Below are 66,133 nucleotides of genomic sequence, written 5' to 3'. Positions count from 1 at the left end.
CCTGCCCGGAGCTGCTGTCTGGTCCCCAGCAAGGGGGTGGGAAACTCCCCAGCGCCGCGGAGAGCGGAGCCTGGAGGTGGTTTCCTTGTCTGCTGCCCGCAGGACAGGAGTGTTGCTGCCTTGTTGGCCTGGTTAGTGCTTCCCCCCCGCTCGGCTCCCCCCGCAGCCACCCCGCAGTGCAGGGCGCGGGCAGGCGCAGAGCTGGGGAATTCAGAGCCCACCCCCCGAGTCTGGCAGAGCTGCCTCTGCCCCCGACCCCATCTGCCACCAGCCCCAGGGTGCGGAGCTGCCCCCCGCAGCCCCCCGCAGCCCCCCGCAGCCCCCTGCAGCCCCCCGCAGCCCCTGCACGCAGATGCCAACGCATGAGCCTGGTGTTCCCGGGCAGAGAAAGGCAGGGGGGGCTGGCACGGCTCCGGGGGCTGCGGCCGGGGGGGAGCTGCTGCTGTGCCGCTTCCCTCGGGCAGTGCCTGGGGGCGGGGGGTGCAAGCAGCTGGGCACCACGGGGGTGCCAGGTCAGCCTTGCTTCACGCTGGTGGTTGCAATGTGGGGCACAGGTCCAGCTCCTGCAGTGAGAGATGCTGAAGGTGCCCAGAGCTCCGTGCCCCAGAAGCTGTGGGGAACAGGAGGGAAGAGCCTGCCTGGGTGTGGGGCAGCACTGGGAGGTGGGAGGGGGCAGCAAGGCTGGCGGGGGGCAGTGCTGCTCCGTCAGCTGCTTCCACCCCTGAGGTTTCTTTCCCCTCCCTAGATCCAGGTCTGAGGAGAGGGCCCCCGGTGGATCCCTCATGTCCCAGAGGAGACATCAGTGCTGCCCCTGCTCCCCTCCCTGGGACTGGCTCTGCTCAGGTTTGTCCCAGAGAGCTGCTCAGCTCCAGCTTTCTCCTCTTCTTTCCTCTCTGTTTCTCTTTAATGAACATTCCACATTTCCCTTCTGGCTTCCTGCTTTCCTGCTGCCTGGGAAGGACCCATGAGTCTCCCCCCCTGGGCTGTCAGGGCCTGGCTTGGGTTGGAATTACTTCATTTTTTCTCAGATGAAGCATTTAATGTGAATAAATTGCTCTCACTTCTCCCTCTGATTATTCACTTTGCCTTATTAAACACTTCTGTGCTGAATCTCTTTTCCTCCTTCCCCAGCCCTTCCACCCTGCAGCCTTCTCTCCACATCAGTTATGCTCTGTGGCTTCTCAGGGGTTTATTCATTCATTTTGGGGTAAGCAGAGAGAGGTCCCAGGAGTGCTGAGGTCTCTGTGACCACTGCTGACCTGGGGCTAAAGCCAACCTCTCCCCACCTCTGGCCACTGCTGCTTTGGATGCAGCCCAGGCTGCCCTGGGCCTTCTGTGCTGCCAGTGCCCACTGCTGGCTGCTGCCCAGCTTCTCCCCCACCAGCACCCCCAGGAGCTTCTCTGCAGGGCTGCTCTCAACCTCATGCCCCCCAGCCTGGACTGGTAGCAAGCATTGCCCCAGCCCCAGTGCAGGACCCTGCTGCTGGCCTTGCTGAGCCTGATGAGGTTCTCCTGAGCCCCCTGGGCAGGAGATGTCCTATCCCTGCATCCCAGCGCTGGGTGCTTGAGCCAGGGACCTGAGCAGCAGTTCCCAGCCCTGAGCAGCTCCTTCACAGCAGGCTGGGGGAGCTGCTGGCAGCTTGGCTCCTGCTAATCTGGGAATTGTATGGCAGGAAGCTCACACCCAGCCGACCTGCCCGGCACAGAGCCTGCAGTGTGTGCAGCAGCCCTCCCCAGCTCCCTCTGCACGGCTCAGGGCTGCTCCTCAGCAGTCCCCAGCCCGTGGGGCCTTGCTGGGCCCCTCCCTGGACCTGCCTGGGGGTCAGGCACCTGCTTTGGCTGCAGGGGCAGAGCTCAGCCTTCCCATAAGAGGAAGGGGCTCCCAACCTGGGATGCTGTCACAGCCAGCCCCTGCCCCAGGCAGTCCCTGGGGCACAGCACCAAAGGGGGCTCTGAAGCCAGGGCTGTGAAGGAGATGAGCTCCATGGTCAGCTCTGGGCTGCCTACTCTGCACTCTGTCAGTGGCAAAGCAGCCACAGCCAGCAGCTCTTTCACAGCAGATCAGTCCTGGCCCCTTCCCAGGCTGCCTTCCTGGGTACCAAACCTCCCTGCCCTTGGCACATCATTAGAAGCCTCCAGGTCCAAACAGAGCTGTGTGAGAAGCTGAGCTGGCCCCAGCCAGGCTCTCCAGAACACGGAGGTATTATTAGGCAGCTGCCTCTGCCAGGCCATGTGTCACACAGCAGCCCAAGGAGGTGTCAGGAGGAAGGGTTTGCCTTGGCTGAGTCATTTCAGAGCTGTGTGCACCTCTGTGGGAAGCAGCTGCTGTCCTGAATCAGGGCTGGCAGCAGCAGGTCACTGCCACAGCATCCCTGCTCTGCGTGGGGCTGCTCCCCCTGCTGCCCCCCTGCGCCCTGGCAGTGCTGGGGGCAGGCTGGGGGGCAGGAGCTGAGGGCAGAGTGGGGCCCAGTGCCTTGACAAGGAGCTGCAGGTCCCTGTGATGCTCCCACATCCTGCTGGAGGTATTTTAAGAAGGTTGTTTACAAACACCAAGGTGGTGCCAGGAGCAGGCAAGGTCACCACAGCCCCTGGGAGCTGCAGCAGCCTCTGCAGACCTCTGTGCTGCCATGGCCAGCAGCAGGTGATGGTCCAGCACTGGAGTGCTCTACTGGCTGCAGCTTCTCCACTCCTGGAGGTGGGGGGGGGTGGCCCAGTGGCACCAGCCTGGCACTGGGATGCTCAGCCCAGCTGCCTGCATCCTCCTGTGCTTGGCTGTGGCCCTGTCCTGAGATGTGTGGCCAGGCTCTTGTTCTACAGGTCTGCTTCTCAGCTGCTGGATCAGTGCTTGGCACAGGTTAGGGGGCACAGGAGAGCTGGAGAGAGACTTTGGACAAGGGTTGGGAGTGCCAGGTGAGAGGGAATGGATTGAGACTAGAGCAGGGCAGGTTCAGACTGGACATTAGGAAGAAGCTCTTCAGGATGAGGGTGGTGAGACTGGCACAGGCTGCCCAGAGAAGCTGTGGCTGCCTCCTCCTTGGAGGTGTCCAAGACCAGGCTGGATGAGGCTCTGGGCTGGTGGGAGGTGTCCCAGAGGGTTGGACCTGGATGATCTTTAAGGTCTCTCCTTCCAGCCCAAACCATTCCATGGTTCTGCACCTTCAGAAGCCCCAGCCCTGGACTCCTCTGTGGGGGAGGCTGCACCACCAGGAAGTGAAATAGATGCCCAGGGCCTGAGCTGATTCCCAGCCTGAGCTTTGCAGGTCTCACCAAGCTGCTGTGAAGCAGTGAGACACTGGGATGTGAGAGTGATTCTGAGCCAACACAAGAGAAGATTTCTAACTGAGATACTCCTCTGGATCCCCAGCCTGTGGAAGGCAGAGAGCTCTGCTGGCTTCTGTGGGCTCACACTGATTTGTCTCTCACCATGACCCATTTGCAGGGTGCTGGTGCTGGGGAGGGTCTGGGAGATTGCCTCCAGCTTGAGGTCCCATTTATTGCAGGTGCTCTGAAATCCCTCAGCAAGCTCCACAACCTGTGCCCCACATTTGAAACCACTGAGGATGTAGCCTGGTATTGTTCAGCCCCAAAGCTGCTGCCTCTCAGACAGAGCTTCCTCTGTGCAGGGCGTTTGACGGCACAGCCCCCGGGCCGGCAGCGCCGAGGAGCCTCCGGGGTGCTGTCCTTGTGCTGATGCTGGCGCTCTGGCTGAGGCCCGGGCTGGCCTTCAACCAACAAAGAGCTCTCACAGCCCAGGCACGGGAGGGAGAAGCGCTGGCCAGACAAAGACTTCATTTTCAGGGCAATCCTTTGCCTTCTGTGTCGAAGGAGGGAAATGGTCCAAGGTCTGGAGGGGAGAGAGGCAGCCGTGGGCAGGGCTGAGCATCCCCTGCCTGTGCACCAGGGCAGCAGCCAGCTGGGATCCTGCCCTGCAGCCACGGGATCACAGAAGGAGAGGGGCTGGAAGGGAGCTCCAGAGATCATCCAGACCACCCCCCCGTGCCAGAGCAGGGGCACCCAGGGCAGGGCACCCAGAGCAGGGGCACCCAGGGCAGGGGCACTCAGGGCAGGGCACCCAGGGCAGGGCACCCAGGAACACATCCAGGTGGGGTTGGAAGCTCTCTGGGGGAGACTCCACACCGTCCCTGGGCAGCCTGCTCCACCATGAAGATGCTGCAGAACTCGTGGCCCAGCTGCTGCTGTGCCTCAGGCAGGAGGAGGCTGCAGCTGCTGCAGCACCTAAAGAAGATTTGGGGTCTGCTGGTGGCCTATGAAATAAAACCTGATGTTCCCTGGAACTTTCACAGCCAGCTCCAGCCCTGCACATACAAGACCTGGACGGTTCCCTCCCCGTTTCTCTCTGAGCTCTGCCCAGCCCTCCCCTGTCCCTCCGCTGCTTTACGGCGTCCCCGCCAGCCCCTGGCTCGTTCGCACGTCCAGCCAGCGCACAGCAGCTCCCCCCCGCCGCTGCTCCGGGGCTCGGTGGCTCCGGGTGACTCAGCAGCGTGCGGCAGGGCCGTGACTAACTCTTGCCTGCAGAAGGGACTGGGTTTGGGTCTTTGTTCAGTGCATTCCTCTGGAAGCTGCCTCACCAACCGCCCTGGCACAGCGGCGTGACTCATCCCGAGGAGGTGCGGGCTGCTCGCCGGGACCTGGACGTCCGGGTGCTCCAGCACCACTTCAGCACACATCCTGCTGCAGGAGGTGTTGGGGCAGAGCAGGGCAGCGCAGCCAACCCTGCCCTGCCCTCCCCGAGCCTGGTGCTCCCCTGAGCACTCCCAGCCGGGGTAGTTCTCAGCCCTGGAAGGGACCAGTCCCTTGAAATCAGATCGGAGCCTGCCTGTTATCAGTCCTCCCAGCGCTGTTTCCTCCCAGCTCTCGCTGGGGGGGGGGGGGGGGGGGGGGGGGTGTCTACCACACAGCTGTTGCAGCAGGGACATGGGGGCACAGTGAGATCCCATGCTCAGTACCCTTCAGCCCGTGCTGCAGCATCACCTTGAGCATCTCCCCTGAGCTGGGAGCTGGAGAACCCCAACAGAGCGTTTCCTTCCTTGGCCACATGGAGGGAGCCCAGAAACTCCCCAGCAAGCAGGGGCTGCAGGGCTGAGCTTCTGCAGGCAGGGCTGCCCCCAGCTCCCCCACTCTCAGCACACCCTTGCAGGAGGGGAGCAGCATCTGCCTGTCCCCCCCAGCGCCTTGGGGATGCGATGGAGGCAGTGGCTTGGCCCAGACAGGGTGGCAGCTGCTGCTGGCCCGGAGCCACATGGTAACCCAGGCTGTCACTCAGCAGGAAGGCTGTGGTTATCTCAGCCAGGGCTGTAATTAGCCTGATTGGCACTAACTTGTCTCAAAAAGCTGGAGAGGAGGAGGGATGAGCCTCAGCTCAGCCATTTTAGATGAAACTTCCCAGGGAGAAATGGAGGCTGGGGCAGGACAGGTCTGCAGCAGGCAGCCAGCTCCTCTGTGCCTTCTCTGTGCCATTCCCCCACATCCCTGCACCCTTCACGCCAGGCCCACCCCACGGGGAGCTGGGCTGGGTGCAGAGCTGCTCCCTGTGTAAAACCAGCCCAGCAGAGCAGCCCCAGCCCCAGCTGGCAGGGGGTGGGATGGAGCTGGAGCCCATCCTGCACCCCAGCAGCACGTGGAGGTGGGCACTGTGCCCGTCCCGGGCTGCAGCTGGAGAGCACTTCCCATCTGCTCCCTGATAAGTTGTGTTGTTCATTCAGTGCTGCCTGCTGACCACAAGCCAGGCCAGAGGCTTGTGTGGTCCACTTGGAAGCAGAGGAAGTGCAGCCTGGGCTGGCAGTCCCTCTCCCAGAGAGCTCTGGAGAGCAGAGGCTGCGCCGCTCGCTGCCCCGCGCCGGAGCGTGGCTTGCAGCAGGTCCCCCTGGAGCTCCTCAGGGGCTGAGGTGTGCTGCTGTGAAGTGATTCCAGCAGTGCTCAGGGCTGAGAAGCTGATGGGGATCACCCAGGGCACTCCAGCCTGGGTCCCTGCCCTGAGGTGCAGGAGCAAGGAGGGCTTGGGAGGGCTTTGCCCAGGCTGTAACCAGGGTGCCCTTGGAGCGGAGCCAGCGGAGCCGTGAGCGATGCTCTCACATGAGCATGACTCCAGTGGGCAAGAAATCAGCAGCTCTGGAGCAGAAGGGTTGTGCAACCGCGGAGCAGCCTGCTGGTAGCTGCACCCAGGCGCGGAGCAAGGTGCAGGACAGCGGCCGGCAGAGGCAGCCAGCCTTGTGCAACGCAAAACCTCCCGGGCGAGGCAGCCGCAGCCGCAGCCGCAGCCGCAGCCGCAGGAAACGCGGAGCAGAGCTCTCCCCTCGCCCCTCCTGGCCCTGCCCTGCCCGCTGACCCTCCCGGCCCGTGGCTGGCAGCCCCTGCTCCACCCCACAATTAACCTCTGTTTGCTCCTGAGGGGAGCCACAAGCCTGAGCAAACACTGCCATTTGCTCCCGATAAAGGGAAGGTAGGGACCCAGTCCTGCCCCGGAGGCGCGGCCAGCCCGGGCCGGCTGCCGCCCTGGGGCTGGGTCCTGCTGGGTCCTGGCTCCTGAGGGCCATCTGCCAAGGACCAAGAGTCCCTCCCTGCCCCAAGCAGCTTCCTGTGCCCCCAGCCCTCTCCAGACAACCACAGCGTTTGTCCCAAGCTTGGCCTGGTGTCGCTCATGGCAGCTGCTAATTGTCCTCTGCCTTGTACTATATTTAATTCCCCACTATTATTTTTTCCCCTTTTAATCATAAAAAGCCTAAATTTCCCTCGGGGAAGGTTATTGGCTCAAGTGTGGAAATCTACCTGTGCCTTGCAGGGAGCTGAGCCACAGGGGCATTGGCTGTATTTTTAAACCCAAGTACAAAGTGTCTTCCAGCTGAGCATCACTTAACCCTTCTGGGGAAGGAGGCTGGGCGGCAGCAGGGGGGTCCTGCCCCTCTTCCCCCCCTGCAGGACGCAGGCTTGGGTGTGTGGGCAGGAGGGTGGGCAAGGAGCAGGCGGTGGGGCTGGGGGAATTGCTCTGCTTTGCCTTTTCTTCCTCCTCTGCCTGCCCGGGGCGGGGGGAGGGCAGCGTGCGGGCACCCAGCTGTGCCCGGCGAGGGGCAGCCCCCGCAGCGCCAGGCCTGCAGCGGCATCCTCTGCTTCCCAGGCCATCTCCTGCCCCCCCTGCAGGGACGGGGGCTGATGTTCTCTGAGGTAACCTGGAGCCTCCATACCTTTGAGGATGTGGGCCAAAGTCATCCAGACTGAGAGCTATTCTGGGGGAGCGAGGCTGCCCCCCGGGGACGCCGCGCAGCCGCCGCCGGGCGCCGGCGCGGGGGGGACAGGCAGGAGGGAAGTGTTCCTCACCCTGCTGCTTAAGGAACTCACCTGAGGGGCTTCAGCCCTGGCAGACCTTGGGCTGCCTTTCACACAGCTGCTGCTGGGGGGAGGTTTGGAGCTCAAGCCAAGCAGATCTGGGGCCTGAGCCTCACAAAGCACCTTCTGCACCTCGGGATGAGGGCTTGGCCGTGGTAGCCACTCTGGGCTCTGAACTCCTCACCCAGGAGGAGGAACGAGGCTGAACCAACCCTTTGTAACCTTCTCTTTGGCGGCTGGAGCCTGCAGCCAGTCCTGGCCCAACTCTGCTGCTCTCTGGGGGGTGGGAGGGTGGTGCAGCAGTGTGAAAGGGACCACAGAGAGCCTGGACAGCCTCTGTAGTGCATCTGTGGGCAGCAGCGAGGTCAGGGCACACCCAGGGCCAGCAGGACCAGGGGGCAAACTCGCCTGCAGGCAGAAGAATCCCCCCCTTGTGCAGGGCTGCCAGCAGAGCCTTCCTGCTCCCCACTCTGCACAAGGGACTGAGTGTCTCCCTTCCTCCTCCTCCCACAAAGGAGGCTGCAGCTATTTTTCACATTCTTCTTCCACATGGCTTCACCCTTGAGCTCCCAGCCTTGGTTGGGGGTGCCCAGAGAGCACCATGCAAAGGGCAGATGGGGACCTGGCAGGGCACTGGGGCACCACTCGGGTGCCATTAACCCACCCGGCTCCCCAGCCAGCATCCCTGCTCCCCATCCTCTCCGGCAGTGATGTGTTTGCTCCCAAAGCATCTGCACAAAGTCAAGCTCCAGCTGAGCTCCTGTCCAGCCCTAGGGGGCTGCATTCCTGGCTGAGCATCGGTGGCATGGCTGGGAGGCCAACAGCAGCCAGGGAAGGGAGTGCTGGCTGCCAGGAGCCACCCCCAGGGTGCAGGTGAAGAGGAGCTATGGCCAAAGGAGCATCCTGTGGGCAGGGCTGGGGGGAGCAAGGAGAGGGAGGTGGCCCTGAAAGTTTGCTGAGCTGCCTGCAAAGGAGCAATTTCAGCATGTGAAAGGAATGTGGCTCCAGCCCTGCCAGCGATGGAGGCAGTGCCTTAGGGCTGGGGATGGCTGCTGCTGGCCTGACTCACCGGCGGCCGCTCCGCAGCCGCTTCCTCCGCAGGAGCCAGCCGGCAGCTCCCAGCTTTTCGTCACCACGTGGCTTCAGGCAGGGGGTAAGGAAGGAAATGCTGCTTATTTTTAACTCCTCCATCGCCTCGGGGCCTGGGGGAGCAAGCCCTGGCACAGGGAGGTGCCCAGCCTGCCGTGTGTGTGCCCTTCAGCATCCCCAGGGCCGGGGCTCCTCACGCAGCTGAGGGCTGCAGGCTCCTCGCAGTGCTTTGGGGTCTGAGCCTGCTCACAAAACGTCCTGGAAGGTTAGGAAGAGCCCAGAGCCTGTGCAGAGTGGGGGCACTCAGGGTGGGCAGCCAGCTGGCTCTAAGCTGCGTTGGGGGCAGCTGAGAGTGACTGAGCCACAGCAGAAATGGAGTTTCCTTTGCTGCCAGAAGCCACCTGGGCAATGCTGCTGCTCTCTGTGGCAAACCTGGGCTGGGACACGCTGAGGACCCTTGGCTGGGACATGCTGAGGACCCTTGGCTGGGACATGCTGAGGATCCTGGGCTGGGACATGCTGAGGACCCTTGGCTGGGACATGCTGAGGATCCTTGGCTGGGACACGCTGAGGACCCTTGGCTGGGACACCCTGAGGACCCTTGGCTGGGACATGCTGAGGATCCTGGGCTGGGACACCCTGAGGATCCTTGGCTGGGACATGCTGAGGATCCTGGGCTGGGACACACTGAGGACCCTTGGCTGGGACATGCTGAGGATCCTTGGCTGGGACACCCTGAGGACCCTTGGCTGGGACACCCTGAGGACCCTTGGCTGGGACATGCTGAGGACCCTTGGCTGGGACATGCTGAGGATCCTGGGCTGGGACATGCTGAGGATCCCTGCCTGTGTCCAGCACAGGCACAGAGCTGTCCCAGCTGCTTGGCCAAGGAGCCATTGATCTCCCAGGGCTGGGGCACGGGAAGGGTTTCATCCATCCCAGCTCCATCCAGGGAGGATTTGGGAATGTGATGTGCCAGGGTGCAGGGGAGGTGGAGCTGCACCCTGAAGCCTTCTGAGTTGCCCATCCTGGACTGAGCTGGGCTGAAGATGAGGAAGGGGCTGCCTCCTGCCATGGGGTGGGAAGGGGACTTCAAGAGCCTTCATCTTGCTGGTGGGAGGAAGGAGGCAGCTGCCTGCCTGGTTAGTGCTGGGCTCCTCTGACCTGCCAGATGACTTCCACTGCTCAGCACTCTGCAAACACAACTCACCCCTGGGGTGCAGGGGGGTGGCTGTGGGGAGCCCAGGGTGGGCCAGACTGGGAGAGGTGGTGTCAGGCTCAGGGAGGTGGTGTGGGCACCTGGCTGGGCATGGCTTGGTGCCCCTCAGCTGAGCTGCCACTTGTGCCTCAGATCAAAGCAGCTGGTTTGGGGCTTTGATTCCTTGGGGGCTGCCTCTGAGCTCCTGCTGGGAGCTCTTCATTTGCTTTCAACAGCACCAGGGCTGCTTTTCTCTTATTTATTTATTTCCCCCCCTTCTGATCTTCTCCTTTCCCCTCTCTGTTGCCCTGAGATAAAGGCTTCTAAATTTGTGCTGCACTGAAATGCAGCTGCTCCTGATGGACCTCAATTCACAGCTCCCCCGCAGGAATTGCACTAATTTTGTTTCCCCTTTGTTCTGCCAGGGGACCTGAACCTGTCCCTGGGTGAGAAAATAAAAACCACTATTTAGGGCAGGTTTGGATCCCGGAGCCCTGGCTGTTTGTTTGTGGGAAAAGAGGACAGGAGGGAAATCACTGAGGAAAGCAGCAAGCTGCCTTCTCTTCTCCCTTCCCTTTCCCCCTCCTGATATTGTCTCTGCAGCAGGCAAGTTTAATTAAAGTGAGGAACTAGGACACTTGTGCTGTCCAGAAGATGCTGGCAGGATGTGGTCCTTTGCCACCAGTGCTGTACTGGGAGCCTGAAGCTGCCTGCCCAGCCCTGGGGCGCTGGGTTGATTGTGGGAAGGTTCCTTAGAGGCTGCAGGGACCAGGGTGGGAGAACTTCTGTGTGCTCCCAGCTGCTGGTGGGGATGGGTGCAGCAGTGCTGGGTGAGCCCTGGGCAGGGCTGTGACAGTGGCTGGAGTGTCCCCGTGGCTCAGGGTGCAGGGGGAAGGTCTGGGCAGCAGTGTGAGGGCAGGAGGAGGCCAGAGAGGTGGAGCAGGGCTGAGCCAGAGCAGCGTGGGAGCGGCAGGCTGGCAGGAGGCAGCTGGGCTCCAGGAAGCCACAAGTGCTAGCCTGGGGCAGAAGGATCCAGCGAGAGCTGCTGCGTCCTCACCTGGGGCTTCCCCTGCTCTGCCTGGGGCAGGATTCCCTGGGCTGCCCTGGGCGGGGGGAGAGCTCTGGCCAGGGGGAGACCCTTGGGGTGTAGGATGGCTCCAGGGATGGTGGCTCCTGGTGTCTGCTCCTGCTGCAAAGTGAGGAGGGGGCTGAAGCAAACAGCAAGAGCAGAGTCTGGGGTGGCCCTCACCGTTCCCAAGCACACCCCGAGACCCTCAGCACCCCCAAGCACACCCCGAGACCCTCAGCACCCCCAAGCACACCCCGTGATCCACAGCACTCCCGAGAGAGCCTCCAGTGCTGTTCCAAGCGGTGGAGCTCTGGCTGGGGAGAAGCTGTGGAGACCCCGATGGGGACAGCTGGGGGTCTCTGTCCTGGGGCACAGGGGCCAGCCCCCCCCCGGCTTGCCGGGCTGGGGGAGTGAACCGGCGAGAGCCAGGAGGGCGCTGGGAGCCAGGAGGGCGGTGGGAGCCAGGAGGGCGGTGGGAGCCAGGAGGGCGCTGGGAGCCAGGAGGGCGCTGCCAGCGCCCCGCAGGGCGTTGGTCCTGGGGGGCCACCCGGTGCGGGTCCCCCTCAGCCCAGGGCCGGCGGCAGGCAGCTGAGGGTGGGGCTTCTTCTGGGGCATCCTTTTCCCCTCCCCAGGCGGCTCCGGTTCTCCTCCCAGGCCAAAACTATTTGCATGCATTTTCGAGCAGGGACTTCCTGATCGCTCTCCATTGGCTGCAGGTAGCAAAGCTGTGCAGACAGAGCCACGGACAGCCGGACAGATCTCATGCAAACCTCTAATTGAGCTTCATCCCCACCCCACCCCTCCTCCTCCCCCCCCTCCTCCTCCTCCTCTTCCTCCTCCTCCTGCCGGCTCCCCTGGCTCCCTCCCCGCACTCCACATGTAGAAGTTGTGCGTGGGGCTCTCCCGTCCCGCTCCGCTTCGCTGCTCGCAGGGAACCAGCGAGACCCAACCTGGGATAACTCTCCCCCTCCGCCCCCGGAGCAAGGGTCCCCCAAAGCCATCCAAGCCCCCTCGCCCCAAAGCCCCCCCTCGCCCCATGGTGGATTTGGGCACGGGAAGGTGACTTGAGGAAGCAGCCCGGGCTGAAGGCAACCATGAACGAGCTGTCAAGCTTCCTGCACATCGGTGACATCGTCTCCCTGTACGCCGAGGGCTCCGTCAATGGCTTCATCAGCACCCTGGGGTGAGTGCGGGGCTCCCCTCACCGCCCCCCGGCGAGCCCAGCCCCGGGGGCAGCCGGGCACCGTGGTGGGACAGGGTGAGGTGGGAAGGGAAAGTGGTGCTGAGCTCGAACTCGGTGGGAAAAGGATCTGGGAAGCTCTGGGAGCTGCAGCAAGGGCGGGCACGGGTGCTGGGCAGGGCGGGCTGGGTGCCTCTGGGCTCTCCTGGCTGCTGGGGGCAGGATGTGACCCTGCAGTCCACCCTCTCCAGCAGCCCTCGCCAGAAACTGCTCCCCCCCAGCGCCCATTAGGGGCCGGGGGAGCTGGAAGGGGCTTCAGCAGGGTCAGGAGGGGCTGTGTGTGGCTGAGCAGGGTGCCTGGGGCAGCCAGGGCCCCTCCTGGGATGCAGGATGGTAAAGTGCTGCCAGTGTGGCTGCAGGCAGCTGGGCCCTGGCACAGGCAGGGATGGCTCTCGCTGCCCCCCTCGGGGGGCGTTTGGTGGTCAGTGGAAATGGCTTCAGGGTGCCCAGCACGGAGGTGCCCACGGCCACAAAGTGCTGCCTGGGGCTGGGGCAACCAGGGCACTGCCAGCTCCTTGCAGCCTCCTGGACGTGCCAGCGTGGGCAAGGGGCTCTCAAGCTGACCCGGGGAGATGAGAGGAGAGCCTGGGGGACCCTTCCTTGCCCCTCCTGTTTCCATGTCAGCCACAGGTGCTGCCAGAGCAGCAGCTGGGCAGAGCCAGGCCCAGACCCTCGGCGATCTCCTCCTCCACCCGCTGGCTCACTGCTCCCACCGGGGTGGTTTGCCAGGTGGCACAGGCAGAGGCTGTGTCCCCACCACGGGGAGGGCCCTGGCAGGGCTGCTGGATGCCCTGGGGCACAGCTGGGGTTTTTTTCCTCACCCCAGAGCGGGGACCTTGCCCACAGCCCCAAGCAGGTGGCTGTGGGTCCGTGGCAGCCTGCCTGCCCCATGCAGCGTGTAGGAGAGGCTGAGCTCAGGCAGGAATGCTGACTTGGATGGGATTCCTGGGGCAGGAGCTCTGTAATCTGCGCTGAATGCACTTGCTCCCACATGCCTGCCTCCAGCGGGGCCCTGCCTGCCGGCGCCCACACCTCCCTGCCCCTCCGCGGGGCGCCGGCAGCCCCTGCCCGCCCCGGCCCTCCCCCAGCTGCCTGCGGGATGCTGCCGGCTGCAGCTGGCTGCGGGACCCGGGCACGGTGTCCCCGTGCTTGGGACCAGGTGGTGGCATGTCCTGCACGTGCAGGGTGCAGCCTGCCTGTGCCCAGCCCTCTCCAGCCGGCAGGCAGGGAGGGAAGATGTCTTCCTTGTCCTGTTCGGAGAGGTCTCCTTGTAGCTTACCCCCGGTGCTGAGCCCCCCTCCAGCCTGCCTGTGAGGCTGTGTCTGGAGGAGGCTCTGCTGGGACCCAGCCTGTCCCAGGGCTGCTCCAGGAGCTGCTTTGACTCTTTGGAGATCCAATCCCTTTGCGGCTCTGCTCCCCAGAGCCCCTTTTTGCTGGGTGCTTCTCCAGGCTCACTTAGAAGCATCTGAAAAGCATCCTCCAGCTGCTTGGAGACCCTCTTCTCCCAGGCCCCAGCAGCACTTTTGCTGGGCAGCCTCTCTCTGCTGGGCTTCTGCTTTCCCTCAGTTGTTTCCCACCCTCTGGAATTGTTTTCCCTGTGCCCGGCGACCTGGGAGACCCAACCACACCTCAAATCACTCCTGTGATAAGGGCCTGGGTGACTCACCGAGAGTGCTGCTCCCTGAGCCCTCCTCACACAGCCTGGGACCTCACCGAGCTCATTTGCAAGGCAAAGAGCTCTGCAGCCCCCTGCCCGGTGCCTGCTGTGTGCCCTGCTCAGCACCCTGCCCACAGCCTCCCTCCAGCCCTCCCTGCACAGGGACTGCTTTGGGCTGTGGCACTGCTCAGGCTCTGCTCTGCTGTTTGCAGAAGAGTCACTAAGGCTGGGAAAGCCCTCACCAAGCCCAGCACCACCATGCCCCCCCCCCAGCACCACCATGCCCCCCAGCATGTCCCCAGGTGCCATGGTCTGAGGAGAGCATGGAGAAGGAGATGTGCTGCAGGCTGAGGATGCTGCCTCCTGCCCCCACAGCTTGAGCTTTGCCCTAAGTCATTACCCCCAGAGCTTGGTCACTGCTGGTGGGGCTGGGAGCCCTGCCCTGCCTGTGGGAAGGGTCTCTCCTCTGCTCCCAGTCCCCCAGATCACTCTGCCAAAGGCCCCCAGGCACGACCCCTTGTGCCCCACACCCCCTCTCTGCAGTGGGTGTTTGCTCTGGAGGAGGAAAAACATCCCAGAGAGGGTGGGGAGCCCTGGTGCCTGCCCCAGAGCTGGGCTGGGGGGGGACTCTGAGCCAAGATACCCAACCTAGCTAAACAGCTTGAGGGGAGGAGGTGGCTCAAGAATTCCCATGGGAAGGCAGGGCCAGAGCTGGCTGCTGGGGAGCAGCAGCGGCCCAGGGTGCTGAGGGCAGCCAGGCTGCTGGGCACCTCCCAGTCCAGCCACCGACCCAGCACCACCCTGGCCACCAAACCGTGTCCCAAAGTGCCATGGCCCTGTTCTGGAACACCCCCAGGGGTGGTGACTCCACCACCTCCAGTGCCTGCCCCCTCTGTGGGCCCTGGGGGACACCACTGTGTGAGCCCCCATCTCCTGTGTGCCCAGTAAGCCAGCACTGGGTGGCTGGAGCCAGAGGAGCAGAACTGCAGTGCAGGAGCCTGTGCTTGCCAGGGGCTGTGTGACCCCAGCCCTGCCATCTCTGGGGGGCTCCCAGGACCCACTGGGGGCTCAGAAAGTGGCACTTTGGGCTTGCAGAGGGCAAGGGCTGGTGGCAAACCTGCCTGGAGAGCAGCTGGCTGCTGAGGGGGGAAGGAGAGGCTGGGGAGTGCGGCGAGGCTGCAGTGGGTGTGCAGGGCGCTGCAGCTCGGGAAGGCAGCTGGTTAAAGGGTAACTGCAGCCCTGCTGGGTCAGGATGAACTCAGGCTCTGCAGGGAGGAGCACACCAGGCCCAGAGCGGCACCAGGACTGTGGGGCAAGAGCTGCACTCTTGGTGGCTGCCCTCTGTTCCCTTCCCTTGGTTTTTGTTCCTCCCTGTGAGCTCAGTGCCCATCCTGCACCCTGAGCCAGAGAGGCTGACCCAGCCCCATGCCCAGCAGCCAGCTCCCCTCCTCTTCCTCCTCCTCTTCCTCACCTCCAGGTGAGGTTGATGGTTTTGTAATGGGTTTGTCCTGCTGGCTTGGGGCTCCTGCCCCCCAGAGCCCTCCTTCCCCATGCCCCCCTAGACAGCTCCCCTCAGCACTGGGTGCACCACAGCTGAGGAAGGCTCCCTTCTCTTCCTCAGCCCAGGTTCCCGTTGTAGGAAGGCTGCCTCCACGTCAGCCCCAGCTGGCTGCCAGCCCTGGGGAGGCTCAGGGTGTCCAAGGGCTGTGGATTGCAGCTCTGGCCGAGCTGCTTCCCCCTGACCTCCGGCGAAGGCTCTGCCTCGCTCGAGGCCAAGCGCTGGCCCCGGGCCCGGCAGTCACTTTGTGCTCCATCTCTCCAAGCACACAGAGAGCCCCTCTGGAACCACCCTGATGACTTGCAGGGCTTAAAGCTAAGCAGATGCTCAGCCCTGCCGCGCTGGGCTGTGGGCAGCAGGCTGAGCCAGGCGCGGGATCCAGCCCCTCCTGCTCCCCGGGGCTGATTTGAAAAGGCAAAGCGTGAGGAGCTGTCATCCTCCAGGTGCTGGGCAGCCACCAGCCTGCCTTCTAATTAACACCTGAGAGGTGCAATCACCTTCCCCACGCCCGCAGCTCGCCGAGCCCACGTGTCCCTGCTGCTCTAATAGCAGAGGGAGCTTCCATCTGCCTCTTCCTGCTGCGCTAACGCTGCCTGCCCGTGGCCGCCCGTCCTGGCCCCAGGTGCTTCGTGTCCTCCCTGTCAGGATCCTTTCCTCTTTCAGCAGATTTCCACTCAGGAATGTCGGTGCAGAGTATCAGTTTAATGGAAAGAGCACTTTGCATTCCTGCAGAGCCTGTAATCCTGGGATTAAAGATGCTGGATCTGCCTTCAGATCATTAACTAATTAAGCCTTGCAGCCTGGCAGCTCAGTGTCTGTGGTGCTGCCTGCTGGAGCGGCACCGCCGGGCACCGCAGGAGGAGCTGGGGTGGGGGGGAGGCTGCTCTGCTGGTTGCTTGGGCACTGAGAAGGGGCCCCGTGGGTCAGGGGCTTCCTCAGAGACCCCTCACCATGACAGTGGGGGGTTTGGGTGGTTGTGAAGCGCAGCCCTGCTCCTGCAGGCACCGGTGTGCCTCAAGGGTCACTGCGTCGCTCCTGAGCCTCACCCATAGGTGGGTTGGGGCCCAGCCCTTGGTGGTCTTCACTCCAGGCGCACCTGAAGTGCTTGTTCCTCCCTGTCCCCCAGCAAAGTAACACTCACAGGACCCCAGACCACCTCCACGTGGCACTGGGGCTGGCCTGGGGCTTTGCTCATCTCCTGCAGGGTGGGATGTGTGGTGCAGCCTCCGTCCGCAGCCACCTCTGCTCCGGGTTCTCCTCTCTTTACCTCTTTCCCTGCCCTCCCGAGGCTCTGCAGGCGCTTGGGGATGCCCCCAAGTGCTTCCTGCTGTGATGGCTCACGGAGAAGCCGCCGTGTTTGGGCAGCCCCCCTGAGCTCCCTGCGCTGCTGACCATGAGCTGTGCCGTGCGGAGATCATCCCGCGCCTGCTGAGCCCTCCTGGGCTTCGGGGTTGTTTACCTTCCTCTCCTCTGTGTCTTTGCTAATTGCTTCGCAGCTTCTGCTGCCGCCAGAAGCACTCAAGGAGTTGCTTTCCTCTGTGTTGGAAACCTGAGGAGCTGGTGGTGGGGCCAGGCGCTGGGTGCTCAGAGCACGCTGCCAGCCCACACCTCACTGCCGAGGACAGAGCAGCGCTGGGGTCCCCGGGGTCCCAATCCATCAGCACCGAGGCCAAATTCCTCCCTGCCGAGCTGCCGAGAGGAATTTTCCCCTCCTCCGGAGCGCGGCTGGGCTGGAGGAGGGCTCTGGATCCGTCGGGGGAGCTGCGCCCTTGGCAGCCCTCTGCAGCACAGCCTGTCCAGCTCCGGCGCTGCTCTGGCTGCAGGGTTTGCTGGGGGGGCTGAGCCAGAGGGGACAGCACAAGCTCTGCTCTGCCCTTTGCTGCCCTTTGCTGCCCTGCCACAGCCACGCTCAGGGAACCACAGAGTCATTTAGTTGGAAACGGCCTCAAGGATCATCAAGTCCAACCATCCCCAGGCTGCCAGGACAGGAGTGCCCCTGGGACAGCGCTGCCCACATGGCTCCCAGGGGCACAGATTGCATTGGCTTGGGAGGGACCCTCAAAGGTCACCTTGCCCAACCCCCTGCAGTCAGCAGGGACACCTCCAGCTGGAGGAAGCTCCCTCCTGGGACAGCATCCTGAGGTCATTCCTGCATCCTTGAATATCCTTGGATCTGATGTCCTTGAATCCTGGGCTCGGTTTTGGGTCCCTCACTCCAAGAAGGACATTGAGGGCTGAAGCAGGTCCAGAAAAGGGCAAGGAAAATGGGGAAGGGTCTGGAGAAGAGGGCTGGGGAGGAGCAGCTGAGGGAGCTGGGGGTGTTCAGCCTGGAGAAGGGGAGGCTGAGGGAGACCTCATTGCTCTCTGCAGCTCCCTGAGAGGAGGCTGGAGCCAGGTGGGGGTTTGGCTCTGCTCCCCAGGTAGGAGAGGAAATGACCTGAAATTGTGCCAGGGGAGGGTTGGGTTGGAGATGAAGAACAATTTCTTTGCTGCCAGAGTGGTCAGGGACTGGCACAGGCTGCCCAGGGAGGTGGTGGAGTCCCCAGCCCTGGAGGCGTTCAAGAAACTGTGGCCATGGCACTTGGGGCCAGGGTTTGGTGCCGTGGTGGTGCTGGGCTGCTGGTTGGACTGGATGCTCTCGAAGGGCTTTCCCAACCCAAACCTTGCTCTGCCTCTCCCCACACACTCCCTGGCTGCCTGATCCCAGGCTCCACAGGTGGGGACACGCTTGGCACCTCCTGGCCCCGGGCAGCAGCCTGGATCCTGTGCCTGCTTTGCTTCCCAGGGGCTGGCAGGAAGCGGGCGAGCGGGTACAGCCTGTCCTGCTGGAGCTCCCAGTTCCCTGGAAAGCTTTGTGGGCTGGGCATGAGCTCCAGGTGCCCCTGGCACCCTGACCCCGCCAGGCCTTGTGCCATGCTGGTTCTGGTGGCTTTGGAAGGCAGCTTCTCATCTGTGCCCAGGCTGGGCCCTGGCAGCCCAGGCCAAGCCTGCAGGATTTTGCTCAGTGCTGGGAAAACCAAGAGGTGGGCAGGGAGGAGCTGCCTCTGCTGGGCACAGCCAGCAGCCCTGAGCAGATAATAACTGGTCTGGGGGGGGCCCTGCCACCCCCATCTGCAGCAGCTACACCCTCTGTGTCCTGCTGAGCTCCAGGCCAGGGCAGGAGAAGCACTGAGGGAAGCAGAGAGCCATGGAGCTGTTGAGGCTGGAAGAGCCCTTGGGGATCCCCCAGCCCAGCTGCTCACCTGGGGCTCACAACCCAGCCCTGCTGCTCAGCCACTGCCCCCAGCACCACATCCAGGTGGCTTTTAAGCCCCTCCAGGGATGGGGACTCCTCCACCTCCCTGGGCAGCCTGGGACAGTGCCCGAGAGCCTTTGCTGGGCTGAAAATGTTCCAGGTACCCAAGGTGAAGCTCCCCTGGGACAGCTTGAGGCTGCTTCCTCTGCTCCTGTTGCTGGTTGCAGCTCTCACCTGGCCTGGGCCAGATGAACAATGGAGCAACAGCACAGCCAGGGCTGGGAGCAGGGTGGGGAGGATCCAGCTGAGCCAGGAGCTGGGCAGAGCAGGACCCAGGCGTCAGAACCTCCCTCATGGATCACTGAGCAAAGAGCTCAGCACCACGGCTGGCACCGAGCATGGAGGGGGGAGGAAGGGGGTGGGGGTGGGGGGCTTGGTGCTGCTTTGTGTCATTCAGTCCTTGCCCCATGGGACCAGGCTGAAAACCGGGGGGTGGGGGAGGTGGTGGCCGAGGGGCGCTGGGAGTGAGGAGCTAGGGGCAGCTGCTTGCTGCGGGAGCTGAGTGTTGCTGTGCTCAGTGCTGGGCACAGATGGGTGGCACAGAGGAGGTGCAGCTCCTGCTGCTGCTGCTTGGGGCAGGTGACAGCACTGCAGGGCTGCAGTTTGTGCTGGAGCTGTTCTGCTCTGCTGGGCACCGCTGCTGCCTCCTGCTGCTCTCCTGACAGCCTGCTGCTGTCTTGTGTGTCCCTGCAGGCTGGTGGACGATCGCTGCGTGGTGGAGCCTGCGGCTGGGGACCTGGACAACCCCCCCAAGAAGTTTCGAGGTGAGGCTGGGGCCCAGCTGGGGCAAACCCATCCCTGCCTTGAGGACAATGCTGCCCCAGAGCCTCTGTGCCTTGGATGAGCACCAAGGGCTCAGTCACCCCAGCCAGCATGGGGCTGGGAGGTGCTGCTTGGCCTTTGCAGAGGAGCCCAGAGAGCTCTTGGGCAGCCTCCACAGCCAGGATTCTGTGGCTTGGCCAAGCCACCCCCATCCCCCCCTCCCCTCCTGCTGACTCTGGGGGCATTCATGCACTTCCCAGAGCCACCTCCATGGTGGGATGGTCCTTGAGACCCCTTAGTCCAGCAGCTGAAGTGGTCAGGAACCACCGCTTGCAAAGGTGGGGTCAGACCATCCCCGGACACATCCCTGGGGATGCTGGCAGCTGACGTCAGCCCGGCAGGAGGGGAGGGGCAGGAGGGGAGGGGCAGGAGGGAGGGGCAGGAGGGAGGGGCAGAGGGGCAGTTGCGACAGGCAGGCTGTTTGCAGGGGAGCCTCTGAGCACTCAGCACTAATTACATCTGCTCTGCTTGACTGCACCTCAGAGGGAGCTGGGGATTAAGCCTCCCATTTGGGAGGCAGGAAGGGCTTAGGGAGAGACGGCAAACCCTGATCTGCCCTCGGCTGTCACGGCCTGGGCTCCTCCGGCGCTCGGGGCCATGCTCAGTGCTTCCCCTCCGGCCGAGGGGCAGGAGCAGGCAGGACAAGAGATGAGTCAGTGGCAGCTCCTGGCCGGTCTGCAGATGCCAGCACAGGCCATTTGGAGAAGCAGGGCACGATTCCCACTCCAGCCTCCTCTCCGGGAGCTGCAGAGAGCAATGAGGTCTCCCCTCAGCCTCCTCTGCTCCAGGCTGAACAGCCCCAACCCCCCCAGCGGCCTCTCCCCAGCCCTGTTCTCTTCATCGCTACGTTGAGTTTTTTAACCCCCTCCCAAGCGCCTGCTTTCCCTCAGGTCCTTGTGCAGCCTAATTAGCAATGTAATTAAAGCCGTTTGAGGCGCCGCAGGTGGCCTGAGCGTTTGCGCAGCCCTGCCGGGAGGCGGTGCGGGGCGGCAGGAGGCATTGCCGCGGCTCGGAGCCGGCGCCGGGGCCGGGGCTGTGCCGTTAGCAAACAGCCATAAAGCGAAAGGTGAAACCTGGCCGGGCCCCAGCAGCCTGCGCCGGTGGGAACCAGGCTCTGTGCTTGTTTGTTCGGCACTCCCAGGTAAATAAACACCTGCGTGCCAGGGCCCGGGGCCCGCGGCCAGAGATGGAAGTGATTGCTCGCCCCGTCGGGAGGCTCTGCGCTGCTCTTTCAGCTGTCGCTGCGCTGAGCCAGCTGCAGAGCCCTTCCTATCCTCACCCTGTCCACTGCCAGCCCTGAGTGAGGCTCTGGGAGCTGTGTTTGCAGAAGGAGGACGAGGGGCACGGGTTTGGAACTGGAGCAGGACAGGTTTAGGTTGGACATCAGGAGGAAGCTCTGCACAGGGAGGGTGGTGAGACCTGGAACTGGTTCCCCGGGGGTGTGGTGGAGGCTCCATCCCTGGAGGCAGTCAAGGTCAAACTTGATGTGGTCCTGAACAGCCTGATCTGGTTGGTGATGTCCCTGCTGAGTGCAGAGGTTGGACAAGATGACCTCCAAGGGTCCCATTCCATTCCATTCCATTCCATTCCATTCCATTCCATTCCATTCCATTCCATTCCATTCCATTCCTTCCCAGTGCCTGGACCTGGGTGTCTGCACTTTCCACCTCCCATTCCACAGCCACCTGGGGGCCATCTGCAGAGCATGGACATGCTGGAAGTGTTTGGGGAGCTGGGATGCAGCCCTGAGCCCTTCTGGTCCCCAAAGCACTTTCGTTGGGACTGGAAGTGCAGCTGCTGGCATCCAGCTTGGAGGAGCTGGTAGCTTCCAGCAGTGTGGTTGAGGCTCCCCCTGAGCACAGCAGCGTTTGCAGACCCAGGGATCCCCACGGCACAGCCCCTGGCTCAGGCTGTCCTGAGGCAGGGTGGCAAGGGAGGTGTGGAGATGCCTGCTGCTGTCCCATGTCCTGCTGGCTTCCCCCTGTCCCTCCCACAGGCTGCTCTGCTCCTCAGTGCAGCTGGGCCTCATCAGTGCTTTTTCTCCCCCCTGAAGCTTTCCTTCCCAAATTCCCATCCGTTCCCAACGGGAATGCTTCTGATCACGAGGCCAGGGGCTGGAGCTGCTCCTGGACTCATCTTTTACCCTGACTTGAAGCTCGTCCACCAGCGAGCACAGGGTGACCTGGTCACCCACCAGCCCCAGCCACACCTCCTCTGCCCCCCCAGCAGCAGCTGGGGTGGTTGTGGGTCAGGAGGAGCATCTGCAGTGCAGTCAGGACAGGAGCTGCCAGAGGAGCTTGGTGACGCTGACCCCAGTGGGACAGGCTGGTGGCTGGGTGGCTGCTGCAGCCTCCAGCTCTGCAGCCTCCAGCTCTGCAGCCTCCAGCTCTGCAGCCTCCATCTCTGCAGCCTCCAGCTCTGCTTCTTCTCCTCCCAGACTGTCTGTTCAAAGTGTGCCCCATGAATCGCTACTCTGCCCAGAAGCAGTACTGGAAGGCCAAGCAAACCAAGCAGGACAAGGACAAGATTGCAGATGTGGTGCTGCTGCAGAAGCTCCAGGTGAGAGGGACCTCACCCCCAGGGCTTGGTTGGATGATAACATCCAGACCCCTCCCCATGTCAGCCCTGCTCTATTTTGCTTCCCAAAGTCAGCTGTGTGGGGGTCAGGATCTGCCCTGGGCTTTAGTGTCCTCAGAGGCTCTCTGCTGTCTCCTGTCCCCATCCTCCCCTCACCATGGGCCATTAGCCACAGCCTCCTTCCCTAGAGGAATGGCTCCTGGAGCTGCCACCTCTTAATTAATCATTCACCTAATGAGGGGGTGAGATAGGAGCTGTGACAGCACAGGGGGAGTACAGCAGTGACCAGGAAGCCACAGGAAGCTTTGCTGCTCTCAGAGCAAGGGAAGTGTCCCAGGGAAGACCTGCAAAGAAGGATCCAGGGGCCTGAGCAGGCAGGGGGAGAAAGGGAGGGCAGCAGTGCTGGTTTGGGGTGAGATGATGTCTGCCTGCCTTGCCACCTTGCCCTTGGTGTCTCAGCCCTCCTGGTGCTCCTGGTGCAGAGGAGCCCTGGCAGAGCAGGCAGAGGTGTTCTGTGAGCACCCAGGGGTGCCTGGCGTGGAGAAGGGAGCTGCTGTGGCCAGGACTTGCTCCAAAGGGCTGTGGAGGAGAGAGGCTCCTGCTGCCTTCCCAAGGTTTGGAAAGGGCCCACGTTAAACATTGCATAATGGCCTCAGACAGCTGGCAGGGCCCCAGCATGATTCATAAAACTGAAGAGAGCCATTAAATCATCACATCAGGCTGCAAGCTCAGCCCCAGCCCCACTGATCCCCTGCTTCTGCCTCTGGGGAGCAAGGCCTGATGCAGTTGCCTGCACAGGGCACCCCAGCGTGGGTCAGGGGTGCTGCCTCCTGCCAGGCTCAGCCACCCCTGGCTGGGGGTGTGGAAGTTATTTTCTTGCTCTGCCTGGGCTGGGACTCGCAGTGCTGACAGCTGTGCTGGCCAGGACTGGCCAGAGAGGCTCATTTCTGAGCCTGATTGATTGCCTCTTGGTTAAGAGTTGTCTTAGAGAGATTCTGTCACTTCCTTGCTCCCTTCCGCTGCTCCTGGTGCTGCCCTTCTGGCCAGTGCTGCTTCAGCACCAGAGCCAAGGGCTGGGGGAGCCTGGGCAGGGAGGGAGCAGATCCTGGCCGGGTGCTGAGCTCCAGGCTGTGATTTAGCAGCATCTCCCACAGGCTGAAAACTTCTCTAGCCCACAAAGATGTCTCCCCTGGAGCTGGAGCAGCCCAGGGGGTGAGTGGAGGAGCCCTGCCCAGCCACCCCTGCTGGCCACAGTGCCCACCCCTGGTGCCACGGTGCCCTTGGTACCTCTCTGAGCTTGTGCTCAGGTTTAAGCCTCGGTGTTTTCTCAGCTGCCTGCTGTGGGTGCAGCCAGAGGCAGCCCAGAGGCTTTGGTGCCCTTCCTCCTGCTCTGCTGGTGTCTTCCATCCTCCTCCCAGCCTGCCCACCCCTGTGTGCAGCCCTGACAGCCCATCCTGCTGTGGCATGGGCACAGGCCCTGCCCCCTCCAAGGGACAGGCTGGGAACATCAGCAGCCGTGGGCTTGTGTGCTCAGGGCAGGTGGTTCCCACCCCAGCTCTGGGCACGGGAGGAGCTCAGATCTGGAGGCAGATTTAGGGCACCCCACGGTGCTGGAGCTCTCCTGGGGCTGTGTTGCTCCATGGGGTTGTTGTTGCACTCCCAGCTCTGCACCTGTGCAGGACCTCTTGGCAGCAGGTTTGTTTTCTTGATGCCAGCAGCCACCACCACCAGGCTCCTGCCCTGGGTGGCACCTGGAGCTGTGTGGGGACAGAGGGACCATGAGTGGTGGCAGCCTCCAAGAGTGAAGGGTTTGCAGCCTCTGCTCCCCGGGAGCAAGTGATAGGGTGAGAGGAAATGGCCTCAGGTTGCAGCAGGAGAGGTTTAGGTTGGGTGTTAGAAGGAACTTCTTGACTGAAAGGGTTCTCCAAGCCTGGCACAGGCTGAATCCCCATCCCTGACGGGGTCTGAAAGCCACAGAGATGTGGGGCTGAGGGCCATGGTTTAGCCCCAGGCTTGGTAGAGTCAAAGAATGGTTGGGTTGGATGAGCTTTAAGGGCTTTGCCAACCCAAAGGGTTCCATGTCAGGTGTTCTCAGAGCCCTGCTGGCACCTACTTGGGCACCCATGGACCATCTGCTCCCAGCTTCCCCCTGCGCAGCTGTGATGCCAGCTGCATGTCCCAGCTCCTCCTCCTCTCAAGTGGAAGGTGGTGAGAGCAGGGTGGGTGAAGGTAGATGTTCTCCCAGCTGCACCTCTCCCATCCCAGCTGTGGGGGCACCCTGGGCTGGCACTGCCCGGGCTGGCGCCAGGGCTGTCAGCGCAGCCTGGCCGTTCCCAGGCGGATCAGCTGCAGCAAGTCCCTGCCTTGCTCCCTGTCTGTCAGCATCACTGCACCTGCCAGAGCCACCACGGGGAATTTCTGTGGTTTTGGAGAGAGGGGCTGCAGGTGGTGCTGAGCAATTCACTGCTGGGGCTGCTGGGACCAATCCTGTTGCATCTGCAGCAGGTTTGGGCCTGCTGCTGTCTCCGGCACAGCACTGTCAGCACTGCACCTTTGGCTGTTTGGGCTTGGTGCTGCCAGGAGCCCCTGGCACCAACCCCCACCTCACCCCAGCCTGCTTGCAGGGAGCTGTAGAGAGCAATGAGGTCTCCCCTCAGCCTCCTCTTCCCCTGCTTCTCCCCAGCCCTGTTCTCCAGACCCTTCCCCAGCTTTGTTGCCCTTCTCTGGCCCTGCTCCAGCTCCTCAGTGTCCTTCTGGAGTGAGGCTGGCATGGTGCTGCATCCCAGCTTGGGCCATCCTCCTCCTCCTAGCTGAGGTGGCTGCTCTGGGGCTGCTGCACTGAGCTCTTTGTTCATCACCCAGCACGCAGCCCAGATGGAGCAGAAGCAGAACGAGACGGAGAACAAGAAGGTGCATGGGGACGTGGTGAAGTACGGCAGCGTCATCCAGGTGCGTGGCGCAGCCTGCCCTGCCCTCTGCCCCCCGGTGGGTCTGGGGGCAGGCACCAATCCAGCGACTCGGGCAGCTCCTGGGGTCACCTCTGGATGTCACCAGCCCTGGGGACCTCAGGGGGCTGTACTGCTACAGCTGTCACAGAACGGGTTGGGTTGGAAGGGACCTTAATGACCATCCAGTTCCGACCCTCTGCCATGGGCAGGGACACCTCCCACCAGCCCAGGTTGCTCAGGGCCTCATCCAGCCTGGCCAGGGGCTGTCCAGGACCTCCCTGGACGAGCTGCTGCGGAGTGCCAGCAGTGTTCACCTCTGCAGCTCCTGCACATGAAGAGCAACAAGTACCTGACGGTGAACAAGCGTCTGCCGGCGCTGCTGGAGAAGAATGCCATGAGGGTGACGCTGGACGCCACCGGCAACGAGGGCTCCTGGCTCTTCATCCAGCCCTTCTGGAAGCTGAGGAGCAACGGGGACAACGTGAGCCCGGGGCCCCGAAGCGCCGCCAGGCAGCAGTGCAGGGAGCGGCAGGCTGCTGCCCGCCCGCGCTGGGCTCCTGCCCGCTGCCGGCTCTCACCCTCGCTCCCTCCTGTGCCGCTTTGCCCCGCAGGTGGTGGTGGGGGACAAAGTGATCCTGAACCCTGTCAATGCCGGGCAGCCGCTGCACGCCAGCAACTACGAGCTGGCCGACAACGCCGGCTGCAAGGAGGTACCGCTGGGGGCTGCCGGCGCCGCCGGCTCGGCTGCTGCGGTCCTTCATTTCCTTCTCTTTTCTCCTTCCCTCGTTCTTTTCTTCCTTCCCCCTGCTTCTTCCCTTCCTCCCTTCCCCCTGCTTCTTCCCTTCCTCCCTTCCCCCTGCTTCTTCCCTTCCTCCCTTCCCCCTGCTTCTTCCCTTCCTCCCTTCCCCCTGCTTCTTCCCTTCCTCCCTTCCCCCTGCTTCTTCCCTTCCTTTCTTCTTTTCTTTCCTTTTTCTTTCCCTGTCCCAGGGGCCATGACCTCCCTCTCTTGCTCTTTAGGTGAACTCAGTCAATTGTAACACCAGCTGGAAAATCAACCTCTTCATGCAGTTCTGTGACCACATGGAGGAAGTGCTGAAAGGGGTAAGGAAGGAGGTTCAGCCACCGCCGGCCGCCCGCCGCAGTGGGCTCTGGGGACCTGGCCCTGGTCCCTTGCAGGGGTAGGATGTGTGAGCAGCCATCTGGCTGTGTGACAAGGGCAGAGGAAACAGATCCTGCCCCGAGGACCTTAATTTCTAGGAGAATTCATCACTTGGAGAGCTCCAGAGCAGGCTGGAGATGGCTATTTTTAGTATGCATGTAGCCAGGGGGTGATGAAATTCCCCTGCACCTCATTGTATGCCCTGGGCTCTGCAGGACATTCCCAGGCACAGGTGGTGCCAGCAGTGCCTTCTAGCCGGGAGGACAATCTGTGGCTCTGTAGCTGTGCAGCAGGGCTGCCTGTTGCCTGGGAAAGGAACTTTCCCTGCAGAGCTATTGTTTGGGGCTCAGATCCTCCAGGAAGCAGCTGGATGGGGATTGATTGTTAGCTTTCAGACCCTGGTGCCCAGGAGCTGCTCTCACCCCACATCCACTGCATCCTCCTCCTCCCCGGGGTGACAATGCCTGCAGCACACTGGTGAGAGGAGCTCCTGCCCACAGCAGGGCTGTAAAGCAGGGGGGCTGCACCCATGGTACAGCAGAGAGCAGTGAGCTGCATGAGGATGTGTGGAGGGCAGGCTGCCCCGTGCCAGGCAAAGTGCCCTTCCCTGGGTTGAGAGGAGCATTTGTGCTGCTAGAAGCAGGTTTAGCACAGCTCAGGTAGGTAGGACTGGGAGGGCTGACGGTGCCCTGTGATGCCCAGGCTGCCATGGTCCTGCTCCTGCAGCTGGGAGCTGTGCTCTGCTCTGGACCACAGGCAGCCAGGATGCCATCCCCAGGCGGGGCTGGGGGGCACAGAAAGAGCTACATCAGTCTGTAGGAAAAGCACCTCCCTGGGGCTCACCACCCTGTCCTGCTGCAGGGGGATGTGGTGAGGCTGTTCCACGCTGAGCAGGAGAAGTTCCTCACCTGTGATGAGTACAAGGGCAGGCTCCACGTCTTCCTCCGCACCACCCTCAGGCAGTCGGCCACCTCAGCCACCAGCTCCAACGCCCTGTGGGAGGTGGAGGTGAGCAGGGAGGGGTTGCAGTGGGTGTCTGTGGGCTTCTGGGGTACCTCTGTGGGCTACTGCACTTTCCCTGGGGGTGGCCAGAACCCTGGAATCATAGAACTGTTTGGCTTGGGAAAGAGCTTTGAGCCCAACCGCTCCCTAACCCTGCCAAGGCCAGGGCTAAGCTGTGGCCCTCAGCGCCTCAGCTCTGCCTTTTTTAAGCACTTCTATTGAGGGTGACTCCAGCACCTCCCTGGGCAGCCTGTGCCAGTCCCCTGCATGCCAGCAGCTGAGCTCTCCTCTGCTCTCTCAGGTGGTGCACCACGACCCCTGCCGCGGGGGCGCCGGGCACTGGAACGGTTTGTACCGCTTCAAGCACCTCGCCACGGGCAACTACCTGGCAGCAGAGGTAAGGGGGTGAGCAGAGGGGCACAGAGACCTCCTCCTAGAGGCTGGTGCCATGCCTTGCAAAGACAGTGCCCTCCAGCCCTTAGCCAGGGTGGCAATGCTGGGCATTGCCTCTGGCCCTGCTCCAGGTTGCTTTTGGAGCCATCCTGCCCCGGTCGCTTCTCAGCTGGGAGGCAGCGGCCCTGGGGCTGTGACCTTCTCCACCCTTTGGCCTTCCCCCTGAGTTCCCCTCACCAATTTGCACCACTTGCCCGAAATCCCTGCCCCAGCTCCCTCTTCTCCTGGCCCAGGGCAGTGGGAGGTGGTGCCTGGGGTTGTCCTCTGTGCTCACTCCAGGCCAAGTGGCTGCACCAACGCCTCCTGGAAGGATGGGAGTGGGAGAGAAGTCCTCCTGCTGTCTTTAACTCGTCCTGATCAGCCTTTGCCCATCCTCATCCTCTGCTCTGCAGCAGCATCCAGGCCTGTCCTTGCCTGGGGAGGGTGTGGGCAAACCTTGGCACTAGAACCATCAGTGGCCAGAATTATTTTTGCTGCCATTTAAGGGCAGCTCCAGGCTGGCACAAAGAGGCCACCACACTGTGAGCTTTCTGTGACACTAATGACCCAGCAGGGCCAAGGCAAAGACATTGTTACACCTGCTGCCAGGGGAGCAGGCACCTACTGGGGGGCAGCGTGGTGCCCCTGTGCCAAAGGTGCTCCCCAGCTGGAGAAGACAACCAAAAGCAGCCCCCAGGGCTCCTCCCACCCCTGCAGGATGGAAAAGAGCAAATCCTGGAGCCCTGCAGTGGCTGCTTTCAACCACAAGACACTCAGGTGGCATCTGCAGAGGAAAGAAGATCACAGAATGATCCCCACCTAGTGCCTCCCAGCCTGTGCTGCTCACTCAGCCTGGGGCCTGCAGGGAGCTGCAGCAAGAGGTCCTCCCTGCACCTGAGCCCCTGCTCACCAGGCTCACCCTGTCCTGCTCCATGGTGCTGGGCACTGGTCATGTCCTTCAGCCCCAGCTGGGCAGCTGCCTCTCTCTGTGACAGAACCACAGAATGGTTTGGTTGGGGAAACCTCTCTGAGACCACCCAGTCCAACCCTCAACCCATCACCCCCATGGCCCCCAAACCATGGCCCCAGGTGCCACGGCCACAGGCTTCTCGAACACCTCCAGGGATGGGGACTCCACCACCTCCCTGGGCAGCCTCTGCCAGTCCCTGACCACTCTGGCAGCAGAGAGCTTTTTCCTCATGTCCAACCTGCCCCTGCCCTGGCACAATTTGAGGCCAGTTCCTCTCTTCCTGTCACCTGTGAGTAGTGACCGACCCCCTGCTCCCTGCAGCCTGCTCTCAGGTGGTGTTTGTTAGGTGCTGTGCTGAGGAAGGCAGGGACAGAGACAACCTCCCCGTGCTCAGGGTTCTGGAGGGGCCGAGGGGGAGGGCTGGCAGCTGTCTCTCACCTCCCTCTTTAACTTTTCAGGAAAACCCAAGTTATAAAGGAGACCTGGCTGAGCCCAAAGCAGTGCCCACGGTGAGCTGTGTGCAGCCTCGCTGGCAGACCGCTGCTGCCTGCGCCCACGCCGGCTCTGCACCACTGCTGAGAGCAGGGAAATGCCCCAGAGCAGAGCCCACCACGGGCACAGTGCCCACCCAGGCCGTGCCCCCGGGTCCTGCCTAGTGCCGAGGCTGTGAGCCGAGGCTGTCCTGCTGCCCAGCAGAGCATCCCTGTGCCCCGCAGGGTAGCCTCCCTGCGTCCTCCTTGCCAGAGGACCCTGCCAGAATCTGCTGGAGAGGTCCTGCTGCATGCTGGATCCCCAGGCCGCGGGGAAGTGCTGGTGGAAGAGATTTGGAGTCAGAGGTTGATGTTTTTTCTCTTGGTGAGGTCTGGAGCAGGGCTGTCCTCCTAGCTCAGGTGCCTCACGCCCTGCTTGTGCTCTTGCAGCTCCTCGGGCCGGGCTCAGCGCCGGGGCCGAGCCAAAGCTTCTGCTGTGAGCGTGGCTGCTGCTGTGCCCTCCCACGCCCTGTGCTCAGGGAGGTTGGGCTCCGTGGGTGCCTGCCCCACGCCGGGCTCACAGCTGCTTTCCCTGGCGCAGGGGGGCAGCAGCCGTGCCAGCCGCAGGAACACAGGGGAGAAGATCAAGTACCGGCTGGTGGCCGTGCCCCACGGCAACGACATCGCCTCCCTCTTTGAGCTGGACCCCACCACGCTGCAGAAGACAGACTCCTTCGTGCCACGGTAGGGGGAACGCCTCCCGCCGGCCCGGGCTGCGCAAAACTTCATCCGACCTGGCCTCCAACACCTCCAGCGAGGAGGCAGCCGCAGCCCCTCGGGGCAGCCCCTTCCAGCGTCTCCCCAGCCTCACCCTGAGGAGCTGCTCCTAACGCCCAATCGAAATCCACCCTGCTCTAGGTCCAATCCATTCCCCCTCCTCCCCTCGCTCCCGGCCCTTGTCTCAAGCCCCTCCCCAGCTTTCTTGTAGCCCCCTGCAGGTACTGGAGTGGGGAGGGGCAAGGGAGGGGCTGGGATGAAGCAGGGAGGCTCTGCTGTGCAGCTTTGGCAAGTCTGCTCCTGCGGGGGGCTGTGCTGGGGCTGCCCCTGCGGGGGGCTGGGCTGCCCCTGCGGGGGTTGCTCACCACGACCCTGCTGCTGGCAGGAACTCCTACGTGAGGCTGCGTCACCTCTGCACCAACACCTGGATCCAGAGCACCAACGTGCCCATCGACATCGACGAGGAGAGGCCTATCCGCCTCATGGTACGGCCCTGCTGCGGCACCCCCTCCCCACCCACAGACCAAAATACCCTCCTAGTGCCAGGGGTGGCTGGACACCAGCCTGGAGCCCCCCCCAGGAGCCTAGGGCCCCCCCCAGCCCTTCTGCTGGGCGCAGGCTGTGTCACTGGGTTGGTGGCAGGCGCTGGGGACGTGCCCAGCGTTGCCCTGTCTGTGTGATGCTGCTTCCCCTTTGCTCCCCAGCTGGGCACCTGCCCCACCAAGGAAGACAAAGAAGCCTTTGCCATCGTCTCCGTGCCCGTGTCCGAGATCCGGGACCTGGACTTCGCCAACGACGCCAGCTCCATGCTGGCCAACGTGGTGGAGAAGATGAACGAAGGTTTCCTCAGCCAGAACGACCGGAGGTGAGCTTGGAGCAGCACAGCCCGGCAGGGGCAGGGGCTGGGGCTGCCAGGGACCTCTGCAGCACATCCAACCTCCCTGCCCAGGCAGGGCCACCCAGGGGCAGGGCTGGGAGGGCTGCAGAGACTCTCTGGGACGTGAGGCCGTGTTGGGTTCCTCCAAGGGCTTTGCAGCAGGGCTGCAGGATGAGGCCCTGCCTGGCTCTGGGTGCCAGCCCTGTCTTGTTTTTGTACCCACAACCCAAACCCACCCCTGCTGCTGCAGGAGCCTGGCGAGGAAACCAGATAAGGGCCCGGCCCTGCCCCAGCCCCTCCTGTGCCGCTAGAAAAATACCCGAGGGGCTGGAGCCGGCCCCAGGGCAGGGGCTGCAGGGTTAGTCATGGGCTTATTTTTGGCTGGGTGGGTTCTTGGTGCTTCCTGAGCAAACACAGATCCCCAGGGGACAGATCAAGCTGCTTCCTCCCTGCCAGCTGCCCCACATGGGCCCCATGGAGGTGACTGAGGGGGCAGAGGTGTTCGGCGCCAAAGCCCCCCCGTGAATCAGGAGCGGAGCCCCTGGTGTTGACCCTGGCACGGAGAGCTTCCTTAGGAGCCATGGGGGAGTCGCAGCTCCTGCTCCATGGCAGCCATTAACCTCCAGCAGGGAGGGGAGGACCAAGCAGCAGCTTCCCTGGCAGGGTCCTGAGCCTTGGGCTCGTGGTTCCCCTCCACAGCATGCCGGGACCTGAGCCTGGGTGGGCTGTGTGGGGTGGGCAAGGAGGAGCTGTGTCTGGAGTGTGCCAGCCTGTGGCCCTGCGCAGGTTTGTGATCCAGCTGCTGGAGGATTTGGTCTTCTTCGTCAGCGACGTTGCCAACAACGGCCAGAACGTGCTGGACATCGTGGTGACCAAGCCCAACCGCGAGCGGCAGAAGCTGATGCGGGAGCAGAACATCCTGAAGCAGGTCAGTGGCTCTGTGCCCTGCCCCTGCGCTCCTGGGGAGGTGTCCTGCTCTGCCCAGGGCCGGGCTGGAGGGCAGGCAGCTGGGAAGCCCTATGGGAAAGGTGTGGCCGGTCTGCAGCCCCTGCCCCAGGGGCGCACCAAGGCCTCCTGGCAAGCCACCCATGGGGTGACGGTGTGGGGGGCACACGGCAGTGACCCTCTCTGCTCTGGGGCAGATCTTTGGGATCCTGAAAGCCCCTTTCAAGGACAAGGGTGGGGAGGGGCCCCTGGTGCGCCTGGAGGAGCTCTCGGACCAGAAGAACGCTCCCTACCAGTACATGTTCCGGCTCTGCTACCGCGTCCTGCGCCACTCCCAGGAGGACTACCGCAAGAACCAGGTGCATGGGCAGTGGCCCCACCCCCGCCCCACCCCCGCCCCATCCCCACCCCACCGTCTGTTGCCAAGCCTCCGGGGGGGCAGCCAAGGTGGTGGAGGGGCCGGGGGAGGGCGCAGGAGGCCGGCAGCAGCCCCTTGGCACTCACCAGCCCCGCGCCCGCCCCAGGAGCACATTGCCAAGCAGTTCGGGATGATGCAGTCCCAGATCGGCTACGACATCCTGGCCGAGGACACCATCACCGCCCTGCTGCACAACAACCGCAAGCTGCTGGAGAAGCACATCACCAAGACCGAGGTGGAGACCTTCGTCAGCCTGGTGCGCAAGAACCGCGAGCCACGGTGCGTGCCGGGGGCCGGGGGCTCCCTGCTGCCGCTGGGGGCGCGGGGCACGGGGGGGGGCAGCCCCACGGGACCCCCCCTCACGAGGAGCCATCTCTGCTGCGCAGGTTCCTGGACTACCTCTCGGACCTGTGCGTGTCCAACCACATTGCCATCCCTGTCACCCAGGAGCTGATCTGCAAGTGTGTGCTGGACCCCCGCAACAGCGACATCCTCATCAAGACCGAGTGAGCGCCGGGGGCAGGGAGTGAGCGCCGGGGGCACAGAATCAGTGCCGGGGGCAGGGAGTGAGTGCCAGGGGCAGGGAGTGAGCGCCGGGGGCAGGGAGTGAGTGCCGGGGGCAGGGAGTGAGCGCCGGGGGCACAGAATCAGTGCCAGGGGCAGGGAGTGAGCGCCAGGGGCACAGAATCAGTGCCGGGGGCAGGGAGTGAGCGCCAGGGGCACAGAATCAGTGCCGGGGGCAGGGAGTGAGCGCCGGGGGCAGGGAGGGAGCGCCAGGGGCAGGGAGGGAGCGCCAGGGGCAGGGAGGGAGTGCCGGGGGCACAGAATCAGTGCTGGGGGCAGGGAGTGAGCGCCAGGGGCACAGAATCAGTGCCAGGGGCAGGGAGTGAGTGCCAGGGGCACAGAATCAGTGCCGGGGGCAGGGAGTGAGCGCCAGGGGCACAGAATCAGTGCCGGGGGCAGGGAGTGAGCGCCAGGGGCACAGAATCAGTGCCAGAGGCACACAGTGAGCAGCAGGGGCAGGAGGCTGCCACCACCACCCCGGGCTGCTGCCTGGCTCCTGCTTTCTGCCAGCTCCTGCGGCGTCCCCAGCGCCGCTGCCCACCCCTGGCACCGTGCCCAGCTTTGCCCCTGGTGTGTCGCAGGCTGAGGCCGGTGAAGGAGATGTCCCAGAGCCACGAGTACCTCAGCATCGAGTACTCGGAGGAGGAGGTCTGGCTCACCTGGACGGACAAGAACAACGACCACCACGAGAAGAGCATCCGGCAGCTGGCACAGGAGGCCCGGGCGGGCAATGCCCACGACGAGAACATCCTCAGCTACTACAGGTGACCGCCCTGTGGCATCCCCTCTCCGGGCGAGGCTGTGGAGGTCGCCAGGCCTCACTCCCTCTCCCCCTCGTCCCTGGGCAGGTACCAGCTGAAGCTCTTTGCCCGCATGTGTCTGGACCGCCAGTACTTGGCCATCAAGGAGATCTCCCAGCAGCTGGGCGTGGATCTGATCTTCCTCTGCATGGCAGACGAGATGCTGCCCTTCGACCTGCGGGCGTCCTTCTGCCACCTCATGCTGCACGTGCACGTGGACAGGGACCCGCAGGAGCTGGTGATGCCTGTCAAGTTTGCCCGGCTCTGGACAGAGATCCCCACAGCCATCACCATCAAAGAGTGAGGCCCTGGGGCTGCCCTGGCTGCGGGGGGCAGCAGCGGCGGCGGGGGGGGCAGCAGCGGCGGGGGGGGGGGGGCAGCAGCGGCGGCGGGGGGGGCAGCAGCGGCTGGGGGGGGCAGCAGCGGCGGCGGGGGGGGCAGCAGCGGCTGGGGGGGGGGGCAGCAGCGGCTGGGGGGGGGGGGCAGCAGCGGCTGGGGGGGGGGGCAGCAGCGGCTGGGGGGGGCAGCAGCGGCTGGGGGGGGCAGCAGCGGCTGGGGGGGGGGCAGCAGCGGCTGGGGGGGGCAGCAGCGGCTGGGGGGGGCAGCAGCGGCTGGGGGGGGGCAGCAGCGGCTGGGGGGGGGCAGCAGCGGCTGGGGGGGGCAGCAGCGGCTGGGGGGGGCAGATGCCATCTCGTCTAGGGGCTGCCTTGGGAGGGGGCATTCGTGGAACAGCTCTGGTGGGTGCCAGCCTTCAGAAGGGAGTGGGCTCCAGGGCAGCCGTGGCCCTGCTGGCTCAGCAGCTGCCTGGGCAGTGCCCCTTCTGGGCTGGGCGTGTGGACCGCCACCGAGCTCAGCACCGCCGAGCTCAGCACCAGCACCGCTGTCCCTGGCAGCTACGACTCCAACCTGAACACCTCTCGTGACGACAAGAAGAACAAGTTTGCCAGCACCATGGAGTTCGTGGAGGACTACCTGAACAACGTGGTGAGCGAGGCCGTGCCCTTTGCCAACGAGGAGAAGAACAAACTCACCTTTGAGGTGAGTCCCGGCGCCTCGCCCGGCTGTGCCCCGCGCCCCCCACCCCGCCGGGGCACAGCAAGGTCTGGAGCTGCCCTGTCCCTCCCCAGGTTGTCAGCCTTGCCCACAACCTCATCTACTTCGGCTTCTACAGCTTCAGCGAGCTGCTGCGGCTGACGCGGACGCTGCTGGGCATCATCGACTGCGTGCAGAACCCCCAGCTGATGCTGCAGGCGGTCTACAGTGACGAGGTGGCAGGTGGGTCCCTGCAGGGGGTCCCTGCCCCACCGCCAGCCACGGGCCTGCAGGAAGGCTCTGCCCAGTGCTTGCCAGCTGGGGCTGGGGGCAGATGAGGCAGCGGCTGGCAGGGAAGCTCTGGCTGCGTCTGCAGGAGGTCAGAGCCACAGAATTAACCAGGCTGGAAAAGACCTTTGAGGTCATCCAGTCCAACCCATCCCCCAGCACCTTCTAACCACCTCACCATGGCACCAAGGGCCTCATCCAGTCTCACTTTAAACACTTCCAGGGACAGTGACTCCACCACCCCCCTGGGCAGCACATTCCCATGCCCAGTCTCTCTCGCTGGGAAGAACTTCTTCCTCACACCCAGCCCAAGCCTCCCCTGGCACAGCTTGAGGCTGTGTCCTCTCCTCCTGTCACTGTTGCCTGGGATCAGATGCTGAGCCCTTGGCTGTGGCAGAGAAGTGGCCAAACCCTCCTCCTCCTCTGCTCGACAGCTGGCATGGCCCAGGCTGAGGGAGTCCTTCAGTGGTCCTCAGCCACCTCCCTTCCCCCTGCACTGACTCTGCCCTCTGCTGCTGCCTGCAGGGAAGAATGTGCGGAGGTCGATCCAGGGCGTGGGGCAGATGATGTCCACCATGGTGCTGAGCAGGAAGCAATCCATCTTCAGCGCCCCCAGCCTCAGCCCTGGCACTGCCCCCGAGCAAGTCGACAGAGGGAGGAGCATTGAGAACGAGAACATTGTGGTGATGGAGACCAAGCTGAAGATCCTGGAGATCCTGCAGGTTGGGGCTGGTGGGCAGCAGCGTGGGGCTGGGGGAGCTGTGGGTTTCTGGTGCAAGGAGGCAGCTGGCACGGAGGGGGCACTCACCTGGGCTTTCTTTGCTGCTGCCAGTTCATCCTGAACGTGAGGCTGGACTACAGGATCTCCTACCTGCTCTCAGTCTTCAAGAAGGAGTTTGTGGAGGTCTACCCCATGCAGGACAGTGCAGCTGATGGCACAGCTCCAGCCTTTGACTCCACAAGTAACTCCTCCCCTTTGCTCCTGCTGCACCTCCAGCTCTGCACACCCCACAGCCTGGGGACGCAGAGGTGGTGCAGGTGACCGTTCCAGCAGCTCTGCAGCCGCTGCTGCGGCTGGCAGGGAGCTGGGCAGGGGATGGAGGGGGTGCAGATGGGATGAGCTGTCCAGCATCCAGTAAGAAATACTGGGACAGCTTGCCCAGAGGTGTGGTTGAGGCTCCATTCGAGGTCACACTTGGTGGGGCCCTGAGCAGCCTGCTCAGGTCGGGGGTGTCCCTGCTGCAGCAGGGGGGTTGGACAAGATGACCTCCAAGGGTCCCTTCCAGCCCAGTGCAATCTGATCCTGCCTCTGTGGATGCTGGGGGCAGGCCCCAGGAAGCTGGGCAGGTTGTGCTGATGCCCAGGGCCCACCCTGGCCACCCCTTTCACCTCCCCTTCCTCCCCTGCAGCCGCAGCCATGAACCTGGAGCGCATCGGGGAGCAGGCAGAGGCCATGTTCGGCGTGGGGTGAGTCCCTGCCCGCTCCGCCGCATTGCCAGCTTGGCCATGGGGCTCCTCCTCTCCTGGCCACGCTGCTGAGGCTGAAAGCTGCAGGTGATGAGGAAGATGAGGCTCCAGAGGCCAGCTGTCCCCACCAGCCCCTCGGGGGACTGAGTGTGGCTTCGTCCCGGCCGCAGGAAGAGCAGCAGCATGCTGGAGGTGGACGACGAGGGCGGGAGGATGTTCCTGCGGGTGCTGATCCACCTGACCATGCACGACTACCCCCCGCTCATCTCCGGCTCCCTGCAGCTCCTCTTCAAGCACTTCAGCCAGAGGCACGAGGTGCTGCACACCTTCAAGCAGGTAACCCTGCAGCTGGGACGCTGCTCTGCAGCACCTCCGGGCCCGGGCTCGCCTGGCTGGGTCCCGGATTTCACCTGGGGGATCTGGGAGAGGAGGAGAGTGGTGATGGTGTCCCCAGACTGGGAGCCCCTGGGAATGTCGCTGCAGGTTCAGCTTCTGATCTCAGCCCAGGATGTTGAGAACTACAAAGTGATCAAGTCGGAGCTGGACAAGCTGCGCACCATGGTGGAGAAGTCGGAGCTGTGGGTGGACAAGAAGGGCAGCAGCAAAGGAGACAACGCAGTGGAGGGCAACAAGAAGGAGAAGAAAGAGGTCAGAGCCCTGAGCAGCACCCTGGGAACTGGGGTGGGAGAGGAGGGTGGGGGGCAGAGGTGCAGCTGGCTTCAGTCCAGCACCCAGCACCTCTCCATGGGCCATGCACCACCTCCCTGGAAGAGGAGGGTCAGGGAAGGTCCTGCAGAAACATCTCCAGGCTTTGGAGAGGTGCAGTGGGAGCCTGGTGCTGTTCCTGTCCCCTTGCAGCATGCTGCTGAGGAAGAGGTCATTGCTCAGGGAGAGAAGAGCAGTGAGAACTATCAGATAGTCAAGGGGGTAAGTGAGACCAGAACCTGTCCCCAGGGCTGCTCCTGGAGCCACCCCCAGTGCTGTCCCTCAGCATGGGTTGGCACAGGGGTGCCAGCAGGAAGGGAAGGGCTGAACTCATGGGGGGATTTCCCAACTCTCCTGTGGTTCCACAGAAATGAGTTCATGCCAGGGCTGGTTCCTTCCAGCTCAGCACCAGGAGGAGCCCTGTTCTGTGCCCAGGGCTCCTGGGTGAGCCTGGCACTGGGTGGGCTGGAGGGGGGAGGGTTGGTGATGGGTATGAGCCCTCTCTGCATGGCGCTGCCAGCAGGGTTCTGAGGCGGGTGCTAGGATCTGCAAGCGATGCAGGGAGCACCTGGGTTGATGGAGGGCACACCTGGACTGCAAGCAAGCCCCCAGTGCTGGTGGCCATCCTGGTGGGCTCCCAGGCTCAGTTCCCCTCTGGCAGGGTCCTTCTGCCCCCAGATCCTGGAGAGGCTGAACAAGATGTGTGGGGTCGGGGAGCAAGTGCGCAAGAAGCAGCAGCGGCTGCTGAAGAACATGGATGCACACAAGGTGATGCTGGACCTGCTGCAGATCCCTTACGAGAAGGTAAGAGGGCAGAGGGCAGTGGTGCTGCAGTGCCCAGGGCAAGGGGCAAGGAGTGTGAGCATGGCAGAGTCCTGCAGCCGGGCAGGGCAGCAGGGGCATCGCCCTGCTGCTGCTCCCCACCACGCTGAGAGCTTCTCTCTGCCCATCCTCAGGGTGATGCCAAGATGATGGAGATCCTGAAATTCACCCACCAGTTCCTGCAGAAGTTCTGTGCTGGCAATCAGGAAAACCAGGCCCTGCTGCACAAACATCTCAACCTCTTCCTGACCCCGGGGGTAAGGAGAGGGGACCGAGGGGTGGCGGCAGGCAGCGGCACCGGGAGGGACTTCAGCCCCAGCCCTGGGGCTCAGAGCAAGAGAGAGCAGCAGGGAGAGGAGGGGGAAGGAGGGGGGAGGGCAGGCTGACTCCCTGGCCCTGTCCCCACAGCTGCTGGAGGCCGAGACCATGCAGCACATCTTCCTGAACAACTACCAGCTGTGCTCGGAGATCAGCGAGGCGGTGCCGCAGCACTTCATCCACTGCGTGGCCACCCACGGCCGCCACGTCCAGTACCTCGACTTCCTGCACACCATCATCAAGGCCGAGGGCAAGTACGTCAAGAAGTGCCAGGACATGATCATGACCGAGGTGAGCAGCTCTGCCCCAGCCCCGGGGGCACCGGCGCAGGGGGCTCGGCCGCCGGCAGCTGCCTGCTTGGCTTGGCCCTTCAGGGAGGAGGCTTCCAAGCCCTGCTGGCTGCTCCCTGGGGCAGGAGGGATCTGCAGGACCTGAATCATAGATTTGTTTGGGTTGGAAAAGGCCTCTGAGGTCATGGAGCCCACCCAAGCCTGGTTCCAACGCAAGGTCCAGGATCCCACAGCCCCATCTGGAGTCCCGCAGGATGTGATTTTTGGCGCCCTGCTTTGCCCTGGCAGTGCCCTTCCACCATTCCCCAGCTGCTGCCTCAATCACCACTTCCCGCAAGGCTTCTGAGCCCCCTGCTGCAGAGTGCTGAGCACTGCCCCTTCCCTGCAGCTCACCAACGCTGGGGACGACGTGGTGGTGTTCTACAACGACAAAGCCTCCCTGGCCACCCTGCTGGAGATGATGACGGCAGCCCGGGACGGGGTGGAGGAGAACAGTCCCCTGATGTACCACATCTCCCTGGTGGACCTGCTGGCCGCCTGTGCCGAGGGCAAGAACGTCTACACCGAGATCAAGTGCACCTCCCTGCTGCCCCTGGAGGACGTGGTGCGGGTGGTGACACACGAGGACTGCATCACGGAGGTACGGGGTGCCCGGGGCGGCGCCAGGGCAGCGCCAGGGGCTGTGCTCTGACTGCCCTCTGCTGACAGCGCCTGCGGTGCTCCCCCCCCGGCAGGTGAAGATGGCCTACGTGAACTTCGTCAACCACTGCTACGTGGACACGGAGGTGGAGATGAAGGAGATCTACACCAGCAACCACATCTGGACTCTCTTTGAGAACTTCACCCTGGACATGGCCCTGGTGCGTGGGCAGGGCTGGCTGCGGGGGGCACAGCAGCCGCAGCTGCGCCGGGGACAGCTTTGTGCCGCAGAGGCTGCCTGGGCAGCCGGGCGCGGGAGCCGAGCGCCGCGCAGGCGGCTCCCCGGCACGGCCCCAGGGAGCTGTGCCACGTCCCGTGGCTCAGCGAGGTGCCAACAGCAGGCTGCCAGGCTGCAGGTGGCAGTGGCTGCCCCCTTGCCCCCCCCAGATGTGCAAGAAGCGCGAGAAGAGGCTGCCGGACGCGGCGCTGGAGAAGTACGTCCTGAGCGTGGTGCTGGACACCATCAACGCCTTCTTCAGCTCCCCCTTCTCTGAGAACAGCACCTCCCTGCAGGTCTGCACAGCCCCCTGAGCCCCCCAGCACCAGGGCTGGCACAGCCCCTGCTGATGCATGCTGCCTGCTGTCCCCCTCAGACCCACCAGACCATCGTGGTGCAGCTCCTGCAGTCCACCATGCGGCTGCTGGAGTGCCCCTGGCTGCAGCAGCAGCACAAGAGCTCGGTGGAAGCCTGCATCCGGACGCTGGCCATGGTCGGTAAGGAGCCCTGCCAGGGTCACCTCCTGCTCCCCACTGACCAGGAGGGTGAAGCCACCCACCCTTGGCTGCTCCAGCAGCGAGCCAGAGCCACTGGCCCTGCTGTGGGGCTTGGCAGGGTGCCCCTGGGAGAAGCTGCTGGCTGGGAACAGGGAGGTTTGGCTCCAGGATGAGCGCTCTCGGAGCTCCAGCTGCAGGCATGAGCAGGGTGGCCTGAGGGAAACTGAAACCTGGGCTTGGTGGGGAGATCCCTGGCGTGTCCCTGCTGGTGAAGGACCTGGAAACAAAGGCAGCATTGATGGTGGTTTTCCCTGGGCAGGACTTCGCCCTCAGCCTGGCTCGGGATGAGGGCTGTCAGCTCTGAGTCATGCTGTGGAAAGGATTGCTCTGGTCAGGCTCTGGGTGGGGAGTTCCCTCCGACTGCAGGCAGGGTGCTGACAGTGGCTCCCTGCTGGGCTTTCCCAACCCCACATCTGGAGCTGCTTCCTCTTCCCATCCCGGGCTGGGCTGGGCAGGCCGTGGGCAGTGCTGTGCTGCAGCGGGGAGGGTGGATGGAAGGACTCCTCCCTGTCCCAGCCTGGATGTAACCCAGATCTTCCCTGCTGCAAATGAAGGGCTGGTGCAGGGCTGCCCGGTGCAGGGCTGCCCAGCCCGGGGCAGGGTGGCAGTGCCCAGCTGGTGGTGCAGGCTGGGCCATGGCTGCCCCCAACCCCAGCCCCTCTCCCGCAGCCAAGAGCCGCTCCATCGCGCTGCCCATGGACCTGGACGCCCACGTCAGCTCCCTGCTCAACAGCAGCTCCAGCAGCAGCCTGCCCAGGAACACCTCCAGCTACAAGACAGCCACAAGGAGCTTCCCCCGAGTCTCTGCCACCCCCAACCAGTGGGACTACAAAAACATCATAGAGAAGCTGCAGGTAGGGGGCAGGGGGCAGCGGTGGTGTGGACGGACAGCAGGACGGCCCCGGGGGTCCTTCTGCCCTGCCGCCGGCCCTGAGGCTGTGCTGTGACCTGCAGGACATCATCGGCGCCCTGGAGGATCGCCTGAAGCCGCTGGTGGAGGCTGAGCTCTCGGTGCTGGTGGATGTCCTGCACCGCCCAGAGCTGCTCTTCATGGAGGGGACGGAGGCCTTCCAGCGCTGCGAGAGTGGAGGCTTCCTGTGCAAGTGAGGGGCTCTGCCCGGGGCCTGCTGCGGGGGCTGGGGGCCTGCAGCCCGGAGCGGGATGAGGAAGGTTCCCTCCGGGACCCCCTGGTCCCTCCTGGCCGTGTGTGACGGTGGCTCTGCTGTGCCAGGCTGGTGCAGCACACCAAGGACCTCATGGAGACGGAGGAGAAGCTCTGCATCAAAGTGCTGAGGACACTGCAGCAGATGCTGGTGAAGAGGAACAGATACGGCGAGAGGGTGAGCACCGCGGCCCCCTGGCGCCCTGCCCAGCCCTGCCCCTCACCACCCAGGCTGGCAGTGCCCTCCCTGGCACTGGGGGACTGGTGATGTTTGCCCTGGCAGGGCAACCTGCTGCGGAAGATGCTCCTCAACAACTACCTGCAGAACAAGAGGTCCAGCTCCAAGGGGGAGATCGTGGATGCTGCTGGGGCAGGTGAGTGCCCCCCTTCTGCCCCCCTCCTGTCTGCTCTGCTCATCCCCCCACCCCCAAATCCCCAGCTCCTGAGCTGTGGTGGGGTCAGTCCTGTAGCTGCTCACTCTGTCCCCTGCTCACTCACGCAGGCCAGGACCAGGACTGGTCGGCGATTGCTGCTGTCCAGTGCCGGCTGGACCGGGAAGGAGCCACCAAGCTGGTCGCTGACCTCATCATGAACACCAAGAACGAGAAGATCTTCCAGGAGAGCATCCTGCTGGCCATCCGCCTGCTGGACGGAGGCAACACCGAGATCCAGGTGCTGAGCCCCAGCTGGGTGCTGGGCACCGCTCCCAGGGCAGCTGGGCAGCCCTGGTTGATGTGTGAGCTGGGTGCTGGAGGCTGTGGAAGGGGCAGGTGGCTGGAGGTGGCTCTGCAGCACTGCCGATGCCCTCTGCCAGGTTCTGCTGAGCTGGCTCTGGGCTGCAGCTTTTGGGTGGGGACTGGTGGGGACAGGCACAGCCCAGCAGGGTCCCAGGCCTGGAGCTGCTGTAGTCACTGCTTGCTCTGTCCCTGCCCCTGCCTAGGGCAGAGGAGAGCAGCAGTGCCCGGGGGGAGAGAATCCCCCTGGGAGCCCGAGGGGGCTGTGCTGCCCAGGGCTGCTGCACCGACAGAAGCCTCCCACCAGGCTCTCTCAGGCGAGCTCTTGGGTGCTGGAGGCCAGCAAAGGGGAGGGCCAAGCAGGGACGGTTTGGGGCCCCTGGTGGAGGCTGCAGCAGTGTCCTCCCTCCTGCCAGAAATCCTTCTACAACCTCATGACGAGCGACAAGAAGTCAGAGAAGTTCTTCAAGGTGCTGCACGACCGCATGAAGAAGGCTCAGCAGGAGACCAAGTCCACAGTGTCAGTGAACATGAGTGACATAGGCAACAAGCCTCGGGAGGACAAGGAGGAGCCAGACCCTGCCACCAAAGGTGGGTGGCTGCGTCCCTGGGCAGCCCCCGGCCCCGGGGGCAGAGCCCAGCCCCGAGGGCAGCCCAGCGCTGACAGGGTCTGGCTCTCCCTAGGGCGAGGGGACCCCTTCCTGCTGCCTGGCACCCCCACGCGCTGCCCCGCGGCCCTGGGCTTCCGCAAGGGGCACGACCCCGGGGAGCAGCCCCAGAACCACGAGATGGGAGTGACAGTGCTGATCATGGAGCCCATCCTGCGCTTCCTGCAGCTGCTCTGCGAGAACCACAACCGCGACCTGCAGGTTGGCGCCGCGCCGCCGGCCCTGGGGCTGGGCACGGGGCCCACGGGCTGGGCAGGCTGGGCCCCAAAAGCTGGGTGCCAAAAGCTGCTGCTCCAGGTGCTCTGTGCCCCCAAAAGCTGCTGCTCCAGGTGCTCTGTGCCCCCAAAAGCTGCTGCTCCTGCAGCTCTGTGCCTCAGTTTCCCCATCAGCAGATCACAGTCACCTGCCTGGAAAAGAGCTCAGGACCACCAAGTCCAGCCCTATCCTAACACCTCCTGTACAGAGCTCTCAGGGCATGGCCCTCAGCACCTCATCCAACACCTCCCTGGGTGGGGACTCCCTCACCCCCGGGGCAGGGCTGTCCCAGTGCCTCATGGCCCTTGCAGTGAAGGAACTTTTCCTAATACCCAACCTGAGCCCCCCTGGAGCACCTCGAGGCCCTGGCGCCACTCTTAAGAGTTAACTTTTGGTGTGTTGCAAGGAGCATGGCTGTGTCCCTGCAGCTCTGCTCTGCAGGTCACAGGGGTGGCCCAAGCCCAGCTCTCCATGGAACTGCAGGTGGAGGGAGTGTGGAAAGAAGCTCAGGGTTGACCCCCCCAGAGCGATGCTGCTCAGCCCCACAGCTGCAGCCTTTGCTCCTCAGAACTTCCTGCGGTGCCAGAACAACAAAACCAACTACAACCTGGTGTGTGAGACCCTGCAGTTCCTGGACATCATGTGTGGGAGCACCACGGGGGGGCTGGGGCTGCTGGGGCTCTACATCAATGAGTACAACGTGGCCCTCATCACCCAGACCCTGGAGACCCTGACCGAGTACTGCCAAGGACCCTGCCACGAGAACCAGGTCTGGGGGTGTCCCTGCAGCTCTGGGGGTGTCCCTGTAGCTCTGGGGCATTGCCAGCATGCCTGGGGTGGGGCAGGGATGCCCAAGGGAGGGTTTGGGGGGAAAGATGAGAGAGCAGCAGGGACAGGGTGAGCTTTGGGGGTCAGGGTGTGCTGGGGATGCTGCCTGGGTCAGGAGCTGCTGGCTGGCAGTGGGGATGCAGACGGAGGGGGTGCCAACGGTGTCCTCTCCAGGGGCAGAGGGGAGCAGAGCTCCTGGGGTCACAGTGCAGCAGCCAGGGCACTGCTCTGGACCTGTGCTGGGCTAGAGGCTGAGGGGCCTGGCAGCACCGTGGGGGTCACACATTGCACTGCCCCCCCAGAGCTGCATCGTGACCCACGAGTCCAACGGCATCGACATCATCACTGCCCTCATCCTGAACGACATCAGCCCCCTCTGCAAGTACCGCATGGACCTGGTGCTGCAGCTCAAGGTGAGGCAGAGCCCTGGGCTGGGGGGGGCACTGTGGGGGCTGCTGGCGCGGCCCTGGGCTCTGCTGTGCACATCTCAGCCCCTCAGGGGTGGGCTGGGGGGGGCAGGGCTGCTGCAGCTCCACCTTGTGAGGCTGAGGTGCCTCTAGCACAGGGGGGTTGCAGCTCACCAGGGCATGGAGGGGTTTGTGCCCACTCCACAGCCATGGGTGGCAGCAGGGGGCAGCTCCCCTCAGGAAGGACTTCTCCTCCCCAGGACAATGCCTCCAAGCTGCTCTTGGCCCTCATGGAGAGCAGGCACGACAGCGAGAACGCCGAGCGGATCCTCATCAGCCTGCGCCCCCAGGAGCTGGTAAGGGCTGATGGGGAAACCCCTCCAGCCTCGGCCCAGGGAGCCCCCAGCCCCCCCAGCCCACTGCTGGACCTCTTCTGTCTGCAAGTCCTGGTGCAAATCCCATCAGCAGCTCAGCTGCCACGCCGCTGCTCACCACCATCCCTGCCCAGTGGATTTGCCAGAGCCATTCGTGGTGAGGAGGAGACCAAGGCAAGCAGGAGAGGAGGTCACTGTCCCTCTCTCCCCTGCAGGTGGATGTCATCAAGAAAGCTTACCTGCAGGAGGAGGAGTGTGAGAACGCTGAGGTGTCCCCCCGGGAGGTTGGCCACAACATCTACATCCTGGCCCTGCAGGTACTGAGCTGTGGCAGGAGGCTGCTGCCCTGCTGGGCTCCACACTGCTCTGTGCTCACTCATTGCCTCTCCCCGGGGAGCCAGGCTGGGAACCAGAGAACCAGCTGGTTGGGAAAGAGCTCTGATTCCTCCAGCCCAACAGCACTGCCAGGGCACCAGCACAGCCCTCAGCACCACAGCTGCACAGCCTCTCGGTGTCCCTGGGCAGCCTGATCCAGGGCTGGGGAAGAAACGTTGGCTCCTGGGCAAAGGCAGCCCTGGGGGTGCCTGGGGTGGGATGCCCAGCAAGCCCAAGTGCACTGGTGGCTGCTGAGCAGCCTGGGCTCACCCAGCCTCTGCTGTCCCCTTCCAGCTCTCCAGGCATAACAAATCCCTGCAGCAGCTCCTGAAGCCAGTGAAGCGAATCCAGGAGGAGGAGGAGGAGGGCATCTCATCCATGGTATGGGGCAGAACCCCCACAGCCTGCCCTGACCCTGCTGCTTCTGCCCCCCTTGCCTGAGGCTCCTGCTGGGCTCTGTTGCTCGAGAGGTTTGGTGTTCCCCAGGGTGGCTGGAGGCAGACTTGGTGCCCTCTGGAGCTGCACTCTGCAGAACCAATCTGCACAGGGGCTCTGTGTCTGGGGCCTCTCCAAGGAAGGTTCAGCTGTGGGGTGATGCCCAGCCTGCTGCAGGGACAGGCTGCTGGCCCTGCTGGGGTGCTGCTGGCACCTGCTGCCTCCTCTTCCCCTCAGAGAAGGCAGGGCTGAGTCCTTTGCTGTTGTTTCTTGCCCATGTACCTTGGATCCTGAGTGGGAAGCAGCAGCACTGTGATTTCCCTGGGGGTCTGTGGGCATTGATTTGCAATTTGAGGATCAGCAGCCTTTGGATGTAATTACTGCAGGGAGTCCAATGGCTGTCACCTCAAGCAGGGCTCAGGCACCCTCAGGAAGCTTTCATTCTTTTGCTTTGCCTGGAAACCTCCTCAGCTGTGGGGGCTGCTGGGGAAGGAGGAGCTCTGGCTCTGCGGGCTGAGGCCACTCTCCTCTCTCCCCACATCCCAGCTCAGCCTCAACAACAAGCAGCTGACACAGATGCTGAAGTCGACAGCCCCAGTGCAGGAGGAAGAGGAGGATCCTTTGGCCTACTATGAGAAGCACACATCCCAGATTGAGGCAAGCCCTGGGGGTGCCAGTGTGCACATGGGGGGTGAGCCCCAGGGGTGCTGCTTCTGCCTTGTGCCCACCTCTACTGCTCCAGAAGCCTTCCCAGCCCTGTGCCAGCCAGAAGCAGACAGAAAGCTGTCGCAGTTTGCTCACCTCTTGGTGAAGGACTTCTCCCTCGTGGCCGAGCTAAAGCCCTCCTGCTCAGTGCCACTGGATCCCAGGGGAAGGGGAGGGAAAGCTGGGCCCGGGAGGAAGGACCCCAAAGGCTGGCAGGGGCAGGAGCTGAGGCTGCCTGCTGCCTGCAGATCGTGCGGCTGGACCGGAGCATGGAGCAGATCATCTTCCCCGTGCCTGGCATCTGTGAGTTCCTCACCAAGGAGACCAAGTACAGGCTCTTCACCACCACGGAGCAGGACGAGCAGGGCAGCAAAGTCAGCGACTTCTTCGACCAGTCCTCCTTCCTGCACAACGAGATGGAGTGGCAGAAGAAGCTGCGCAGTAAGAGCAGCGCCGAGCCGCCCCGGGCGCTCCTCCGGGCCAGCAGGGGCACCTCGGGCACTGCCCCTGCCCTCAGAGGGGCAAGCAGCCCTGCTTGGAAGGGGCAGTGCAGCCTGGCAGCAGCCTGCACTCACAGAATCACAGAATGCCAGGGTGGAAGGGACCCCCAGGACCACCTGGTCCAACCTGCCTAGAGTTGAGTTGAGCAGAGTTGAGAGGAGCTGACCCCACAGCCTGCCAAGCTGAGCCCTCAGGCTGCCCAGTGCAGGGGGATCCACTGAGCCCTCAGGCTGCCCAGTGCAGGGGGATCCACTGAGCCCTCAGGCTGCCCAGTGCAGGGGGATCCACTGAGCCCTCAGGCTGCCCAGTGCAGGGGGATCCACTGCTGCCCCTGGGACGTGAGCTCAATCTCTAGCTGCAAGTCACCTCCCTGAGCTCCCTGTGGCCCTGGCTCTGGAGGGCAGGACACGGTTGGCAGCCTGCAGGAGGTTGATCAGGATCCCAGGGGTGGTTTCCTCCATGCCTGTTCGTGCAGCTCTGTGGCAGCCTGGGATGCCCCTTGCAGCCCGTGCCCTGGGATGCCACCTGCAGCTGCTTTGCCCTGCAGAGCTCCTCCCTGCACTTGTTTTCAGCTGCCTCCTAAGCCAGGATCTCACAGCTACGTGTGGGAAACCAACCAAGTTTGTGCAGCCTGCAGCCTGCTGTAGCTGCTTCCAGGGCTGCATCCGGACGGAAATCCTGGCCCAAAGCAGCAGGAGCTCAGTGCAGGTCGCACTGCCAGCCCTGGGCTGGAGCTGGGGAGCAGGGCAGCAGCTCCAAAGCCACGGGAAAGCCTTAGGAATTCAGCAGGGCTGGGGAGGTGCTGAGTGCCCTGCTCCTGCGGCCAGCACGGTGCTGCAAACACAGAGAGCCTTGCTCCGGAGGTGGGGGAGGATGGAGCTGAGCAGGTCAAAGGGCTGAGCCGCCAGGATGTGAGCACCGGGAGCCTGCACTCCCATCGCGGCAGAGGGGAGGGGGAGAGCTCTGTGAACCCCCTGAAGGAAGCGTGGGCGGTCCCTGCGTGTCCGCGGGGTGCCAGGGGGCGCGGAGCCTGCCCCCGGTGGCCGCAGGCGGTGGCCGCACAGCCGCTGAGCGGTGCCCTCCTCTCCCCCCAGGCATGCCGCTGATGTACTGGTTCTCCCGCAGAATGACTCTCTGGGGCAGCATCTCCTTCAACCTGGCTGTCTTCATCAACATCATCATCGCCTTCTTCTACCCCTATGTCGAAGCCACGTCCATGGGTGAGTGCCTGGGCAGCTGCTCCCCAGGGTGGAATCAGCAGGAGGAGCTTCACAGGCAGCCAGGCTGCTCCCCTTACCTGTACCCCCCGCTCCTGCTCTCCTCTTGCCTCCTAAAGCCCCAAGGCCTCTCTGCTGCTCAGAGGAAGGGCTCAGCCAAGCTGCCAGGTGCCAACCCTCCCATTGCTGCCTTCCCTGAGGACAGTCTCTGCTCCCTGGGCTGTGCCTTCCCTGTTTGTGCAGTGGGGGAAGCAGTGGCAGACCCCGTGCCAGCAGGAGCCATCCCAGCCAGTGCTTGCCAGCAGCCCTCTCCTCCTGCCCTCCGAGGACCCCCCCAGGAGGCTTTCTGGGCAGCCTGGGCAGCAGCACCGTGCCCAGCTGCCAGCCTGCCCTCAGTCTCCTGCCACTGAATGTCTGTGGGTCTCCTCCCCCCAGGAGTGCTGGACTCCCCCCTGATCTCTCTGCTCTTCTGGATCCTGATCTGCTTCTCCATCATGGCCTTGTTCACCAAGCGCTATGGGGTCAGGCCCCTGCTGGTGGCCCTGATCCTGAGGTCCATTTACTACCTGGGCATTGGGCTCACGCTGAACATCCTGGGAGCGCTCAACGTGAGTCAGCTGCGGCCTGCAGCTCTGCCAGGGCAGGGCTAGGTTGGAGAGGAGCAGCAATTGCTCTGCTGAAAGAGTGGTCAGGCACTGGGGCAGGCTGCCCAGGGAGGTGGTGGTGCCTAGGGTGGTGCCCAGGAGCTGTGTGGCCTTGGCACTGTGGGGAGTGGTTTAGTGGCCAGGGTGGTGCTGGGTCAGTGCTTGGACTCAATGACCTGAGAGAGCTTTTCCAGCTGGCACAGTCCTGTGGCTCTCCCTGTGGTGGCAAACAAGCCCAGGGGGCTGCAGATCCCAAGCCCTCCCTCCTCTGGTTGCTCCCCAGCTGACCAACAAGATTGTGTTCGTGGTGAGCTTCGTGGGCAACCGTGGGACCTTCATCCGAGGCTACAAGGCCATGATCATGGACGTGGAGTTTCTCTACCACGTTGGCTACATCATCACCAGCGTCCTGGGGCTCTTTGTGCACGAGCTCTTCTACAGCATCCTGGTACAGCAACACCTCCCAGCAGCCTTCCAGTACCTGGAGGGGGCTGCAGGAAAGCTGGGAAGGGACTTTAGGCAAGGGCTGGGAGGGATAGGATGGGAGCTGGAAAAGGGCAGATTGAGACTGGAGATGAGGAGGAAATTCTTTCCAGTGAGGGTGGTGAGAGCCTGGCACAGGTGCCCAGGGAGGTGTTCAAGCCCAGGCTGGATGAGGCCTTGATGATCTTGAGGCTCCCTTCCAGCCCAACCCATTCTGTGCTTCTAATAAGAGCAGAGGTTGGGAGGCAGCCTGCCTGCCCTGTTAGAAGCTACAGGGTCCCTGGGGCACCTTCCAGGGGGATGGCTAAGGGCAGTGAGAAGATTCCCTGCTGCAGTCCTGGCAGGGGCTGATCTCAGCCTCCTGGCACTGTCTGTCGCTGTCTCTCTGCTGCTCTTTTGCTGTCTCTGCTCTCTGCTCTGTGCCTTATCTGGGTCAGCTGGGAGACAATGTGAGCTGCGGAGGGCAGAGGCAGCTGGAGCTGTCCTATTCTTGGCTCTCCTGCTGCGCTTAGCTCCTTTCATTCTCTGCCTGCCTGAGGTGGAAGTTCAGTCGAGGTCTGCTGAGCGATCCAAAGACCCCAGGATGAAAGGGGAGAGAGGCAGCCCCGGGGGTGGCTCAGGCAAAGCCTCCTGCAGCTTTTCTTTGCTCCTTCCTCCCAGCTCTTCGACCTCATCTACCGCGAGGAGACTTTGTTCAACGTCATCAAGAGCGTGACGCGCAACGGCCGCTCCATCCTGCTCACCGCCCTGCTGGCCCTCATCCTGGTCTACCTCTTCTCCATCGTGGGCTTCCTCTTCCTGAAGGATGACTTCATCCTGGAGGTGGACAGGCTGCCAGACAGCAAAGCCAAAGGTTCTTCAGCCCTCCCTGGTTGGGCTAGAGAGGGGCTGGGCAGAGCCAGGGGGAGGGTTGTCTTCTGCCGTGGGGGCAGGAGTTGGCACCCGGGGGCCAAACCCAGGCTCCAGACGCACCCAGAGGGAGCTTTGCTGTCCCTGTGCTCGCCTGGGCTTGGCAGGGAAAACCTCTGCCTGGGCCACCTGAAGGGGACCTGAGACAGCAACAGCTCTGTGGTCTCCTTGTGCCTGCAGATGACCCCTTGGGGATGCAGAGGAACATGGAGACCTTCATGGAGTCCTGCAGCGGTGACAAAATCAGCTGCTCCGCTGTGCCCACGGCCCTGGAAGGTAAGGAGAGCTCCTGGGGCAGGCCAGCAGCGGAGTGAAGTTGGCTGCTGGGTGGTCAGGGAGCTCAGGAGGACTCCCCCCAGGTGGGCACACACAAACCTCTCCTCCTGGCACCTCCCAGGCAAGAGCCTGCGAGTTCTGCAGTGCCCCTGGCGAGTGGTGAGGTGGGTTGGGGTTAGCCAGGAGGAAGCTGAAGGAGCACTCAGCCAACACCTCCAGGGCAAGCAGCAAGCTTGGGGGAGCTGCTGGCTGGGAGGTCCACAAGGAGCAGCTGCTCCCAGCTGGGCCAGAGCAGGATGAGCCCTGCACAGGGGCTGCCTGCTCCTGGGGCCCTGGCGCTGCCGTGGGTCTGTGGCTCCCCTGTCCCTCTCTGGCTCTCCAGAAGCAGAGGCTGACCCCTGGGAGCGTGCCTGTGACACCCTGCTCATGTGCATTGTCACCGTCCTCAACCACGGCCTGCGGAACGGAGGGGGCGTGGGGGACATCCTGCGCAAGCCCTCGAAGGATGTGAGTTGGGGCAGCCCCTGGGACCCCTTCCTGCTGCCCAGCCCTGCTGCATGCCCAGCCCTGCTGCATGCCCAGCCCTGCAGCTGCCCTCACTGCCTCCTTCCCTCCCTGGGAGCTGTGATGCTGCCAGCCCTCTGCCCCACGCTGGCCTCTGGGGCCTTCCTCCTCTTCTCCCTCACCACAACTCTGTCACTGCTCCTCCCCTGGTACCCTCAGCCCAGCAGGGTAGGACTGCAGGAGACATTGATCCCTCCCATCCCAAATGGGCACCTCAGGAAGCTCAGCAAGGCCGAGTGTAGGGTCCTGCACCTGGGGAGGAACAACCTCCTGCAGCAGCACAGGGGAGGGAGGACCTGCTGGGCAGGACCTTGCAGTCCTGCTGGGCAACCATCATGCATGGCACAGCAATGTGCCCTCGTGGCCAAGAAGGCAAATGGTCTCCTTGGGGGCATTAAAAGGTGTGGCCAGCAGGCCAAGGGAGGTTCTCCTCCATCTGTACTCTGCCCTGGTGAGGCCACAGCTGGAGCTCTGTGTGCAGTCCTGGGCTCCCCAGTTCAAGAGGCAGGGAAGTGCTGGGGAGAGTGCAGGGGAGGCTGCAGAGATGCTGAGGGGCCTGGAGCAGCAATGTGAGGAGCAGAGAGCCCTGGGGCTGAGAGCCTGCAGAAGAGCAGCCCCAGAGAAGCTCAGCCCCAGCAGTTCCCTGAGCCTGGGACTCTGCCCCACCCCAGGAGTCCTTGTTCCCTGCTCGGGTTGTCTACGACCTCCTCTTCTTCTTCATCGTCATCATCATCGTGCTCAACCTCATCTTCGGGGTCATCATCGACACCTTTGCTGACCTGAGGAGCGAGAAGCAGAAGAAGGAGGAGATCCTGAAGACCACCTGCTTCATCTGTGGTGAGCCCTGGGGGGGACAGCTGCCCCAAAGCTCTTCCTGCCTCCTCGGCCTGAGGGGAGGAAAACTTCCCAGCTGCTTTCTGCCCATTTGGCTCAGAGCAAAGCCTCTGCTCCTGCAGTGTGAGGAGGCTCAAACAGGGACTCAGAGAGGGGCAATGAGCTGAGGTGTTCCTCACCTTCTGCTCGGCACTGGCACTCCTGAGGCCATCCCCTGGCACCACCTTGCTGAGGGGGGAGAGCAGCAGCCTGGGCTGGGATCTTCTCAGGCAGCAGAAGGCCTCCAGACAGTAACCACATTAAAAAGGCAGGAAAGGGAAAACCCAACCTCTGTGAACTGCTCTGAAGAGCTCCACTGGCTGCAGTTGGAGCTCTGAGCTCCGTGGGCAGCAAGCACAGCCAGGAGGACCCCAAACAGAAGCCTCCCAGACCCACAGCTGGGCGCTGCCCTCCCTCCCTGGGATGCCTCAGTGCCAGCTCCTCGCCGAGAGCGCTTCCGGGGAGTCCCTCCCGGGGGGTTGCAGCTCCCTGCCCTTCCTCCCCCCTGGGCTTGCTCCTTACCCCCTCCTCCTCTCCTGGCTGCCTTGGGCAGGGCTGGAGAGGGACAAGTTTGACAACAAGACAGTGTCCTTCGAGGAGCACATCAAGTACGAGCACAACATGTGGAACTACTTGTACTTCATCGTGCTGGTGCGCGTCAAGAACAAGACCGACTACACCGGGCCCGAGAGCTACGTGGCGCAGATGATCAAGGTGCGTGTGCCCCGGGCTGCCTGCCCCCCTGCCCCCCTGCCCCGGGCTGCCTGGCCCCTGCCCCCCTGCCCCGGGCTGCCTGGCCCCTGCCCCCCTGCCCCACGCTGCCTGCCCCCCTGCCCCACGCTGCCTGCCCCCCTGCCCCGGGCTGCCTGCCCCCCTGCCCCGGGCTGCCTGCCCCCCTGCCCCGGGCTGCCTGCCCCCCTGCCCCCCTGCCCCGGGCTGCCTGGCCCCTGCCCCCCCCTGCCCCGGGCTGCCTGCCCCCCTGCCCCTGCCCCCGCCCCCCTGCCCCGGGCTGCCTGGCCCCTGCCCCCCTGCCCCGGGCTGCCTGCCCCCCTGCCCCGGGCTGCCTGGCCCCTGCCCCCCCCTGCCCCGGGCTGCTTCCAGGAGGTTTTGGTGCTTGCTGCCGTGCCTCAGGTCTCCCTGGGCTGTTTGTTTGCCCTGGCCAGCCACTGTTCTCTGTCTTGTGCTGTGTGTCCAAGGACTGAGCTGAGCAGCTCAGGAGGGGACCTCGAGGTGACCTCCAGGCAAAAAGGGAGGGAAAGCTAGAAAAGAAACTCAAAGAAACAACCTCTGAGCTTGAGCCCAGAAAGGGAGAACCAAGCAGCCCAGCAAGGGACTGTGCAGGGCCTGCAGAGGCACAGAGGAGAGCTGCTCTCATCCCTGAGCACAGGCAGCTCCCTGGCAAACCCTGCCAGGCGTGCCCCCTGCTGCCCTGTGCCCCCTGCTGCCCTGTGCCCACTCCCTGCTGCCCTGTGCCCACTGATCCCCTGTGCCCCCTGCTGCCCTGTGCCCGCTCCCTGCTGCGCTGTGCCCGCTCCCTGCTGCCCTGTGCCCGCTGATGCCCTGTGCCTGCTGATCCCCTGTGCCCGCTCCCTGCTGCCCTGTGCCCGCTGATGCCCTGTGCCTGCTGATCCCCTGTGCCCGCTCCCTGCTGCCCTGTGCCCGCTGATGCCCTGTGCCTGCTGATCCCCTGTGCCTGCTCCCTGCTGCCCTGTGCCCGCTGATGCCCTGTGCCCGCTCCCTGGTGCCCTGCAGAACAAGAACCTGGACTGGTTCCCCCGCATGCGGGCGATGTCGCTGGTCAGCAGCGAGGCTGAGGGGGAGCAGAATGAGATCCGCAACCTGCAGGAGAAGCTCAGCAGCACCATGAAGCTGGTGTCCCACCTCACCTCCCAGCTCAACGAGCTGAAGGAGCAGGTACTGAGCGCCTGGGCAGCGGCACAAAGCCCCTCCCTGAGCAGGCACAGAGGGGGAGGGAGAGGAGGCAGAGCCAGGCTGACAGCACGGCCGGGGTGTGTGCAGGAAGCTCTTTGCTGGGTGGTGTGGTGGGGGGCGGTGTGGTGTGGTGTGGTGTGGTGGGGGGCAGCCCTGGAGCCCTTCCAGGCCAGGCTCTGAGGCTCTCAGCTGCAGAGGTCCCTGCTGAGGGCAGGGGGGGTGGACTGGAGGAGCCTTCAAAGTCCCTTCCCACCCAGCCCCTTCCCTGCTCCATGCTACCTTCAGACACAAAGCAAAGGGCTCCTGCTGCTCCTTTGGGGGCCGCCTGGGCCACGGCTGTCTGCCACTTAACTCCCTGCTCAGCCTGAGCCCAGCTCTCAGGGCTCCCTGGCAGGGGCTGGGAGCACCCTCGGGCAGGGGCAGCTGGTTGGTTCCCTGCCTCACCTGAGCCTTGTTCGCCGCAGATGACGGAGCAGCGCAAGCGCCGGCAGAGGATGGGGTTCGTGGATGTGCAGAACTCCATGAACCACTGAGCCACAGGAGCAGCACCAGCTGCACCCTCTGAGGGACTCTCTCCTGCAGCAGCCAACCAGGCTGCCTGTTCCTGGGCTGCAGGCATGGACAACCCTGCCAGCAGGACGCCGACCCCGCAGGGGAGCCTCGGGCACCGTTCCCCTTAGAGCTTGTAGCAATCGCTGCGGCAGGGCCTGGCCAGGCCTCCTCCCCAGCCCTGGCCCCACACCCAGCCCTGCTGCCCCTGTAGCAAGCTAAATCCCCCAGGGCTGGCATTCCTCACTGCAATAACTCTCTTAGTTTGCCTCTGGGGGGCTGTAGCTGTAGCTCCATGCTCCACCTCCCGAGGGGGGGCCCTGGGTAGCTGTAGGGCTGCAATATTTAACTTATTCCAAGAGTGGCTCTCTGCAGAGCAGTCACTGCTCCACCTGCTCCATGCTGCTCCCTCTCTTCACCCCTGGGCTGCAGGAAAGAGGAGCTGAAGGCAAGGAGGTGCATTTGTTAACTGAGCTCACCAGGGGGCGTGAGGAAGCTCTGAGTTTGTCCTGGTGGGGTTCAGTCTTCTGCCTCCTGTGGATCAAGGATCTTTAGGCAGCAGGAGGAGGAGGAGGAGGCTGCAGGCTGACAGGAGGTCACTGTGAAGGGTTTGTCCTGTGGTTTAGGTTCACCTCTGGGGTAATGTTTGACTTTTGTTGTTGTTGGTCTTGTTTGGTTATTTTTGTTACTTAAGGAACTGTAAATTGCCTTAACTAAATTAAACACAAAAGGTCACAACACAAACTCCAGTGTGCTCAGAAAGCTCTGCAGAACCCCCCAGCCCCTTCCCTCCCCCCTGCTGCAGCCTTTGAGCTGTCAAAGAGCTCTTCCACTGCCACCCTCAGCCCTCCCCTGGCTCTTCTGCGAGGCAAAACACCGATGGGAGCTGCCCCTCAGGGTCAGACAGACAGCACAGCTCCAGGCCCAGCCCTGACCTTGACAGAGGCTCCAGGGGCAGGGTGGCAGGGGCAGGGTGGCAGGGGCAGGGTGGCAGGGGCAGGGTGGCAGGGGCAGGGCTGCACCAGGCTGCTGTGCTCAGGGCAGTAAGTAGTTTATTCCTCGTGGGCACACAGGGAGCCTCACACAGCTGTACAGGGGAGGGGCTGGGGGCTGCCTGTCACTTTGAGTCCTCTTCAGGCTTCTTGGCAGAAAACTTCTCTCTCAGCTTCCTCCATGTCCCCTTTTTCATATCTTCCATCTGTTTCAGGATGTCTGAAAGGCAAAGGGAGAGAGAGAGAGATGGGGAAAGGGGAAGGGAAGCAGCAAATCCGAGGGCCCAAAGCCCTCTCCCACAGCTTTGCCTCACAAATCTTTGCCTGGCTTTGCCTTTTCATCCTCATGGGTTCCTGTTGCAGGGCCTGAGGCAAAGCTTGTTTGCCCTTCCAATCAATTGTGTGGGGACTCCCTTATCACTAACAGCTCACACTCAGCTTCATGCACAGCAATCAAAGTTAGGAACTGGAGCAGAACAAAACTGCAGCAGCTTCCTGCAGTGCACACAACAAATGAGCTGCCTGAGAGCCCTTCTGCACCCTGGCAGCCCCTGGGCTCTCCAGCTCTGCTCCAAAAGAGAGCCTGGAGGTGGTGAAACAGAAGCTGAGCTCCTGACCTAGCAAAGCTTTCCTCTCCCCCAGCTCCTGCTGGCTGATCTGAGCCCAGTGCCAGACACAAAGAGCTTTTGCCCCTGGCAGACCACTGAGGATCTCCTCCATCACCCCCACTGAACACCCTCCACACCTGCCCAGCACTCCCACCCTGTCCTCTGCTCCCAGGTGGTGAGCAGAAAGGATGCAGTGAGCACCCAAAGCCTTCAGGGATGCAGTGAACACCTTCCAGACCTCTTCAGCCCCTGCCCTGCTCTGGGGCTCCAGCCCAGTGTCAGTACCTGTGGCCAGTATCATCCTGCAGTCCTCCAGTGTCACCCCAGTGAAGCTGGTGTCCTTCAGCCGTGGGTACTGCAGAGGCAAGGGGGTGAAGGAGGAGAGAGAGGCCAAGATGTTAGCAGGAGTGCACTGGGAAGGTCACCAGGTCACCATGCAGCAGAGCCTGAGCTCATTTCCAGTGCAGCCCCACCGTGGAAAGGGAAAGTTTCCACCCCAGGAGCTGTGCTGCTCCCAGGGGCACACAGCCCCTCTGCAGCCTTCCAGAGGCAGCAGGCACTGCCTGCACCTCACCACTCAGCTGGGCCGGGGCAGGGCAGTGCAGGAGGTGCTGAGCACCCCCTGAGGGGCTGAGGGCCACAGCCAGAGCTCACCTTGTTCTTGTAGTAGTTGCTGTGGATCCTGAGCAGGCTCTCGTACATTCGGTCACAGGTCTCGGGGTCAGCAATCTGCAACCACAGAACCCTCAGGCTGGAAGGGACCTCAGAGCTCATCCCCTCCAGCCCCCTACCAAGGGCAGGGACCCCTCTCAACTAGACTCAGCTGCTCAAGGCCTCATCCAGCCTGGCCCTGAGCCACAGCCTCCCTGTGCAGCCTGATCCCCAGTGTCAAACATTTCTCCCTTCCCTCCGCCCTGGCTCTGCCTCTCAGCTCCAAGCCTCCACTCCCTGCACTGCCACCCCAGGCCCTGGGGTGCCCAGGGGGGGCACAGCCTGTGGAGGGCAAGCACCACCCCACTGCAGGTGACTCCAGCCCCATGCACCTTGCAGCCACTCTGCCCAAAGCCCTGCTGCTGCTCCAGCAATGCCAGCAGCAGCCCCAGCCAGGCTCACTGCACATGGACACAGCAGGCACCAGGCTGCTGGAAGAGCCTCTGTGCTCCCTGCTGTCCTCCCAGCCCTTCCTGCTGCTGCCTGCCAGAGCATTTCCCTCTGCTGTACTAAGCCTTTCCCCACACAAATTGCCATCAGTGCTGCAGGCATCCATTCAGATTTTCAAGATGAGTGGCAGCTTTGGGATCCTGCAGCCAGCTGCTGCAGCACATTCAGCTGTCCTGAGCACATGAAAAAGCAATCAGCACTTCCCCAGCCGTCTGCTGCAGACCATTCTGGTGACCAACACAGACTCAGGTGCCCCTAATGGGCTCTGGAAGTGGCAAATGCAGATCTGGAACAAGGTTCTCAGGCTAAGCAAGGTCACATTTACATCCCACAGCACCACCCCCAGCCTGGAAGCTCTGCAGCCCAAGCCAAGCATTAAGCTCTCCTCATTTATTTTCAGCACCAAAGCCTCAGCTCCAACAGCTGTAGCCTCAGTCCAATTTTATAACCACTGCATCCTCACCCTGGCAGGCAATGTTTCATCTCACTCTCTGCTCCACACTACACCACACCGCCACCAAAGCAAAGCACACTGATTAACTCGGCTCCAGCACAGCGCTGATGCATGCCCGCACGGCTGGAAGGGACCTTGAAGCTCATCCAGTCCAACCCCCGCTGCCGGAGCAGGATCACCCCGGGCAGGACGCACAGGAGCACACCCGGGGGGCATTGAAGGTCTGCAGAGGAGACTCCACCACCTCCCTGGGCCTTTGTGGCCACATCCATAACCACGGGAAGGGGATTCGTCACAGCACGGCACAGGAGGGGCAGACCTCAGCCTGGGCTGTGTCGAACGAGCAAGGCGGTGACAGGGGTGGCCTTGGGGCTGTGCTTCAAGGGCAAGCAGAGCGTTCACACGCTGGCCAGCCCTGAGCCCCGAGGAGGCTCCGTGGGGCTCCGAGGGCAGCCGAAGGAGGTTCGTTTCACACCGCAGCCCCCGCAGGCACAACCTTCTCCTCAACCCGGGGGCGAGGGGCGCGATGCTAAGACCCCGGCGCCAGCACCACATCCCTCGGGTTTCTGGCCAGAAACGGCCGCAGCCGCCCCACGCAGACCCCTGCACCACAGACCCCTGCACCGCAGACCCCCTGAACCGCAGACCCCCTGCACCACAGACCCCTGCACCACAGACCCCCTGCCCCGCGGCGCCGGAGGCTCGGAGCTCAGCGGCGCCTGCGCGGCCCAGGCTCCGCCTCGCTCCCCCCGACCCCAGTCCGGCCGTGGGCTCGGCGCTGCCGCAACCCTCCGGCCCCCACCTGCGTGTTCTCGCCCTCGCGGAAGGCCTGGGCCACTCGCTGCCGCAAGAAGACGCCCAGGTCCCGGTGCTGCTTGGTCTCCTCCACCGGCCACTCCTCGCAGAGCTTCAGGAACCGCCGGTACCTGGTGGCCGCCATCGCTGCCGGCGGCGCCGGCCATGCGCCCCACGTGACCTACGGCGGCCGAGAGGGGCCCGGCCGGGACGCGCAGGCGCCGCGCGGCGCCCGGCAGCTGGGAGGCGGCGGTGGGCAGGGGGACGGCGACCCCCGGCGCTGTGCCTTAGCGCTGCCCGCGGGGACGGCACCGAGAAGGAGGGCTGGGGGAGCCCCCAGGGGGGCTGCCGAGTCCGGCCCCGGCAGCGCGGCGTTCCTGGCTGTGCTCACCGTGAGCCGGCACCGAGCGCTGCCAGCCCGGTCCCCGGCCCGGTGCTGCGCCGGTCCCCGGCCCGGTGCTGCGCCGGTCCCCGGCCCGGTGCTGCGCCGGTCCCCGGCCCGGTGCTGCGCCGGTCCCCGGCCCGGTGCTGCGCCGGTCCCCGGCCCGGTGCTGCGCCGGTCCCCACAGTGTGGGCAGCAGGGGACTCTGCCTCTCTGCTGAGCCCTCCCTGCAGTGCTGTTGTGACAGCACTCGGGGTGCCGGGTTGAAAGCAAGAGAGGGAGATTCAGCCCGGAGGGAAGTGTTTGACGTCCTGCCTGCCGTTGCCCTTCTGCAGTAGTAAGGGAGGGGGTAAGGGCCCTGGCTCAGAGCCCCTCCGCTTGGCAGGCAAAGGGTCGGTCCGTGGTGTTTCTGTGCTCGTTTATGAGGGCTGAACGGGAGGGCTGCCGGGGGTGGAAAGGGAGGGGAGAGGGAGCCCTCCATCGCTGCTCAAGCAGCAGGTTGCTGTTTGCTTCCCGGGAGCAGCAGCAGGCGAGGCATGCGGCCAGGGCAGGCGCTGTGCTCTGCTGCTGAGCTCCGCTGGCTGCCGGGGGCATGCTTGGAGCCTTCAGCATCCTTCCCCCCTTTCAAAGCCGATGGACGCAGCCAGCAGGAGGCTCAGCAGTGGTGCAGGTGCTGGGGTGGGGCTCATCACGGAGCTGTTCCCAGGCGCAGTGAGCAGCAATCACAGGACCAGGCTGCACTCCTGTGAGCCAGGACAGTTGATGACTCAGTCCCCTCCCTGCTGGGGCAGAGTGGTTGTGGCTTGGTTTTTATAGCCATCCGAGTTTGTGGGCATGAAATAGGCAGCACTGGGGACAATATCCAATTAAATAATGAGGTCTTCCCAGGTGGACTTCAGGCCAAGTAAAACAATGCAACTGGGCCAGGGGACTTACATTTTCCATCTCTCAATTGTAGCTGTTCAGCAGCTGCAGGCAGTTAAACACAAGTGAGGGAGTTTCTCTTGAGGTCTGGTGGTTAAAGCTGTGGCAATCACAGCTCTCCCCCAAGCATCCAGCCCTAAACAAAGGGCAGCTTGGAGGTGCTGTGGAAGTGAAGAGCTGGACACCGGGTCAGAGGTACTGGATTTTATTGGTATCCCCACTCCCCTGTACCAGAGCTGTGTAGCTCTGCTCCTTCTGTAAGGATTCTCTTTCAGGTTTCCCACACCATGCAGGAAGGAATTAGATTTGTTCCAGAATCATAAAACCTGTGCACAAAAAGCTGTAAACATTCCTCTGAGTCTTTTGTTGCTGCCTCCTTCATACACACACAAGCACACACACACAAAACCCTTGTCAAGGGACTGCCAGGGGACCTCCAGTGCCCAGTCCCTGACTCAACCTCACACTTTCTTTCTTTTTTTAATGACTTTTGGACTTTTTTTAAGCAAAAATACCTCGCAGTGCCTGGGGTCTGGTGACTGACACCTGGCAGGATCACTGCATTGGCCCTGCGGAGCCTCTCGCTGAGGAAGTGCCTGCAGTGTGCCCTGTGCAGTCCCACAGGGACATCAAACCCTGGTGGGGTCCAGTTCTTGGTCTGAGGTCCCCCTGCTTGTACCCCTGGGGCGGGACAGAGCCTCAGCAGTGGCTCATGGCTGTGTTTCCACAGCTGCACGTGGATGCAGGCTCCCAGGGGTGGGTTTGTCTCTCCCCCTCCCCTGTGTCTCTGTGTTCAGCACAAGCTGGAAGGACTGCTGCAGTCTGTTCTGACCCCGTGGAACAGCCTTGCTCAGGCACACAGCAGCTCCTGAGCCCGAGTGGCTTGCTGAGCATGGACCTGAGCAGGGCCTGGCTGATCATTAAGACTCTTTCAAGTAAGGCTTTCTTTGTGGCTCAGAAATAAATCAAGGACAGCAGTAAAACAAGGAAGGAAAATAAATCACCTGGTTGGTGGCAGGCAGAGCAGATTCTTTCAGCTCTTTGCTTTTCATGCTTGAGCTCAGTCTTGGCATGTGGCACTTGTTTGGTGCTTTCCAGCAGGCTGCCCGTGCCCTCAGTCCAAGCCATGCAGCAGGTGACAGCCAGCAGCTGAGAGGGGCCCAGGGCAGTGCCCCAGCGCAGGGCTTCTCGGGGCCAGGGGTCGCTAAGAAACCCGAAGGGTTCCCCAGAACTGTTCATTTGCCTTCTGAGAGGCTCTGAAGGATTCTGATGAGGTTCTCCAAGCCAAAGATGTAGCCATGGTCTGGCCCATGGTGGGTGGTGTGGTTGCCTTTGGAGCCTCTGAAAGTGGTGTGGGCAAAGTCGATCATCCGGACGTCGACTCTGGAGTGCTGGGCGCCCTGCGGGGGGCTGCAGTTTGTTCTGGGGAAGGGAAGATGGTTCCCCAGGGGTGCTGTGTGCTCCTTGTGCTCCTGCCCGTCGTAGATGATGAGGAGTGAGCTGGAGTAGAACCTGTAGGAGCTTTGCTTCCTGATGACAGAGAGCAGAGCCTTGAGGCGCAGCACGATGGGCTCCAGCAGCTCCGTCCGCAGCCGGTTCCCGTTGCACAGGAACTGGCGCAGGGTTTGCCTGAACCCCTCTGCCGAGAGCTTCCTGCCGTAGTATTTGTCCTTGCAGAGGAAGTGGCCAGTGTCTGCTTGGTAGACCTTGAGGGGGCAACAGCAACCACCCAGGTTCAGTCATTCAGCTCTCCCAAAGCCCTGGGTGTAAATCTAAAGCACTCAGAGCCGAGCAGAGCAGAGGGGCTCAGCCCCTCACCCCCAGCAGGGTGCTGCAGGCTGCTCACTCCTGGCTGTGCTGCAGATTTAAACTGTTCCATTTAAACCACTGCTGCAGCTTCTTGTACTGCTGCAAATTACCCCTGTGTGAAACCCAAACAGCTGTAAGTCACAGCCCTGTCGCCAGTGATTTACAGCAGCCTGCCCCTGGCTCTGGCAGGAGTTTGCAGCAGAATCATCAAACAGTTTGGCTTGGCAAAGCCCTTTAAGCTCATCCAGCCCAAGCCTTCTCTAACTCTATCAAGGCTGGGGCTAAACCCTGGCCCTCATCACTACATCTCTGCAGCTCTGAAACACTTCCAGGGATGGGGATTCAACCCTGGGCAGCCTGGGCCAGTATTTGAGAGCCCTTTCAGGGGAGAAGTTTCTCCTCCCCTGGTGCAACTTGAGGCTGTTCCCAGCGTGCTGCTCAGCCCTTTGAAGCACTGAAAGGCCACCAGAAGGTCTCCCTGGAGCCTTCTCCCAGCTGAACAACCCCAACTCTCCCATCCTGGCCTCACAGCAGAGGGCTCCCAGCCCTCCCGGCACTGCTGTGACCTCCTCTGCCCCTGCCCCAACAGGTCCCAGTCTGCTCTGTGCTCTTCCCTGCACAGCCTCTCCTGTTGGAGGGCAGCACAGAGCTGAGAGGGGATGAGAACAGAGCTGCTCCGTCCTCTCCCCCAGCACGGAGCCCCCGGGCACTGGCAGCGCCGTGGGGCCTGGCAGTGCCCGTGGGGGCTGGCAGCGCCGTGGGGGCCGGCAGCGCCGCGGGGGCAGGCAGTGCCCGTGGGGGCTGGCAGCGCCGTGGGGGCCGGCAGCGCCGTGGGGCCGGCAGTGCCCGCGGGGGCAGGCAGTGCCCGTGGGGGCCGGCAGCGCCCGTGGGGGCAGGCAGTGCCCGTGGGGGCTGGCAGCGCCCGTGGGGGCAGGCAGTGCCCGTGGGGGCTGGCAGCGCCGTGGGGGCAGGCAGTGCCCGTGGGGGCTGGCAGCGCCGTGGGGGCCGGCAGCGCCGTGGGGCCGGCAGTGCCCGCGGGGGCAGGCAGTGCCCGTGGGGGCCGGCAGCGCCCGTGGGGGCAGGCAGTGCCCGTGGGGGCCGGCAGCGCCGCGGGGCGGCAGCCCGGGCGCAGCTCACCTGCATGCCGCCGATGCGGACGCCCAGCGCGGCGGAGGTGCTCTGCTGGCACTTGCGGATGTGCCGAGCTCGCTTCTCCTCCGAGGCGTCGTCCCCGTGCTGCCGGGTCCCCATCTTCAGGTCCAGGATGCAGGGGAAGCTGTACTTGGAGACCACGTTTTCCAGCAGCAGGAACTCTGCCCAGGGGTTAAGGGAAAGCCAACCCTCTGCCATTCCACCTGCAAGGGCTCCGAACGCTCGCAGCTGCCCTGAGACCTCCTGAGCTGATCGTCCCGGGGCAGGGTTAGGTTGGGCCTTAGGAGAAACTTCCTCCCTGAAAGGGCTCTCAGAGCCTGGCACAGGCTGCCCAGGGGGGTGGCTGAATGCCCATCCCTGGAGGGGTTTCAAAGCCACAGAGGGGTGGTGCTGAGGGCCAGGGCTTGGACTCCTGCCCCTGGACCCCGCTGGACCCTGCACAGCCTCTGTGGGCAGTGGGGTTTCTGTTCCTTATTTCATTCCCCTAAGCAGTGGGAGAGGCCAGCAGAGCAAACTCTGTTCTGTGCCTTGCCAGAGCCTGGGCAGGAGAGGGGCTCAGGTGCCACTGGTCAGAGCTTGCTTTGCAGCCAGGCCTGTGCTGGAGGGGAGAGGGCAGGAAAGGATACGGTGGAGTTTGTTCTCGTTGTGCTTGGAGGACAGGCGGTTCAGGTGCTGCCTGTGGCAGTGCAGTCCCCAGGGGTTGTGGCTCTTTCTTTCTGGCTGGTTTCCATTTGCATCCTCCAAAAGTGGCTCTGTGCAGTACTGAAGGTCTGTCCTCAATAGCATCTTCCCTGGGCAGCTGGACAAAGGAGACAAAAGAAGAGGTTTGCTTGGAGAGCTCCACAAGGAAATTTTCCCTCCCCTCATCTTTTGTAGGGCCTGCAGCTTGATGAGGTAAATTTCCAGGGGCTCTCAGAGGAAGCATATTCAGCATGGCCAACCTGCAGAGCGCCTTTGTTGCTCCCCAACAGTCATCTTCTGAAAGCCAGCCCTTGCTGGGTGCCAATAATTTCTTTCATCCCAGGTTCAAAGTGTGTTTGGATCCTCTGGCAAGCACCAGAGGAGGAGTCTCTGCTCACCTAGCAGCCACAGGAAACTGTCCCACAATCAGCCCCAATTTAGAGAGCCTGGCTTGGAGCTGGGAGCAGAGGGAGGGAGCTGGGAGCAGATTTGTTCCCCTCGAGGCTCCTTCCCTGGTCTCACTCAGGCAGGAAGCAGAGCTCCCAGCACGCCAGGGCCAGGGGGTGCATGGCAGCAGCACTGCAGCCTCCACTCGTGGCTGGCCTGGGTCTCTCCTGAGCCAGCTTGGGATGAAAGATGCCTTGTGGGAAGCCTCTGCAAGCCCTGAGGTCGTGGTGTGCTCACTGCAGCTCTCCCCTGGGACAAGGGCAGGATGGAAGGCCCTGGGGCTGCTGCTGCTGGCTGCCTCCCAGCAGAACCCTGCTCTGTGCTCGCTGGCTGCTCTCCTGGGGCTCCTCCTGCAGTCTGTGCTCCACAGGAGCAGCTTTAAAGCACAGCCTGAGGCACATCTTTGAGCAGCAGCATCTCAGGGGTAGCCAGACCTGCCCTGCTCCATCCACAAGCCAGGGAGGAGAGGAACCATGGAGCCACCAAGGAGAGCTTTGCTTTCCTTCTCCTTGCCTGGGCACTGCTTCTGCTCACTCTGCCTTGAACCAGGAGTTACTCAGGGATGTGGTTGAGGCCCCACCCCTGGAGACACTCAAGATCAGACTTACTGTGGCCCTGGGCAGCTTGCTTTAGCTGGAGCTGTCCCTGCTAAGTGCAGGGGGGTGGCCAAGATGCCCTTGGAGGGTCCCTCCTAACCCAGTGCAATCTGTGGCTCTGGGAGCTGTGCCACCACCAAACCCAGTCAGACCCTCCCCAAAGCAGCAGGTGAGGAGCAGCAGGACATCTGCAGGAGCAGCAGACCCTCACCTGTCTTTGCAGGTCTTGGTGAGCTGTGTGTGGCTCCACTTGGCACAGTCACTGCCAGCAGCCCTCCTGTGCCTGTGCCACACTGCCCCCGAGGAGTCCCCCACGGCGCTCTCTGCCTGCAGGCTGGGGCTGGCCAGCAGGACCAGGTTGCCAAGGCTGTCCCTCCTGAGCTGCACTGAAACGATGCCTGCACAGGAGAGGGCAAATCAGTCACAGGGGTAGAGGTGGGAAGGGTGGCAGGGCTGTCCAAGGACAGGACAAAGGGTGCTGGGTGCCAGCTGGAGCAGAGGAGGTGCTGCAGGAGCAGAAGGGAAAGGTAACTGTGAGGGTGCTGAGCCCTGGAGCAGGCTGCCCTGAGAGGCTGTGGAGTCTCATTCCAAACCCTCCTGGATGTGTCCTGTGTGCCCTGGGTGACCCTGCCCTGGCAGAGGGTTGGACTGGAGGATCTCTGCAGGTCCCTTCCAACCCCTCCCATGCTGTGATGCTGTGAAAACCAAACCAGAATGAGATTGACCTGGGGGGTACCACACAGGCTTGGCCACCACCTGAGATGCTCCAGGCCCCCTGAGGGGGCTCATGGGTCAGAGGCCTCTCACACTGGTCCCACTCTGCCTGGAGTTCAGTAAACACCACGAGGTGAGAGCCTGGACAACAGCCACAGCTCCCCTAAGCCTCCCTCCCCTCCAGGCTCAGCCTGAAACCTGCCTCTGGACATCCTGTTCCTGCAGGCTCTGCTGTGCCACAGGTGACCCAGCAAAGCCCCCAGTGCTGCAGCTCCTGGGTGATTAATGGCAAGGGATTTAGGGCTCACTTTTCAGGGGGGGACAAGGCTGGAAGTGTTCCTTGTTGGCAGGAAGCAGAGGCAGGGCTGGGGGCTGGGAATTTTCCAAAGGCAAGCAGCATGCCAGCTGCTTCCTGTAACTGGAGAGCCCCAGCAGCAGGGCAGGGGCTGGCAGCACTGCCATGGCCATGCCCTCCCCCAGGCACCCAGGCAGGGTGAGCAGAGCCTCCCACTGCGGTGCTGCGGCACAAGGGGCAGCCTGACCCCCCCCCCCGGGGACCATTCCTCGGTGCTGCCCCCCAGGTGCCTGCAGCAGCACCGTTGTGCATTTCAGCTTTGCCATTTGCCCAACCCCAGCAGCCAGCCCAGGGCTCAGCTGCCAGCAGCCCATCACAGATTTAGCTCAAGCCTGAGCCCCCCTGGCACGGGGGCGGCTGCCTGCCCGTCTCAAGTGACAGCAGGAGCAGCCCCAGCTCCTGTGGCACAGCTCTGACCTTTCTGGGAAGGGCTGACAGCCTCAGCCCTGCTGCTGCAGCCCTCTCCCAGGGCTGCCTGAGCCTCGCAGGGCAGCAGAGGCACTTTCAGAGCCAGCCAGGGGGGTGCCAGCTGCTCGGTGGGACCCTGCTGCAGGGGGCAGGTCCGAGAGAGGGCAGGGCCAGCCCAGGCTGCAGGGGCACAGAGCTCAGCAGCAGCACCGGGGCTGGGCTTGCCAGCTGCTGTGAGGGCAGCACTAGCAGCAGGTGGGGCTGGGCTGCACCCAGCTGTGCCCAGAGCAGCCTGCTGGGCACTGCTCCTCGGCAGCTGGGCGAACAAGGGAGCTCTGAAATTCACAGGCAAAGTCCCTTCCCTGCTCCCTGCTCTGCCAGGGCAGAGGAAGTAAACACAGCCAGGAGGCTTTGCCCTCTCAGGCTGTGCACAGACTCCTGCCTGCTGCTCCATCCTGTCCCACCTGAGCCCCACAGGCGGCTGAGAGCAACCAAATCCCTCTCAGCTGTGCCAAGGGCCAGGGGAAAGGGGCAGCAGATCCTTTGCCTCAACCAAAGGCTTTTCAGTTTCACCAAGCTGTGCTCAGGGACTTTGGCCCTTTAGTGTCCCCAGCCCCCCAGCCCAGCCCCCCAGCCCAGCCCCCCAGCCCAGCAGGTATTTCTGGGTGCTGTCAGCAGGCTGCTGGCATCCCAGTGATGCTCCAGAGCCTTTTGCTATGCAGCTCTCCCCTCTGGGGTTATTTTTAAGTTTCCAAGAGCCCTCCCTGAGTGCAAGAGCAATCCCAGCAGGGCTGGAAAACAAACCCAGCAGCTCCTCACAGGCTCAGCCTGGGGCAGGGAGAGCTCTGCAAGGGGGCAGGGGGGGAACCAGCCCCAAGGTCACCAACCTGCCCACGGTGGTTACAGTGGGGACTGCATTTGCTCAGGGGGGTTGAGGGCTGGCATTTGATCAAGGCTGCAGAGAGTGGCAGCATTATGTAAGAGCCCTCAGCCTTCCCCTGCAGCCCAAGAATAGAGGTGAGGAGCATGGAGAGGTGTGGAGGGGTGCTGAGCACTCAGCATTGTCCCCCTGATGCTTAATCCCTCGTGGGAAAAGGTTCCTCCCCTCTCCAGCAGCATCCAGGGCCGGGATGGTTCTGAGCAGAAACACAGAGCTGCCAG

General features: G+C 63.2%; 3 protein-coding genes across 3 annotated transcripts in view; 1 reads left to right on the top strand and 2 right to left on the bottom strand.

Annotated features, from left to right (window-relative positions):
* The first annotated feature begins 11,730 nt into the window (after positions 1-11,730).
* ITPR3 (inositol 1,4,5-trisphosphate receptor type 3) lies at positions 11,731-53,510 on the top strand. The gene is made up of 57 exons (XM_054176321.1): positions 11,731-11,880; positions 19,141-19,211; positions 21,707-21,828; positions 24,709-24,795; positions 25,117-25,275; positions 25,406-25,504; positions 25,812-25,895; positions 26,815-26,961; positions 27,257-27,352; positions 28,816-28,866; positions 29,429-29,571; positions 29,990-30,089; positions 30,309-30,469; positions 31,268-31,409; positions 31,624-31,785; positions 31,951-32,123; positions 32,231-32,350; positions 32,990-33,172; positions 33,257-33,508; positions 34,102-34,246; positions 34,336-34,483; positions 35,054-35,250; positions 35,361-35,490; positions 35,938-35,995; positions 36,166-36,331; positions 36,479-36,643; positions 36,854-36,922; positions 37,379-37,504; positions 37,657-37,779; positions 37,931-38,131; positions 38,519-38,770; positions 38,865-38,990; positions 39,217-39,342; positions 39,423-39,543; positions 40,273-40,457; positions 40,558-40,706; positions 40,835-40,943; positions 41,049-41,139; positions 41,268-41,437; positions 41,916-42,368; positions 42,991-43,191; positions 43,553-43,663; positions 43,918-44,013; positions 44,247-44,348; positions 44,701-44,787; positions 45,388-45,498; positions 45,795-45,987; positions 47,142-47,267; positions 47,700-47,872; positions 48,192-48,356; positions 49,052-49,244; positions 49,481-49,576; positions 49,959-50,083; positions 50,812-50,977; positions 51,567-51,727; positions 52,766-52,927; positions 53,410-53,510. The coding sequence occupies exons 1-57, from the start codon at positions 11,792-11,794 to the stop codon at positions 53,476-53,478; spliced, it is 8,088 nt and encodes a 2,695-aa protein (XP_054032296.1). The 5' UTR covers positions 11,731-11,791; the 3' UTR covers positions 53,479-53,510.
* Positions 53,511-54,531: 1,021 nt separating this feature from the next.
* LOC104305382 (ubiquinol-cytochrome-c reductase complex assembly factor 2) lies at positions 54,532-57,701 on the bottom strand. The gene is made up of 4 exons (XM_054176467.1): positions 57,512-57,701; positions 55,749-55,823; positions 55,380-55,449; positions 54,532-54,706 (listed from the first exon to the last, which is right to left on the bottom strand). The coding sequence occupies exons 1-4, from the start codon at positions 57,647-57,649 to the stop codon at positions 54,612-54,614; spliced, it is 378 nt and encodes a 125-aa protein (XP_054032442.1). The 5' UTR covers positions 57,650-57,701; the 3' UTR covers positions 54,532-54,611.
* Positions 57,702-59,694: 1,993 nt separating this feature from the next.
* The window catches only part of IP6K3 (inositol hexakisphosphate kinase 3), a 7,365-nt gene continuing 926 nt past the window's right edge, over positions 59,695-66,133 (bottom strand). The window contains exons 2-5 of the mRNA XM_009906191.2: positions 63,707-63,893; positions 62,398-62,570; positions 61,757-61,932; positions 59,695-60,516 (exon numbers count right to left, since the gene is read on the bottom strand). Of these exons, the coding sequence (XP_009904493.1) occupies positions 60,046-60,516; positions 61,757-61,932; positions 62,398-62,570; positions 63,707-63,893 (1,007 nt within the window). The 3' untranslated portion in view covers positions 59,695-60,045. The remainder of the gene's footprint in view (positions 60,517-61,756; positions 61,933-62,397; positions 62,571-63,706; positions 63,894-66,133) is intronic.

This window comes from Dryobates pubescens, chromosome 35 (assembly GCF_014839835.1).
Source record: "Dryobates pubescens isolate bDryPub1 chromosome 35, bDryPub1.pri, whole genome shotgun sequence".
Taxonomy (NCBI): domain Eukaryota; kingdom Metazoa; phylum Chordata; class Aves; order Piciformes; family Picidae; genus Dryobates; species Dryobates pubescens.
The sequence above is the reverse complement of the archived record's forward strand: the minus strand, read 5'-3'. Positions and strand labels throughout refer to the sequence as shown.

Coding starts and splice junctions, on each gene's coding strand:
- ITPR3 (XM_054176321.1), top strand. CDS start 11,792: ATGAACGAGCTGTCAAGCTTCCTGCACATCGGTGACATCGTCTCCCTG. Junction 34,247..34,335: donor AGAACAAACTCACCTTTGAG/GTGAGTCCCGGC, acceptor GTCCCTCCCCAG/GTTGTCAGCCTTGCCCACAA. Junction 38,132..38,518: donor AGGACATGATCATGACCGAG/GTGAGCAGCTCT, acceptor CCTTCCCTGCAG/CTCACCAACGCTGGGGACGA.
- LOC104305382 (XM_054176467.1), bottom strand. CDS start 57,649: ATGGCGGCCACCAGGTACCGGCGGTTCCTGAAGCTCTGCGAGGAGTGG. Junction 55,824..57,511: donor GCGAGGGCGAGAACACGCAG/GTGGGGGCCGGA, acceptor CTGTGGTTGCAG/ATTGCTGACCCCGAGACCTG. Junction 54,707..55,379: donor CAGGATGATACTGGCCACAG/GTACTGACACTG, acceptor TTTGCCTTTCAG/ACATCCTGAAACAGATGGAA.